Raw genomic sequence first — 72,089 nt, 5'->3', positions numbered from 1 at the left:
CATGTCTTGGTTTGGAGTATTATGGCCTTTGGATAAAGATCCATGTCCGAAAGAACTAAGGTTTGAGCTAAAACCATTAAGAAGGACTATTAGCGGGTAAAGTTGGAAACTTTACCCTTAGGAGGGCCCTTTCAGTATGTAGAAAAAGTATGGAGTTTGGATCTGGAGAGTAGGGGCTTAATATGTTAAGATGGACTAAACAGATTGAGGGACTCGGCGAGTCCAGAGAGGGACTCGATGAGTTGAGTTGATTTGTCCCGATTTTGTACAGGGCAAAACTCGATGAGTCTGAAGAGAGACTCGGCGAGTTGAATCGTTCTGTCACGACTATGAGTAGCGGGGGAACTCGTCAAGTCAGGAGGATGACTCGACGAGTTGAGTCAATGTAGAATGCTGACTTAGAATTTGACTATACGTTGACTTTGACCAAGGTTTCAAGAGGGTTGAGTAGAGTCCATACTTGGACAAGAGTACGTGAGGGGTGAAATGGTCTTCTACCCCAGTGAGGAGCTATGGCTAAGTTATAAGAATCCCGAACTTATCTAATTTGTACGATGATCAGTAGCTCGGGGAGTCAAGAGATCAGCAGTTCGGGGATCTGCCAACTAGCAGCGAGAGGTCTATTCCTGGGATTCTACAGTCAGCTTGTGATCTGGGTTTTCTCCTGTAAGAACAGGTCGAAGGCACCAATGTCAACCCATGTAGAGTAGCTAAGTGTGGGTTAGGATTGCATCTTATAATTATTTATGTTTAGTAGCTAAGTGTGGGTTGGGGCCGTATCTTAGACTTGTTTATAATTAGTAGCTAAGTGTGGGCATGGCCCGTATCTTAGTATTATTTGAGTATGCTTATGGACTGGTAGATTATATTTATACTTGTTGTCTTTGTGATACTTGTATGTGCCTGGTAGGGAGGTCAGTGTGGGCGGGGTCCCGTATCTCACCACTAACCGAGAGTGGACGGGGTTCCATATGTCATTATCAGCAGAGCAGGGGCGGGGCCCATGATAGGCGAGGCCTTAGGAAGATAGTATATAGTACTATGTATGATTATTTATGTGCTAGGGTGATTATATGTTATTGTCTGTATGTGTATAGTGGGTGGGGCCTAGTAGAAACAAATTTATATACCGAGCGGAGCTCGATGCTAGGCGAGGCCTGATGCCAGACTCTGTCTAATGTTGGGCGGGGCCCGAGGAAGGGGCGGGAGCCCAGCTTATGTGATTATGTGTATGTTATGTGGTAGCTTGGGGAGACTCACTAAGCTTTGCGCTTATAGTTTTCAGTTTTGGTTTCAGGTACTTCCAGTAGCAAGGGGAAGAGCTCGGGATGACTGCAGTGCACACACCATTTATGCACCCTCGGATGTTTTTACTCTAATATATTTGACAAATGATTATGATGTTTTGAGAATGATGACTTATGACTTGATGTAATGTTTTTATAACTATGGTTTTATTAACGAGTTAAAAATGAAAATTTTAGACTGTGTTTTTTGGATGTTTCACCTCATCAATGCATCGTCCCATTACTTGTTTGAGTCTCACCGCTAGGATCTTTGCAATTATCTTATAGATGCAACCGAGAGTCTCACCATTAGGATCTTTGCAATTATCTTATAGATGAAACCTATCAAGCTTATTGGTCGATAATCATTTAACTGTTGGGGGTCTTTGATCTTGGGTATAAGAGATATGGAGGATGAGTTGCAAGATAGGTTAATTTTGCCATATCTTTCAAAGTATTTCATTACAACCGATATATCACCCCAATAGAACATCCCGATATTTCTTTATGAATTTAAATGTGAAAATGTCGGGACCTGGGGATTTGTCATCCCCACATGCCCACACCGCATTTTTTGATTTCTTGGAGTGTAATGGGAACTTCCAATGCTACTTTGTCGGGGTCAGTAATTTTACGAAACATATTGCTTTGAAAAATGGGTTTGTTTGGCCACATTTCATGGACCTTAGATTGGAAAATTTTAAGAGCTTCCGCTTTGATCTTGACAGTTTTTGTTTCACCATTTTTCCATTAATCGTGAGTCTAATGATGTGATTCCTTTTATTATTGTTATTGATGAACCCGTGAAAAAGTTTTGAGTTTTCATCCCCATCTACCACACACCTGATTTTGGACTTCTGTTTTGCATCCATTACCACCCATTTTTCCTTTTTGATAATGTCCTTATATTTAATCCTCTATGTCTCGAGCTCTTCATCATAAAGCAATCTAATTTCGGCCTCAGTGTCGAGTTTATCAACAATATCTTTGATTCCTTTTATTTCCGCCTGTTCCTTCAAATAATTAGTCTGTCTCCATACATGTATTGCCTATTTAATACATTTTAGTTTTATCATTCAGATACAAATCTAGGGTGCGCCGTAATCGCACCATGAAGTAGAGAGTAGAATATGACATGAAGACTTTTTTGAACCCCTCTCTTGACAACCAAGAATTAAACATTATGAATTGTAGGAGCCCGTAATCGCACCATGAAGTAGAGAGTAGAAGAGAACAGTGATAAAAAATCTCTTCAGGTAAGGTTGTGACCGTAGCAGATGACGTGAGGTCGATGAATTTGGGGCAAACAAAAAAACGATCTAACTTGCTTGGTTTGAGATATCCTTTGCGAAAATAAGTGAACCGATGCCCTCTCATTTTTATGTTTATGAGCCTGTTTTCGTGCATTAAGTTGTTAAAGTCTCTAGCAGATCTAACATAGAAAGTTGAATTGAATATCTCTCACCCGGTCTACGAACCACATTGGAGTTCCCTATCATTATCTAGATCCCTCATTTATTTTGTTTTAATTGTGTTAAATCCTCCCACAACGTTGCTTTTTCCGATCTAGGTTGCAGTCCATATATGTTTTCAAAAAGAATTGGTTCTTGATTGCCTGACTAGTGCCCCATGGCGACTATATAATTTCGAGATGTAATAGACTCCACCTGAGTGAACACTCTTTTGTCCCACATGTTGATCAAGCCTACTGAGCACCCGCGACATTAATTCCAATAGATTATGCATCACTAGAACCCCAACAAGTCGGCACGTTAATATATTCTACATCGAGAACTTGAGTTTCTGGTATAGCAAGGAATAAGACTTTGTGTGATTGTGTTGTAATCGTAGCCTCCTCGCCCATTTCATTTTATGTTCCTCCTCGATTCCCCTAACATTTATGAAATATAGTATGTATTTATCTTATAATATCGAATTACTTTTCTACATAAACTTTTATGATTTTTTACATCAGTTAGTTAGCAACTTAATTGCTTATATTTTTCGAGCCGTTATTGATTTTCTAAAACCTATCATTTTCTAGAAACATATATTTTAGGGATAATGACTTCAAAGGGTAACGAACTTTCGACTTTGTTCACATTTAGTCACTAAACTTTTTTTTGTTATCTATTTGCCATTGAACTATTGAAACTGTTCACATTTTACACTTATGACCGGCTGTTACCGGTCATAAGGGTAAAATGTGAACAGTTTCATTAGTTTAGTGGCAAATAGATAACGAAAAAAAGTTTAGTGACTAAATGTGAACAAAATCGAAAGTTCGTTTCCCTCTAAAGAGTTCAATGGCTAAATGTGAACAAACCTCCTATTGTATTATGCTTTAGGAAATTATTTATTTTTGTTTAATTGTAGCAACATTTGTTGATGAAGAAATCTATGAAATAAAAAAACAAAATGTAACATCCGGATTTTCAGGTATCATAATTTACGTATTTTTCTTTTGAGTTAAGAAGAGAGACTCGACAAGGTTGACGCCTCAACTTGTCGTGTAAGGTCGCGAATGATGACTAGATTAATGAATGGACTCGACTAGTCGGCGAGGCGACTCGACGAGTCCGCGTTGTTGGCAGAAACCCTAAATTTGTGCCCGATCCATATTTAAAGGCACTTATGGACTTCAATTGCGACTACCTTTCCCACAAGTAAGAACCCTAGCGAGCTTGAGTGTGTAGAGTGAGAGGAAGAGCTATCTTGAGCTTTTTGGTGTGATTTTGCAAGAAAGGAGAAGAATTCCAGCAAGAGGGACCAAGGAAGGTTATTGTTCTGAGTTATTCAAGCAAGGAGCTTCATTCAGAGGTACAAAAATGATCCCCATTCCTTCCCTATTGTGTAGATTTCATTTTGGGCTTAGGGCTTGAATCACTTCATCTTTGTGGTTTTGAATGCCTCAAATCCTTCTTGCAAGTTTGTGTTATAGATCTAGACCCTTCTAGGTCCAGAAAGCCGAGAATATGAAGCTTTAGTAGAGTAAACCTTGGGGTTTGAAGTTAGGAATCTGGACCCTTCTAGGTCCAGAGAACCGAGAATATGAAGCTTTAGTAGAGTAAACCTTGGGGTTTGAAGTTAGGAAGCATTTATGGGATTTTTATGGTATATATAGTTACTTTCATCTTACACATAGATATGAAGTATTTTATATAAATTACGTGCTATGTGTGCATATTATTTGAATACTTGTTGTCTATGCTGGATGAACAATTTTATACATGTTTTAAAAGATTTAAACGGTATATTTATTTTATATCTACAAATATGTTGCAGATGAAACATGGGTAAATGAAATAGTTGGTGTGTGATGAAATAAAATGATGATAGAAAGGTGATGATAATTAAGTAAATAGATGATGATGAATAGGTGATGTAGGATGAAAGGAGATACCATAACCTTAACTGGTAATGTGGCGATGTAGTCATCTACCAGAGTATAGATGGTGACCACAGACTATTCTAGACAACCCAGTGGAAACACCAGCAGACCCATAACCTGTAGGTGATGAATTACGAGTTCATGCGATGTTGTAACTACATGTTCATGCGATGATACTCTAACCCCTTACTATGAATTACAAGTTCAGACGATGTTGTAACTACGTATTCATGGGATGTCACAAATTATGTATGCCAAACCAATGGTCATAATTCACATCAGTGAGAATGGTTCATTTTTTTGTAAAACTAAAATCAGATTGGAAATTTTGATTTTTTATTTTGGAAAATGTCAAACCATTGGTTTTTTATTTCAATTTCGGTTTTTTGTCTTTTTTAAATATATTTTCAGGGTTTTTTTTTTTTTTTTTTTAAATTTTAATTTCATAGATTTCTTCATCAACATATGTTGCTACAATTTAATAAAAATAAATAATTTGCTAAAACATAATACAAGAGAAAGTTTGTTCACATTTAGTCATTGAACTTTATAGAGGGAAACAAACTTTCGATTTTGTTCATATTTAGTCACTAAACTTTTTTTCGTTATCTATTTGCCACTAAACTATTGAAACTGTTCACATTTTACCCTTATGACCGGTAACAGCCGGTCTTAAGGGTAAAATGTGAACAGTTTCAATAGTTCAATGGCAAATAGATAACGAAAAAAAATTTAGTAACTAAATGTGAAAAAAATCAAAAGTTTGTTACCTTTCAAGTCATTATCCCTATATTTTATTCAACATACTTAACAAACAATAATTATTATCCATTACTTATATGAGACAAATTTATTATATAAACATATAATCAAAAGAATACATACTCTTAAAATATTAATAAACATACCCCTACACTTTTTAGCAACCTATACTACTAACTATATAAAATTACGTAGGTTTTTGACCAAAATGCTTTTCCAAAAAAACATACCTAATCTAATGCAAAACCACTAGTTTTCCTGTTCGCTTATTTTAATCATGGATTTAATGCTTATATCAACTAGAAATATACGAACATATGTTAATACATTGCAAAACCGCAAAAGGATACATGTAATATAAACATTTAACTAATACAACAACATAATTCTGAATCCTATGAAAATAGGATGAAGGAACATAAGATGGTAGACATCCCAAACTGTTTTCAAAGAAAACATCCATACAAAATATGAAAAGATTAAATAGAATAAACAGATGACTTGCTATAAAACATCAGTCCACCATCAAACAAATAATATATATATATATATATATATATATATATATATATATATATATATATATATATATATATATATATATATATATATCAAAAATAAATGTCATAGCTTTTTTACTAGTATTCTTGTTAGAGAGTTTTTATAATAAAATTTGTCGATTTCAAAAAAAAAAAAAAAAAAAAAAAAAAAATTAGTATTCAACCTAATAATAACATTATATTTTAATGCAAACTTTATTAATTTTTTATTTGTGGGCCGGTGATATTTGAAAGTACAAGTAACAAGCTCCCCGAGGACACATGCCCCATCCCAATGGTTATTAGTATTCCCCAAATTAAAGGCCAATAAAGAAGACAACCCTCCAAATCTTTCGTTTTGTTTACATATAAGACTGTTTCTTTACAGCGAGAGAGTATTCACAAAGCAAACGCATTTCAAGCTTCTCATACCCAACTAATTAGTAATTACACACACTTCTTGTTGATTCCAATAATCAATTTCACCAAGAACTATTGCGTTTTGTGGATTCGATCACATACATATATATAAAGATTATTCGGTTCTTGATTGATTCCTCCGATCTTGTGAATGTGGGTTCTTTTGAGGTACTTTCCAGTCTTCTACTTTACTCTGATATTTGATTATGCAATTGTTGTTTCTTTTTTACTTGGGATTTGATCGATTTAATAAGCCTTTTTGGTTGTTAAATGTTTCCAGATTCTTCATACCCTTTTCGAAATTTTGAATAATTTATTTCACCGATTGAATGATCAAGGTTTTAAAACGACGAATCTTTCTAGATCTAACCCCACTGTATTATAATCGTGTCACTGAATGCAGAGTTCCAATTGGGGGATTTCGGGTTTTTCAATTGATGCGGAGTTCTTGTAAACTCCAATTACAAATTTTGCCATATAATGCCAGGTAATTTGTTCTGAAGTAATTTAATTAAATATTGAGATGAATTCAATGTTCTTCATTTGACCAATCAAATGGTTGCTTACTTATTTTTATTATCTAATTATTTATTGTTATTATGTCATAGCCTTGAATCAAGAAGATATGAGCAGTCATCTGGGGACATTTGGGGATGATAACAGAAGGAATCGAGTTAGATCTTTGAAGAAGAAAGCAATGGTAGCATCAACAAGACCTTTAAACGCACTCAAACCAAGAAGTAATAAGCGTGTTTCAAATTGCCAGTTTGCTTCAATTTCAATAGATGATGTTAGAGATGAAGAGGAGGAGAAGGTAGTGAATGCTTTTCGCCAAATCTTGATTGAAAAAGACTTACTTCCTCATCGTCATGATGATTACCACACGTTATTAAGGTATAACCTTGATATCATCTCGATTTGTCGATAAAAAAATATCTAATTTTGTGTCGGCTAAAGTTTTTCTCAACTAAAATACGATGCGAATTTGATGAAAAAATTGCGATTTATGTTTGAGTATAACAAATACAAAGAAGCTATTGCCACAATTGTTTTGAAATCCTTATCAATTTTGAAACTGAAATTAATAATCTTGACTCCAAAAGTCAAAAATCCTCTCTCGTGTAGAACATTCATGGACATCTCGTAATCAAGCTAAAGTATTAGTTATTGCGTATGATATCGTTGAAATTTGCATCGTTTGACTTAATAAACTTTATTAAAAGTGTTTGATTGATTTTGAGATGTCTAGAAGAATACCATTCAACAAGTCTAAAACAAAAGCGGGTAAAAACCAAATACGATCAGTCTCTTTGTAATGATGATAATGGATTTGAAGTTGACTTTGACTTTAAAACTTCCCAAAAAAGGAAATTACGCACTATTCATGGTTGCAGATTCTTGAAAGCAAGGAAGTTTGATATCGATAAGGCATTTCAAATGTGGACTGAAATGCTGAATTGGAGGAAAGACTTTGGTGCTGATTCTATCTTAAAGGTGCTCTTTTTTGTTACTATTCATTTACTTATTTTGATTTTATACAAAATATGTAAACATGACAAAATCATTCAACTATTTAACATATCTTTCGTCTTTTAGGATTTTGTATATAATGAATATGAAGAGGTTCAAAGCTACTACCCACACGGGTATCATGGGGTAGACAAAGAGGGACGACCTATTTACATTGAAAGACTAGGAAAAGTGGACCCCACTAAGCTTATGAATGTCACAACGGTTGACAGGTTTTTAAGGTACCATGTACAAGGTTTTGAGAAAGCTTTTTCCGAGAAGTTTCCGGCATGTTCTGTTGCTGCTAGAAGACATATAGATTCTTGCACTACCATATTGGATGTTCATGGCATGGTTAGATACTTAGATTACATTATTACCCTTTATTTCTATTTATAGAAAGTTTAAGGTGGCTATGCAATCTCAACATTTTTTTTGTTTTTTTTTTTTTTTGTAGAATTGGATGAGTTTTGGAAAAGTTGCACATGATTTGGTTATGCGGATGCAAAGAATAGATGGAGATAACTATCCTGAGGTGCATGCCTTTTTAACAAGATTTTTCTTTTGTTTGTGTTCGATAATGTGTTTGTGTTCGATAATGTTTTCTGATTTTTTTTTTTTTTTTGGGTAATTCAGACGTTACATCAAATGTACATTGTGAATGCGGGTAACGGGTTCAAGTTATTATGGAATACAGCAAAAGGGTTTCTTGATCCAAGAACAACATCGAAGATACATGTAATGATCACAAAGATTTTGACTTTTTAAAATTTTATACAACACTGAATCTTGATTTGATTGTTAAGTAATCTTACAGGTTCTTGGCACCAAGTATCAGAACAAGTTGTTGGAAGTTATCGATTCAAGGTTGATGATTTTCTTTTTTTGCATGTTTTATACATTAAATTTATGTTTGATTTTATGGGGTTGTTAAGGGTTAGTTGTGTAATTACAGCCAATTGCCTAGTTTTCTTGGTGGAACATGTTCATGTCCTAATGAAGGTGGATGTTTGAGGTCAGACAAAGGTCCTTGGCATGATCAAGAATTGATGAAAGTATGATTTTGTTTTATTATGTTTGAATGTAAAGCTAATTAGCATCTTTTTTTTTAATTCTATCTTTAAATTAGCATTTGGATTCTTGTTGCAGCTTATTAGCTCGGAAGATTCAGATAAAAATGGTAGATTTTATGATGATTCTAATCTAGAGGTGAAGTCAATTGTTTCTGAGGTGGGCCCATGTAACCACATATTTTAATTAACTAACTACTCATAAGTCTTAACCATGGTTAGTTTTGTGACAGTTTTCACTTTTTTTTTTACTACAGACCACAAATCGTGAAGTCTCCCATGAGTCTGTATTCCAAACCCGTGTTCCAAGAAGATCAATGTCTCTCCATCTAAGAGTACGTGTTTTTTCATCCGAATAACAATTGAAATTTTAAAGATAGAAAAATATAATTCAAGAAAAACATAAGTAGTATAATTATCGACTATTGTGTTGTCTTTTAGAACTCGGTAAACAAGCCACCTGTTTCCAATAAAACAAGAGTTGATCGAGTGGTTTCCAATACTCAAATAGATGTTACTCCAAGAAGTAAGAGATTTTGATTTTGTAGTGTTTTTTATAAAATAGATAATCTCAAGTGAATATCGTTGACTTTTTGACTATTGAAGCAGATGAAGTGACGCGAACAAGAGTGATGGAAGAAGAATCAACTGTAAAGAAAGCTTTCGGATTTATATATGAAGTTTTAGTGTATACGTTTCTTCTTATTTTTGGGTTGTTGAAACTTTTAGCAACAAACATCATGAAATTGTTAAAAACCGAGGAAACTTCTTCACCCCAATTTGTGAATGATTCGAGTCGCCTAGAAAAGGAAAAGGAGCTTTTGCATCCGTGTGAGGAGAAATTGAAAAAGCTTGAAGCAATGGTGGCTGAGCTTTCGAGTAAACCTTCTAGAATCCCACAAGAAAAAGACGAAATGCTTGTTGAATCGATGAATCGTATACGATGTATGGAGTATGACTTGCAAAAAACAAAAAAAGTACGGATTTTTTAGGTTATATGGACGAGGGCATTCATGTCTTTTGTTTTATTTAATTAATTATTTTATTTCACTTTGTAGGCTTTATTTGCAACGGCTTCAAAACAAATGGAACTTGAGGAGTCAATCGAGACACTAAGAGGGGACACGTTAAATGTAAGTTAAAGCTATCGATTTTAAATTTTGTTATAATCTTTTTTTCTCACGTGACATTGAAAAACCTTTGTGTTTTAGCAATTTAACGTTTTAAATTGGAAAAAAAAAAAACAGAAAACAAATTCGTGTTGGGTGAGACGTACAAAATCAGCCTCGAGTGGAAGATGGCAGTGATCGATGATCAAACTTACAATACTTACATACACAAAAATGTGATTGAAAAATACAAATTTTTTTCTTGGGATTTTGATAAATTCAAAGGCAAATATCGTTGAAGGTTTTTTATTTGGTTCTTTTAAGTCCATATGAATACTTGTTCATAGATAGTTTACATAGAAAGAGATAATTCGCCAAGAAGAACATGTCGACAGGAGTGAATAGGTTGATGTGTTTATGGCGAAAATGATTACTTTTTCTTTTTTAAATGTAATGTTCCCAGAAGTTTATAATTCATAATGATAATGATTCGATCCATAATTGAAGACAGGAATATATGTTGACTTTTCAAGTCATGTTAGGATTAAAAAAAATAGGTATTTGTCACTTGTAATTGAATTTTCCACAATCCCATCGGCCATTATGGGTCATGGGTCGTATTATTTTATTCAAACTTAATTAAATCAATTAATGGTCAATTCTGTAGAGGGCATGATCAAGCATATTTTTGCGGATCATGTTCGGTAGATCAATCAAAATTAAACAAAAATAATTTAGTTGATAATAGTATTAATATGCATGTTTGATTGATGAATCTTTTTTATAAAAGTACCTAAATAATAAAAAACAAATTACACGTAAAGATGGTTGGATTTAAGTATTAACCCAGGAAAATCGCAAATTAAAGTCTTTTTTACAGGTCACAGAAAGAATGTTCATCATAAATTGACTTTAAATGGTTGAACTTTCAAATAAAATATACTCTTGTATTTACTTTTTTTTTTTTTTCTGAAATTTCAGTTTCGCTAATTGTTTTTAAATATTTTCTTGTATAACAGAAATCTACTAGGGCAAGGCATTCTTTCCACACCACATTGCCACCAAATATACATTGCCATTTACTCATATGCTTATTATTGATCTAATTGAAGTAACTTTTTAATCGAATATAGGTATTTATGTAAACTTGTTTAACAAACAACAATTATCCTTAAAAAATCAAGTTAATTAAGAAAAAAACTTTATTTTCTAATATCACCCTTGATACAATTATGATAATCCATAGAGAAATTATATCCTCCTATAATTTCTTCCTACCCATGTCAAATTTAGTATTTCTTCATCGGGAATGAGTAATTCTAAAGTTTTACTTCACATCTTCATTAAGAGTGGGCAATTCTTTCATGGCTTCATATATATATATATATATATATATATATATATATATATATATATATATATATATATATATATATATATATATATATATATATATATATATTAAATTCCGTACATTGTCATGTCTTTATCTATTCCAAACTTCATTATCTCCGAATTCATAGAAAAATACGATTTATTCTAGAAGTTCATCGTCATCTTCATCTGTTAATTAATATACAATTATAAACATTATTCATATAAGAATTATTCCGGTATTCCGTAATGATCATGCATCATCATGTTTTCATCTATTCTAGAAGTTCATCATCTCCTATTCATAGAAGAATACCATCTATTTCAGAAGTTCGTCCTCATTTCCAGTAGTTCATTATTTTCGAATGTTAATATACAACTATATGCAATATTCATATTAGGATTTATGTTGTTCATAGCATAATGTTAATATAAAACTTGCTTTTTATTTAATAATCAAAAATTCAAAATAGAATAGGTCAATTGTTAATCTAATATGAATATTCTATCACATCAAAATTACAATTATTTTGCTGGGACGATAAAATTATATTAAATTAACAAATAGCTAGAGAGAAATTTTCAAAAACGTAATAGCCAATTTTGGATTTTGTAACTAACAAACTCAACTTATTTTCAATTTAGTTTTCCTAGTGATCAACCAAGTAAACAATAGAATATACAATCTTATCAAAAATCATATCATTTCTAAATTGAATCCGTTAGAACATCAATTCACATCTTAAATATAGTTTAAATCATTAAATAAGGTCATGTTTGATGTAATTAAGGAATCATTGAAGTATTATATCATGAATGAAACTTATGTGATTTTTAGTAGATATAGGCATATAGTTTTGCAACATAGATCTTCATTTTAGTATAAATCCTTGATTTAAAGATTTGATTAGAACGTTAATTAAGGTTTAAAACATGCAAAGAAATCCAAAAAAATCAGATATGAAATGGAAGAGTTTGGAAATGATTGGGATATTCTAAATAAAATTAGCTTGAAATGTGCAAGTTTGAGCTCCACTTGATTGAGTTGGATTGAAATGAAATATCTACTCGGTCAAGTATCTTTATGTCTAAGAGCTTCTCCAACCACATAAGACAAAAATAATGACTATTTTACAACAAATGGTGATTCAACTCCAACCAACCTTTTAAATTGTGTTTTTAGAGCCCTTTATATTTGACCTTCATATTTTGTGTTAAAAGTTGTGACAATCCAAAATTTCTATCTTGTTCAGTTATTCAAATCAATGAAGGTCATACTCGTTTTGCTATCTTCTAGCATTGTTTAAGAGTCAATTAGAGTGTTCTAAGCCTAGTACCTTCAAAGTTAGGGTTTAGAATTGGGTTCCACAAGTTCACCACTTCCCAAAAAGGACAAACAATCCAAAATGAGGAGTGTACGACAGTACACTTGGGTGTGCGGCCGTACCCCCCCCCCCCCCCCCCTTCTGGTTGTACACTCTCATGTATAAATGAGAGACTTAGCCTTCATTCAACTCTTTTCACATTCCTAAGCTAAGCACTCATTTATCTCTCAACTACCATCCGATTTTTCATCTACTTCTTCAAGATTGTAAGTGTTTCTTCCCTTGAATTGTTGATTCCTTTCACTATCTTGTACAGATCATTGATTTCATCCATGAAATCACTTCATTTTGGTAAATCTTCAAGTGTTCTTCAGTTTCACCAAGAACACCTACTAAATTCTTGGACCTCAACCACCCCTAAAGGCTTCTATATCGTAAGTACTCCTTCCTATGCTTGTTACTTACTAGATATGCTCCTTAGAAATTGTCCAAACCATGATCATCAAGGAGTGTACGGCCTTACACACCCCATGTGGCTGTAGACCCCTTTGTTTAGTGCTTATTGGCCTCAAACTCATATTCTATGCTAGCACATGATCAAGAACACTTAGAGGATGCAAGATATAGTCTTGAAACACAATTTTTGACTATTTCTTGATAAGAGTGTACGGCCGTACACACCAGGTCGTACACCCAAGTGGTCGTACACCAGGTGGTCGTATACACACTTGTGTTGCCGTACACCCATTATATGCAACCCTTTGCACTTCTAACACTTCAAATCAAGTGTTTCCTAAGTCCTAGGGTGTTTTACCTACATCATTAGTTGTATAAACACTAGTTATATCCATATACGTGTTATTATATGCTTATTAGGATCCATTGTGCTCAAGTCTTCACTTGACACTTTGCATCCTACAAACCGATCTTTCATTCATATCACTCGTTGCAGGTGAGTTCATACCCCTTAATCTACATTTTAAATGATTTTAAATGCTTTTAGGGGGGGAGAGATAAAAGTTGAAAGCATCGTAGTTATTATATCAATCACATGTGATTAATAACTATCAAACAAGTGGATTTCATATACTTCAAAACTGTTTACTAAACAAACTCTTTAAATCATTTTATAAACTGACATCAAGTCATCTATTATTATTCAAATTGTTAAAACTTCTTTTTATGTCAAACTCTTTTATGCTAAAACTCTTTTAAACTTATATATTGTCAAAATCATGTCCATATAGATATAGTTATATAAGTAAGGTTGAAAGGACTTAGGATTGATAACTCGCTTTATTTCATGTTCCTTGTTTGGTTGTGGACTTAGAGTATCCGGTTGTTTGTCCGAGTGTCGTTTGAAACTTAGTTCTATACTATGTATATGTATATAGATATAAGAGATTTTATCTCAGTTCAACACCTTTGGGTAGCAAATGTGTATAAACACACTAGTCATTCAAACAACATTACTAGTAAACTATAATATGTATAGTTTAGGAGATTACTACTCACTATTTCTAGTACAATGAAACATACAAGAGTCAGTTCATTCATGAGTCAATACTGATGGGTTTTGAGCATTCTAACACTTCCTAAGTGTACATGCAACCCTAATAACCTTGGATCTATGTTTGTCTAATTTGTCATGCAAAGTTGATTTCTAAGGTTATATTCCTATCTAGCATACATGGGGAACAATTTTAACATAAAGTATAGATAGAATAACTTACCTTGTTGTTGCTTGTGTTCCTTGAAACCTTGTGAGCTTAGCACCCCAAGTGTGATGCCTCAAATGCTTCACACAACACCAAATGCTCTTGGAAGAACTTATGAGAGAATACTCACTTCACAAAAATCGGCCAAGCCCCCTATAACTTAGTGTAACCGATTTGGGAGGAGATCATATTACTTATATAGTGTTGACACATCTAGGGTTAAACCCTAATGTGTCATGACTCTTCATTTCCATGACCCATGGGTTTGTAACTCCCATGGAGCATCCTATGGGTGGAACCCAACTTGATGATCCATGGAGCCTTTTAGCCCACTATACAAGATATGGATGATTTACTTAATCAACCCATATATTTAATTAGTTATCTTTTGATCACTTAATTAATTCTAAATTAATTCTTGATCAAACTAATCAAATAATATTATTAATATATTAGAACTTATAATATATTAATAATCTCCAAGCGTTATTTCTCTCATTTAGTCTATCCAATTGCATGGTGCCATGCAACCCAAATGGACCATGCCGGGTCGGGTCAAGTACATACCAGAAATAGTTATGGACTGAGACACCTTATCCAACAGTCTCCCACTTGGATAAGTCTAGTAACTATTACTGCAAGTATGACTTCAGGAACCGATCGGCAATCGTAGCTCTTTACAAGGTTTCTCGAAACTTGAGAAGATGATGGTACGCCATTTAAGATAAGTGATCATATAATCCTCTGTTCTAGATATTAGTCGGACAAATACATGGAACAATGTCTTACTTATTGTCCAACATTTGTTTCCCGATTTCCGATTTGTTTGACAAGAACTTCATTGAACACATCAATTTAGTTCTGACCGGGCCCGGTACATAGGTCAAAACAAAATCATCGAGGGGCCCAGATATCAGCTTCTAATCCAAGAAGGAACAGATAAACTTCGACTCATATGTTTGTTCTACTACTCATTGAATTACACATAAGAGCACGATTTTATAACATCGAGTTACCAATGCGTTTTTCGTACAATCAATGCATAACCAACTCGTAAGTAACAAATCATATCTCTAGGTTTAAAGACTTATATGATATTACCGTCTCACGATCACTCGAGATAGAATTCCATGAAGTGATTCCAGTGAGCGTGGGTTGAGTCCAATGCTCAGAACTTATGAGCACTCATGATTGTTGTAGCCTCGTCCCAGACCTCTACAATCAAACATGACAGTCTTGATTCATACCTACTTCCGACATATGACCGACTGTGGAGGTTTGAATAATATGTTATACCAAACAAAATTATTCTGGAAGTCAAAACATGCAAAAGAAATATAGTAAACGATCGACAAGAGATAGCAACACTTTACTCATAAATAAAACACTTTTATTCATCATCAAATGTCAATTACACTTTACAAATTTCGAGATTATCTAACTACTAAATCTAATATCATCCTTCAGCCCTATGCTCCGAGCATGCTGGAGATGCTTAACCCGAGTCAGTCCCTTCGTGAGGGGATCTGCCGGATTCTCATCTGATGATACCCTCTTTGCCACGAGGAGTCCTTCTTCGATCCGATGTCTGATGAAATGGTATTTTCTGTCGATGTGTCTGGATCTCCCGTGATCCCTTGGTTCCTTGGCTAAGGCAACTGCACTTTCACTATCACAGAAAATTTCCATCGGCTCTTTAATAGCTGGTACAACTCCAAGGTCTCCAATGAAGTTCCTCAGCCATAACGCCTCCTTTACCGCTTCGCTAGCTGCAATATACTCTGATTCACAAGTAGAATCTGCCACTGTCTCTTGCTTGGAACTCTTCCAAGAAATTGCTCCTCCATTTAGGGTAAAGACCCAGCCCGACTGAGAGCGGAAGTTATCCCTATCAGTCTGGAAGCTAGCATCACTATACCCTACATCTCTCAAGTCATCACTCCCACCGAGGGTAAGGACCCAGTCCTTAGTCCTTCGTAGGTACTTGAGAATATTCTTTACCGCAATCCAGTGTGCCTTGCCAGGGTTCCCCTGAAACCTGCTAACCATGCTCAAGGCAAAGGCTACATCAGGTCGAGTACACGTCATAGCATACATGATCGAACCTACAGCCGAAGCATAAGGTATTCGACTCATTTCTGCTATCTCAGCCTCAGTGCTAGGGCTTTGTGTCTTACTCAGCTTGGCGCTACTCTGGATGGGCAACTCTCCTTTCTTGGAGTCTTGCATTCTGAATCTCTTCAGAATCTTCTCCAAGTAGGTACTTTGACTAAGTCCAATTAGTCTTTTACTCCGATCTCTCAAGATTCTTATCCCCAAAATATAGGCAGCTTCACCAAGGTCCTTCATAGCGAAACACTTTCCAAGCCAGGACTTTACTTCCTGCAGGGTTGGAATGTCGTTTCCTATGAGTAGTATGTCATCCAAATACAATACCAAAAAGCTAACTATACTCCCACTAGCCTTGACATATACACAAGATTCATCTTCACTCCTAGAAAAGCCAAATTCCTTGACCTTTTCATCAAAGCAAAGATTCCATCTGCGAGGTGCTTGCTTTAATCCATAAATGGATTTCTCAAGCTTACACACTCTATTAGGGTACTCGTTACTGACAAAACCTTCTGGCTGACTCATGTAAACATCTTCAGCCAACTTTCCATTAAGGAAAGCGGTTTTGACATCCATTTGCCAAATTTCATAGTCATGAAATGCGGCTATGGCTAACAGAACCCGAATAGACTTAATCTTGGCTACCGGAGAAAAGGTCTCATCATAGTCCACTCCAGGAATTTGAGAGAAGCCCTTTGCAACCAGTCTAGCCTTATAAGTGTGTACTTTACCATCCATGTCGGTCTTCTTCTTGAAGACCCATTTGCACCCTACAGTCTTTCGACCTGGTACATTCTCAACCAAGTTCCAAACTTGATTGTCATACATGGATTGTATCTCGCTATCCATAGCCTCTTTCCATTTGGCAGACTCGGGGCCCGCCATGGCTTCCTCGTAGCTGTTAGGGTCATCTTGACTTACTAGTGTCTCATCACTAATAAGTGTCTCACCTTCTGCAGTAATATGGAATCCATAGTAATGCTCAGGTGCACTCCTAACTCTCGTGGAACGCCTCAGAGGTACAGATTCATCAATTGGCTCAACAGGAGTTTCCTCCTCAAGTTGAGGGCTAGAGTTTGAAGTTCCTTCACCACTTGACTCTTGAATTTCTTCAAGATCAACTTGCCTCCCACTGTCTCCTTGGCTTATAAACTCTCTTTCTCGAAAGACTCCTCTTCTTGCTACAAAGACCACATTGTCACTAGGTCTGTAGAAGAGGTAACCAAAGGATTGTTGTGGGTAGCCGATGAAAATACACCTCTCGCTTCGGGGTTCGAGCTTATCATGAGTCTCGCGTCTCACGAAAGCCTCGCAGCCCCAAATCTTGATGTGGTCTAGTTTAGGTACTTTACCAGTCCACATCTCGTGAGGAGTTTTGGCAACTTTCTTTGTAGGGACTAGATTGAGGATATGGGCGGCAGTCTCTAAGGCATACCCCCAGAATGAGATTGGTAGCGAAGCTCGACTCATCATGGAACGAACCATGTCCAACAAGGTTCGATTACGCCTCTCAGCCACACCATTCAACTGCGGTGTCCTGGGAGGTGTCAATTGTGAGACAATCCCACATTCCTTTAGATAGTCGAGGAACTCTGAACTAAGATACTCACCACCTCGATCGGATCGAAGCATCTTAATGTTCCTGCCCAATTGATTCTTGACTTCCTGTTTAAATTCCTTAAACTTCTCGAAAGTCTCTGACTTATGCTTGATTAAGTAGACATATCCATATCTACTGTAATCATCAGTAAAAGTCAAATAATAACGATTAGCATCTCTAGTGGCATGTTTGAATGGTCCACACACATCCGTGTGTATAAGGTCCAACAAACCTTCACCCCTTTCACATGAGCCTGTGAAGGGTGACTTTGTCATTTTTCCAAGTAAGCATGATTCGCAACTATCATTTGACTTTAGGTCAAACGACTCCAAGACTCCATCTTTTTGGAGTTGGCCTATGCGTTTCTTGCTTATATGTCCAAGACGACAATGCCATAATGATGCTTTATCCAGGTTATTATTATTAGTAGAATCAATACACAAAACATTATTTCCTAAGTTATCTACAATAGATACAGCTTCATACACACCATCACAAGGTAATGCTTTAAAATAAAGTACATTATTAAAGAAAGCATTAATCGAACCAACTTCATTATCAAACGAAAAGGTGAAACCTTGTTTGTACAATGCATGGAAGGAAATAATATTTCTTGCCATTTCTGGCGAATAACAACATTTATTCAAATCTAAATTTAACCCACTACTTAGCGATAAAGTATAAACTCCAATCTTGGTGACAGGTGTAACTTTCCTATTCCCCATGATTAAGTTTATTCTTCCCTGCTCCACATTCTCACTTCTTCCTAGTCCCTGCAAGTCACAACAAATATGAATTCCGCAACCTGTATCAAGGACCCAAGATTTCGAATGGGGTGAGTTATTAGAAATGATCGTGTAAATACCTGCATGATTGGGTTTGACTTTCCCATCCTTTACATCTTGCTGGTACTTTGGGCAGTTTCGCTTCCAATGAGCTTTTTCGTGGCAATAGAAGCATTCAGCCTCTTTTGGGTCAGAAGAAGGAGTAATGAAACCTTTCTTGGTTCCACTTGAAGAAGAGCCATCAAGTGTCCGAGCCTTGGTACCCTTTGAAGATCTCTTTCTCTTCCTCCCTCGACTTTGCCCGATTGCCAAGACCGGAGTTGTTTCTGGAGTAGGAGTGATAGCAACCGACTTCCCCTTAAGACCTGTTTCTGCGGTCTTGAGAAGTCCCTGAAGTTTGCTGAGGGTGACCTCTTCCTTGTTCATGTGATATGTCATGCGGAATTGATCATAGCACGATGGTAAGGAGTGCAAAATGATATCTATTGCAAGCTCCTCAGGGAAGTTCACATTGAGCTTCAGCAACCGATCCACATACCTTTGCATTTTCTGCATGTGGCTCGTGATGGACTCTCCGTCCTTCATCATGGTTGTTATCATGGAGCAGATGACTTCGTACCTCTCTTGTCGTGCACTTTGATGGTATCTTTCCATCAAATCTTGGTGCATTTCATAAGGGTAGAAGTCTTCATAAGACTTTTGGAGTTCAGCTGTCATGGTGGCTAACATGATGCAAGCCACCTTGGTTGCATCTCTTTCATGAGTATGAAAGTCAGCGATCTCCTAGGGAGTTGCAGTGGACTCGTCAATTTCCTTAAGCTCCTTGTCAAGGACATATTCTTTGTCCTCGTAGCGGGTAATCATCCTGATGTTTCTGATCCAGTTATTGAAGTTGGATCCATCAAAGGTGACTTTCCCACATAGACTCATAAGAATAAAGGAGCCATTAGGATTCGAGCCAGAAACATTATTTGAAGACATCTGAAAAGGAAGAACAAGTTTAGTTTAGATTTAAGAGAGTCCTTAATAAAACACCCAAATGTAATATTAAGGCTAGGATCCAATCACAATATAATATAACTTAGAATAGGTATGCCGTAATCTAAGCTATACCATATTTGAAAGGTAGGTGAATGACGATTCACCAATTTCCACCACGAAAACCGAAATATTAAATATTTAGTTTTTATTGGTTTTAGAAATTCCTAGATTCTTTGAGATCCAATGAACTGTTCAAAGGCATGTTTCAATCTCGGGAGTGCCCTCCAGGTTTTGTGACTGGGATGCCGAGGATCATAAAACGAGGTGTGAAGTAACCATGCAAATCACTTGGTACCCTTAAAGTTTATCACTCAATCGATGTGCCGGTAAACCACACACGCTCCACCGATACTATAATAAACCTTAAGTCACCATTTACCTACCTTGTTAAGTCCAAGTTAGTGTGCCGGTTAACCACACACGCTCCACCAACGACTCAGACAAAGTGTAAAGTGTAATTTCATGGATTAGCACCTTATTCACATTTTTCCTAAAGTAACTAAGATTGGGAATTTAATAAACATTTAGTTACTTTATATATTCATCATACTTTGAATGAGAATTTATAAGTCCTTGTCTTACCCGTTCGGCTAACGACCCTCCACCAGTTAAGCAAGCGGTGGGTGAGAATATACACCCATTAAGTCACCATTTTATAGGCAACAACCTTATACCCACCTTATAGACCGGCTTCGTGAATGAGGCGTACTAGCGGTAAGACGACTTGTTCTTATACATATATATATAATTATTAAATCATCATAATATAAGTATAAGGGTTGAATTTTAACTTCTAAAATTCTAGGGGTTGGAACTAAAGTTTTAACTTAACTTTACTTGTTCCAAAACTTGAGGGCAAGTTTTGTAACTTTCAAAACTTTTCATTTCTTGTAACTTATGAGTTTAATAGAGTCATAAAATGAAGACTCTTCATTTTTATAACTCTTGTGTTTTCTTAATGGTTTTAACTCAAGTGTGACTCTTGGTTTTCCATAACTTAAGGATAAGTTATGGACTCCATTAAAACACATTATGATCAAGAATTAAACTACCAAATAGGTTACAAATAATTCCTATGATCATCTAAAACATCATAAGAACAAGAACATGAATATGAACACAATCAAAAATTACATAAAACTTTGTAATTTTGATAACTAGTTGTTGTAAATGAATTAGCAAAACATTACACCACCAAAAACAAGTTTACATTTACTAAAACAGTTTAGGGTAATGTTTCTAATTCATTTTCCAGCAACTGAATCGAAATTCTGCACTCATTCGACCCTACTCGCCGAGTGCATGAACATGACTCGCCGAGTTGGTTGAATATACACATGGACTCGACGAGTCCCCCCAATAGACTCGACGAGTCCGATCGCAGACAGCAAATTTTCGATTCTGTTTTCAACTTTTTAAGAACAAATAAGAACAAACAAGCCTAGGCTCTGATACCACTGATGGGTTTTGAGCATTCTAACACTTCCTAAGTGTACATGCAACCCTAATAACCTTGGATCTATGTTTGTCTAATTTGTCATGCAAAGTTGATTTCTAAGGTTATATTCCTATCTAGCATACATGGGGAACAATTTTAACATAAAGTATAGATAGAATAACTTACCTTGTTGTTGCTTGTGTTCCTTGAAACCTTGTGAGCTTAGCACCCCAAGTGTGATGCCTCAAATGCTTCACACAACACCAAATGCTCTTGGAAGAACTTATGAGAGAATACTCACTTCACAAAAATCGGCCAAGCCCCCTATAACTTAGTGTAACCGATTTGGGAGGAGATCATATTACTTATATAGTGTTGACACATCTAGGGTTAAACCCTAATGTGTCATGACTCTTCATTTCCATGACCCATGGGTTTGTAACTCCCATGGAGCATCCTATGGGTGGAACCCAACTTGATGATCCATGGAGCCTTTTAGCCCACTATACAAGATATGGATGATTTACTTAATCAACCCATATATTTAATTAGTTATCTTTTGATCACTTAATTAATTCTAAATTAATTCTTGATCAAACTAATCAAATAATATTATTAATATATTAGAACTTATAATATATTAATAATCTCCAAGCATTATTTCTCTCATTTAGTCTATCCAATTGCATGGTGCCATGCAACCCAAATGGACCATGCCGGGTCGGGTCAAGTACATACCAGAAATAGTTATGGACTTAGACACCTTATCCAACAAATACAAACTTACTATTATGAGAAACAGAAAGAACATACTATTATGAGAAACAGAAAGAACATACTATAATGAGAAACTAAGAGAACATACACTATACTATACAAGAGAACATACTATACACTAGTACAAAGAGAACATACAATACACTAGAACATACTATACAAACACTAGAATACTATAACATTAATGTGAGACACTACTTCATGACATGACAATCTACTGTTGTGTCACGTTTTGTAACCAGAGTCTCATGGACGGAAAGCGTGAATTTGTGTATAGATCTATACGGGACTGACCGTCCTACACCTTGTTGCTAGCTACAGTGGGACCTGCAGGTCTATAGGTGACGAATGTCATACCATGTCGACGTCTTCGAGCGTCGTGTTTTTACTAAGTCGATCAAGTATGGTTACAATCATATCACATTATACCTTAATTAACAATTGGTTTAAGGTAGTTAGTACAACGGTAGTTATTATATGCAACACTACAGTACTTTATTATTTTCCCATTGCATTCACATTGTGATATTCTCATATAAACGGTAATGTAAAACTATATTTTTTGTAGTGATAGTCACACTTGGAAAAATACACACTTTTACAAGAAAAAAACATTCAGAACATTCGGGTTTTGGTAGAAGACTACATTTTAGTAGAAAATATAGGATTTTCTGAGAGTAACAAACATTTACAACATATACAAACATTTAAAACATATACAAACATTTACAAACATTTTTTTCAAACTTACAACATTTGACACTAAAATCTTATGAACTCACCAATTTAAATGTTGATCCTCTCTTTTAAAATAACTTGTATTCTCAGGTCATCAGTAGACAGGTACTGATGTCGGGTTTTGAGAAGACGGAGCTTTCAGGACTCGTCTTTATTTTGAGTATTCATTTTTGGTGTCGGGAAAACTACAATAAAGTCCCTACATATTAGTCTCATAATCGATTTAATCCCTATATATTTTTTTTATTCAATTAAGTCCCAAATACCGGTAATCGTATTCAATTTAATCCTTTGACCCGGTCAACAGGTCATCCAACTTTCAAAAATTACATTTTTGGCCCATATTTCAAAATTTATTACAAATTTGGTCCAAAATTTACACTTTTGGCCCGGATTTTAATTTTTTTTACAAATTTGGTCCAAACTTTACCTTTTTTGCCCAAATTTTAGAATTTTATTATGAATTCATCCTAATTTTAGTTTTTTTGCAACTTTTTTTTTTTCAAAAAATTGTTTCTAATATGTTTTTTCTTTATAAAATCATATTTATACCAAAAAAATGTATTTTCACATAAAAATCTTATATTTTCTATATAAAACTTTTTTTAAAAAGTTTTTTGTATATCAAATATCTAGTTATAAAAATATGTATTTATTTAGTATATAAATATATATAAATTTGTTTTTATAAAAAAATGTATACACACCTATCACCTTATATATATATATATATATATATATATATATATATATATATATATATATATATATATATATATATATATATATATATATATATATGCACACAAATAGGTGTGTATCTATATTTTTTTTATAAAATCGTGTTTGTATACATTTTATAAAATGTATACAAAAACGTATTATATAAAAAAAATATTCAAACATGTTTTTATAAAAAAAAATATAAACAAAAACGATTTTATAAAAAAAATAGATAAAATAGGTGTTTGTATACATTTTTTTTCATAAAAACGGATTTCTATATATTTATATACTTAATAAATACTTATTTTTATAACTAAATATTTCATATACAAAAAACTTTTTGAAGAAAGTTTTTTTATAACTAAATATTTCATATACAAACACGATTTAATAAAAAAAAATATAGACACACCTATTTGTGTGCATATATATATATATATATATATATATATATATATATATATATATATATATATATATATATAAAGGTGATAGGTGTGTGTACATTTTTTTATAAAAACAAATTTATATATATTTATATACTAAATAAATACATATTTTTATAACTAGATATTTCATATACAAAAAACTTTTTAAAAAAAGTTTTATATAGAAAATATAAGATTTTTATGTGAAAATACATTTTTTTTGGTATAAATATGATTTTATAAAGAAAAAACATATTAGAAACAATTTTTTGAAAAAAAAAAGTTGCAAAAAAACTAAAATTAGGATGAATTCATAATAAAATTCTAAAATTTGGGCAAAAAAGGTAAAGCTTGGACCAAATTTGTAAAAAAAATTAAAATCCGGGCCAAAAGTGTAAATTTTGGATCAAATTTGTAATAAATTTTGAAATCTGGGCCAAAAATGTAATTTTTGAAAGTTGGATGACCTGTTGACCGGGTCAAAGGATTAAATTGAATACGATTACCGGTATTTGGGACTTAATTGAATAAAAAAAATATACAGGGACTAAATCGATTATGAGGCCAATATGTAGGGATTTTATTGTAGTTTTCCCTTTTGGTGTCTTATAAACTATACACAAAACACAATTGTATTGAATATATTATTAATACAATGAATGATGTTGTTGCTTGTTTACTATTATGCATTGTTGTGATACTATACATGACGTCCTTCGCCCCCGAATGTTTCCGTCAATTCGGTTTGGAGGTGTGACAAAAGTGAACTAACACAAAAATGATGTTAAATTTGACGGTTAGTTGGAAGATTTTTGACCTCCAAAACACGAAAATGATGATAATTGGAGGGTGATTGAAGTTGCTTTAAGGTCAACTTCAACCATAAAACACTAAAAAAAACACTAAAATTAAGATTTTTTAACAAAAAATATATAGTTTACATTCCAACCGCATACTAAAATTTTATACTAAGACTTACTTTAATAATATTATATTGAAAAACTATTTTAAAAAAGTAATTCGGTGTTTGACAAGATAGTTTAAAGTAATTCTATCTATTGAATATAATATTAACATATAATGGAAAATTGAAACGAAAATTTAACCGACAATTGAAACGAAAATTGTCGTCATTCCACTATTTTAGAGGCTAGTTGTATTTGGTCCAACTCAAACCCAATTATCTGTATTATCCCTCTAGTACTTAAATAATGTTATGCAATGTATAAAATAAGATATTCAAAGGTATAAAATAAGTGTTTAAAAGGAGTAAATTGAATTAGGATGAAATGAATGTGATTAATAATTATTACTTGAATTATTGGTAATCTTCGTCGAACACTAAGTGTCCAAAAACACTAGAAGAGAAATGAAGTGATTACTCTTTCCAAGGTGAGTTATTGCCAAGAATACATGTCGTGAATTTATCAATGAAATAGTATGCTTACTCTTTCCAAGGTGAGTTATTACCAAGAATACATGTCCTTATCTTGTTTTGATGATTTGATGAATATATTTCTTATCTATGTTATGTGAATATTATAAATAAGATTGTGCGCGGACTTTCATGAAACTTATTTTGAAATGAATTTCTTAAAAATAAGAACAACTATGTTTTGCATTATACTTTCTTCATGAACTTGTGCATTCACTTAGGATGGGAAGATGACTTATGTGAACATTTTCGTTAAGGGTACCTATGTTATGGTGAAATGATAGTATTGTAAATATGTCTCGCTTGCACGCACGGTCAGCCTTAGTGTGTAAGTAATTAAGCCATTGCTTAGGGTCCCCACTTCTAAGAGGTCTCACTTAACTCAAAGCTCAATTAGGGCATAATTAAGTGACAATTAAAATTCTTCAATTTCCATTCGTAAATCACACACATAGGCTGCAGAAACCATTTAACCAAACGATCTACACTATATATTGAATGCGACTCACAGACTCAATGATTATTCTTCAATTCTTCTTCTTTCTCTGTCGTTTGAATCTGATTAATTGATCTTATTCTTCAATCTGATTTTTTGATTGTTCAAAAATCAGAAAAAAAAATGGTTACCTCCATTGTTGATTGACTTAATTCTTCTTTCGGAAATGCTATCAGGTGTTAAGACTCAAGAACTCAATTGATTTGTTGATGCATGAATTTTGAAAAGTAAGTTCTTCTTCCATTCTTGTTCTTCTTCGATTTTTCCTCTGATTATCTATGATTGTGGTTTGTCAATTTGTGAAAGTTGATAATCTATTATCTATGTTAATTTTTGTTATTTTGATTTGTTTGATGCACTACACCAAATAAATACAAAATACAGTATAGTTATTTTGATGAAGTTAGATTTGTTTAATATACAATATGTTGTAATTTATTTTTGATTCTGTAGTAATGCTAAAAATATTTTCTATTTTCTTCACAAAAAAAGAAATAAATTTTTTTTATTAGGGTTAATGGGGCTTAATTTTTTTTTTAATATTGACTGTGTCAAGTTGGATTTTGGAATTTGGAATCAAGTTTCTTATTTGTTATGTTATATGATTTTTTTGTTCTATTGTTCATTGATTACAACAGATATCAGGTTGGAATGAATTTGAGTTTTCAGTTTTCCAGATTTGAGCTTTCCATTATCTCAAGGGTGGTATAATTCTAATCCATATATTCTATACTTATAGTAGTTGTCTTGGTGATTGTTCATTGTTATTAATAATAAAATACTTAATAATCATATCAAAGAGAAAATACGAATCAGGGGCTTTAAAAAGGAAAAGAAAAATGCAATAAGAAGCTTTTATAGAATCACAAAAAAGATCATTTTAATTTTTTTTAACTACAAACAAAAATGTTGATAATGAACAAGAACAAACTAATGTTGATAATGAACAAGAACACACTAATATTGATAATAATGATCATGAACAAACTAATATCGAAAATGATAATGAACATATTAATATTGAAATCGATAACGAACAAACTAATACTGAAAATAATAACGAACAAACTAATATTGATATTGATAATAAACAAACTAATAGTGAAAATGATAACAAACAAACTAATATTGATAATGATAACGAACAAACTAATACCGATATTGATAATGAACAAACTAATATTAAAAAGGATAACAAGCATTTAAACATACATGATCCAAGTAGATGGAATCATAGAAAAAAGGCCTATTAAGATTTATGATTTTAATTTTCCAAAAGATTAACATTTAAGAAGTTTTAGTACATCTCTTTATATGCAAACAATATCACATGGAGAAAAATACGAATGAATATTTTTGGTTTATTCCATAGATGTAGATAGAGTTTTTTGTTTTTTGTTGTAAATTATTTAATGTGAATAAATCTACATGTTCACTAGCACATAAAGATAACAGTAATTGGAACAATATTTCTATACTAAAAGGACATGAAGCAACTAACGGACATATTCTTAATATGAGGTCATGGATTGACTTACAAACTAGATTAGCAACTAATAAAACAATTAACAAGTAAATCCAAGAACAAATAAATAAAGAAAAAGAACATTGGAAAAATGTGTTAAAAAGAATCATTGTTGTAGTAAAAACTTTAGGAAAAAATAATTCAACATTACATGGAACAAATGAAAATTTTTATGAAGAAAATAATGGTAACTTTTAAACTATAATTGAAATGATTGCCGAAATTGATCTTATTATACAAGAATATATTAGGAGAATTAATGACAAAGAAATTCATAATCATTATCTTGGACATACTATGCAAAATGAACTTATTGGTTTATTAGGTGAAGAAGTTAAAACTAAAATTATTAAAAAAAAAAAAAAAAAAAAGGGCTAAATATTTTTTAATAATACTTGATTGTACTCATGATACAAGTCATAATGAACAAATGTCAATTATCTTACGATGTTTAGATCTATCAACAATTCCAATAGAAGTTAAGAAATACTTTCTAGGATTTTTAATTGTAGATAATACAACCGGTAAATGCTTATATGATGCTATAGTTGATGAAATTAAAAATATAGGACTAGATATAAATGATGTTAGGGTCAAAGTTACAACAATGGTTCAAATATGAAAGGAATACATCAAGGTGTACAGAAATGATTGTTAGATATTAACCCTAGAGCATTCTATACTCATTGTGATTGTCATAGTTTAAATTTAGCAATTTGTAATATGACTAATTCGTGTGATAAAGCTAGTGAATTTTTTGGAGTTATACCACATATATATTCGATATTTGCGTCATTAACTCAAAGGTGGAAAATATTACAAGATAATATATCAAACCTAACACTTAAATCATTATTACAAAATCATTGGGAAAGTAGGGTAGAAAGTATAAAAGCAATTAGATTTCAAGCACCACAATTAAGAAAAACACTTTTACAATTATCCAAAAATTGTGGAAATCCAAAAATTAAAAGTGGAACTAAATGTATAGCTACGTATCAACTTAAAAACTATGAATTTTTATTAGGAATGATTATTTAGTACGATATTTTGTTTGCTATTGAAATTGATAGTAAAAGCTTGCAATCAAGTGATATGTGTATCAATGATGTTATAGATCAACTAAATGGACTTTTGTATTTCTTTGAAGAATATAGAGAAAACGGATTTGAAAAGGCTTTAGACTATACAAGAGAATTAGCTTTAGAAATGAACGTAAAACCTAAATTTCCTGAAAAACGTATCATTCAAAGAAACAGACGATATGAGGAAAATGTTGCTAATGAAACTATTAAAACTCATCTTCAATTATTTAAAAGTGATTACATTTTATATATAGTATTTAAAGTCATTACTTGACTTAAAAAGTAGATTTGAGAAATTTAACGAGTTCAAAAATATTTTTGGTATTCTATTTAGTATAGAAAAATTAAAATCATTTGATGAAAATACTTTAAAAGAATATTGTTTAAATCTTGAAAAATCTTTATAGCATGATGATAGCTTAAATATTGAAGGTTTAAATTTATTTCATGAGCTAAAACTTTTACAAGACATTGTACATTTAGAAGATGATATAATTATTACTATACTTAATTACATTAAAAAGTTTGGTTCTTTCCAAATGCATATCTTGCCTATACGATTATGTTAACTATTCATGTAACCGTTGTCTCTGCAGAAAGAAGTTTTTCTAAATTAAAACTGTTAATTTTTTTTTTAAATCTACAATGTCACAAGAAAGATTAAATGGATTAGCTATTTTGTCTGAAAAACAGTTAATAAAATTTTCATTAAAGAATTTGCATCTAAAAATGCTTAAAAAATTAACTTTATGTCATAAAATATATTCACAACAAACATATACAATAAAAATAATAAAAATAATAACCCGTCATTTGTAAATTTTTTATTTATTATTGTCGGTCTCAAACCCGGATAAAGGATCAGGGTTTATAACATTAAATATACTAAATGTCAAAAGACCCTAAATTTTTTATTCGATTAGAGCCCTAAACTGATTGAGTCGGCCCTGGTGCATGTGAGGCTAGCTACCTTTTGTACTGATCTGATGTGATATTCATATTATCCTAGTTACTTAGTGTCCATATATATAAAGCATTACATTATGTATATGTTGATATATTGTTGATATTTTAGTGATATTTTGCAATGATATGTTTCTTTTTCAGATGTGATGTTTATCTATTCTTTTAGGGAGGATGGAATCTTTCCCTTTCAATCCTCTCAACCCATTACCACATGAGTTTTTTTCTATTCTCTCACTTTCATCTTTCCCAACCCACAACACATAGAAATCATATATTTCCCAACCCACTTGCCACATCATTTAATTAAATTAAAAAATATAAAATAAAATAAAATATAGCATTTTTTATTTAAAAAAAAATCTTTGCTAATTTAAAACAAAAAAAAAATCTAAAATAATATTAAAAATAACATTAATTAAAAAACCACACTACAAATAGAAAAAATACATGATAATTAAAAAAACACTTCAAAAAGACAAAATAATTAAAATCCTAAAACGATAATTAAAATTAACTAGTCATTGGTTTCCACGCTGTTTATCTCAAAATGCATCGAACCGTCGTTGGTTTCCACGTTGTTTATCTCCAATTTGAACATTAAAACGCTCTAGAACCCGATCTCAAAATGCATCGAACCGTCGTTGGTTTCCACGCTGTTTATCTTGAGAACAATCAACATATGCCCTAATCAAAGCAAACTCTTCGCGTTCCACCCATTTCTTTGACTTCTGGCGGTTTGTAAAGGTGCATTTTTTCTCGACAAAAGGTTGCAACTCCTCGTTAGTTTCTTCTTTGTTTCTTTCGAGAATCGATCGTCACTAGAACTCTTAGATTCTACATTCTGAGAATCACGGAACTGGAAATGCTTGGGTTGGGAAGATTGGAATTGAGTTTCTGAAACCCTTTGAGAAAACTGATTACATAGATTATAACTCAGATTTTCCTCTGAAATCGTAAATGTGTTGTAAGATTGTTGCATCGGGTAATATTGTTGTGGATAGTTTTGGTTTTGATGGTAGTTTTGGTTTTGTTGGTAATTTTGCTATTGTTGATAGTTTGGATTTCGGTTTTGAAAGGTTGGAGAAGAAAATAGAATATTTTGACTTGAACCGCCTTGCGTGGATTTGCGTCTTTGGTTAGAACCGATTTGTTTACCTTTGCCTCAGGAATTCATTGAAGGTAATTGGAGGAATTGAACCAGTTTGTATAATATTTCCAAACAAATCACACTACAAATAAGTAAATTTTGTATTCATCATAAACTTATAAAAAGAAAGCAAAAATAAATAAATAAATACTCATGGGTTGGTGAATATTGTTTAAAAGCTAGTTAGATGCAATAAATCAAATTAAAGTTGGTAGGAATCTTGCATGCAATGAATAGTCAAAGAAAATGTTGAATAATCAAGGAATAGTTAAAGCATTTAATTCACAGATCGGTGAACCCGATAGAAGCAAACAATTCATCCAAACCGCTAAATCATATGAACAAATCGTCATCTGGGAACGATACCGAGGGTACCGTCCTAACCCATTTCCAAACTTTGAAATGACCCTGTGAGCCTTTATGATGATTTAAAATGTTTTGGGGGTTTAAATTGTTCAACGAATGTGACAATTTCTTGAACTTAACCAATATTGAACCTTGGTGATACTCATTAAGCTTTCCAAGTCTAACCTATGCATTTGGACATGTATTCAGATCGGGAGGTTTAATAAAGACAAAAAATGAATTTAGCTTTTGGATAGTTAGAACATAATTTTTTAGAATTAAATTTATGTAAGTTGTTGCTTTATTTTTTTGTATGATTAATTTGTTCCACTTACATATGACTTGTCATTCAAATATTTTCATATAATTATTCGCAAAAGATTTCTTAACTAATGCTCTTTTTATAAAAATATATATCAAGTGATGTCGTTTTATCAACAAAAGATTTCTTAAATTTATGTAGGTTGTTTATTTTACCTTCTTCTATGATGAATTTGTTTGACATTTACATAATTTTTATATTTTACCTTTCAAGCCTTTATCCATAAAAGATTTCTTAATCAATGCTTTTCTTATAAAAATATTTTGTAAATTAAATTTTGAAGGATTAATTCACATAGTCTATATGAGGATGCATCGTCATAGACTTCCCAATGAACCCTACTTCTACCTTCTTCCTAGAAAAAAATCAGAATCGAGTCCTCCCATGCGCCTATTACACTTGCTTTGATTGTACTTCAACCTCCTATTCTATAACTTCATTTTGTTTTCTGAATATCCATTTTTATTACTTAACAAACGTATCTGGAACGGCATCCGATAAGTCATTTCTAATTCTATCATTATTATTTTTGCTACCATCTTCTTCAAGAGAAAGTTCATAAAATGTTCTACCCACCTCTTAATTTTGCATGATTTTGTATCCATCCTGATACTTTGAAGACTCGCATGACAAAAGGAATACCATCCATAAAAATCGTAATGATTTCCCAAGGAAGTTCAAGCACAATGTCTTAATGCATAACTAGATGGGTGAGATTGGTGTCTATAAAGATTAAAATCTTTGGTTGGAGATTAGCCCTTGATTGTCTTCCGACTCGATCTAATTTATCTAGGAAGGGTATTGATGTTCCTAATAGGCTAATATTATGTGTTCCCTTTGCGACAATGGTATTGAATCGGCTTCACATATTTTTTTTTCTCTTGTCACATAGCCTCGAATCTGATATCTCGGGTGTTAAGGTGGTGGGATATCCCGATCCCGATTCTTATGTCCTATGCAGAATGGTTGTCCTGGTTTGATGCTTTACGGATATGAAAGAAGGCTAAGGAGGTCCTAGAAGGTGTTTTTTTGGTGACTTGGTGGTATATTTGGCGTTTTCGGAATGATTTGTTGTTTGGCAGACATAGTCAAAAGAAATCTACTTTGTTGATCTCATTGTTTCTCAATTTTTTTTTTGTGTGGGTGGGTGTGTGTGTGTGTGTGTGGGGGGGGGGGGGGGGGGGGGGGGGGGGGGGAATAGACGTAGGACCTTGATTAATTGGGGGTTGGATGTTTGCAAAACCCTATAGTTGATATTTTGTAATTGTTCTCTTTTTCTAGTTTTTTGCTAGTTTTATTGAAGTTTTTTCTGTTCCCAAAAAAAAAAAAAAAAAGAGCAAACACACACAATCATTACGAATCTACTTTGGCATAAGTTTTTTAGATACAATTGTTATCTTGGTATCCAACATAATTATCTTTTCCATCTTCAAACTTGGCACCATTAGCATGCCGTGATTGAAGTTTCTGACCATGATCATACCTAGACAAAGACGCAAAAACCTTGTAGTTTCCTAACCATATGGAACAACAATTCCGAGTAAGAGTAACAATTATGTCCATTTTCAAGAACCTACAGACCCAATTGGAAGATATATTATTTATTCAAATGTTGTCTTAATTCTTAGTAATTAGCAAGATGGCGTCTTGCTGATTGTTTGTAGTTATAAGAGTAAATTAAAAGTCTGATCCCTACGATTTACCCAAAATTGTAAATTGCAAACTTTTTAACAAAGTTAGATCGCATTTTTTTATAACTTTGTTTTAGATGTTTTTTTTAATAAACATAGTTGCTTTAATATATTTACTTTTATTCTATAAAGAAAACACTTTTCCCAAAAGAAATTTATGATGTTGCCAAAACCTTTTACGAATTTTTTATAGCTTTGTTTTCTAATGTTTTTATATAATTCGATACTTCTTTACACGTTTCAGTTAACAAACCACGGGTACACCTTTTTATGTAATTAAACTTATTAATACTACTTTAAATAGTCTTTTTTGTTGTACATGCACAATGTTTCCGCTTCATTACGTGGAATGGAACTCCTAATACATAATACTTGACAACCATGTTTCTTAAAATAAACTCTTGCATTTTGACAGCTTTACCCTCGTGGCCTCGTGTCAAACCACTAATTAAATCAATTAGCATTAAATTTACAAATTATAGCAAAAAAGTCACTCTCAATCACAACCTTTTTTTTTATCCAATACACTCAAATGGTTCTCAGGAAAAAAAAAATCCTAATTTGACCTCGCCTCATTACCCAAATAACAACGTACTTACATTTTTATCCATAGTTTTAACACTGGTAAGCTTTTTTAAGTTTCAAGTAGGTTGCTATTTTCTGCAATTTGATGAAATAACACATACAAGACAACCTTGTTCCTGTTGATAATCAAATTGTCAAAAATAAAAATAAAACCCTCCCCTAACTGTTACTATTTCATCATCATCATCATGTGGAAAAAAGTGAAATTGTAAACAACAAGTTACAGCAACAAAGATCTCATGTAATGTAACACAACATTGATCTGCATGCATTTACACACTAAAACGACCGACTAGCAGTATTTACAAAATTCCCCCACCTCAGGCTTAGGCTTTGCTTTGGTTTGGTTTGGCCAACAACAATGACAACTATACCCCTACTACTATTACTACTGCTACTACTAAAGGGGCATTAGTTAATACAATGGGTTCCAAAAATATGAGAGAAATAAACAAAATCTTTTAACATAGGAAACGAGAGATGGGAAGAAACTATGTACACACATACCTCTATATCTTTCTCCATCCCTCTCCATGGCGTGCCTCTCATCAAAGACTGAGACTGAGAGATCCTATATACAAAATTCCACAATTACCCCTGCCAACATTACTCTGGTTAACCCCCTCTACTTTCAAATTTGAATCGAAAACAATATTGCAGCCTGTTTTCATCTTCCTACTAACCGCCTGATGGAATGCAACTATGAACGTCATCTGCAACCAAGATTAAGAATCACCACTCACATAATGAGATAGATATGTTATACAAAATTTGAATCACCATTTTACCCTTACAATCTAACAAATAATATTCATCAATTTCAACGTGAGAGGAAAAAAGTAGAAAAACAAATAGGTAAAAAGTTGGCATCAGAATATAGATTAAACCAGGTTTTTTGGTTTAATCTGTTATGTCATGCTGTATAGATTAAATCAAAAAGGAACAGCCATATATAGCTAGCTGTCTAGACTTTAGACTAAGCTCAGTGAGTCAAAAAGAAAAAGAAACAACCCCTTAATCTGGTAAGCTATATCATATATATATATATATATATATATATATATATATATATATATATATATATATATGTGTGTGTGTGTGTGTATTTCTTAAGTAACACAACCTAACACAAAGTAGAAAATAAGGGTTTCTTACATATAAACATCCTTGTTACAAGAACACACACACACAGAGAAAGACAGCAAACACCTAGTCTGTATGCATTTGTTACAAGGGACAGGACTGGAAAAGCTCTTCAGGTCTATTTTCCATGAGAGAATAAGAAGGGCATTCATGTCATTTGCACAGACAAGAGAGAGAGTTTCCCAACTTGTTCTACCTTCTTGGTTGAGCGTGACAAAAAATTGCAATTTCTGTCTCATTAGTCCAACATGTGTCTATGCAATATTGCAATGTAGTTGCAGGAAAAAAAAAAAAAAAAAAAGTGAGGTGAGGTGAAACAAACCTGTACATTGATATTACATGTGAACAGCAGCCGGCTCAATCTGAATGGCCTGATCTAAAATTAGTGGGCCAGGGCAGGTGATTAGCTTTAGCTATGTAGACGGCTGCTGTCTGATGAAGATGGTTGTTTAAGGTTAACTGTATGTTCTGCACTTGCACTGGTTGTTGTTTCGGTTTCAGGTGTTTGAAATTCAACCTTCCTATTTGGATCCCCAGAATCATCACAAGGTGTCTGAGAGCTGGGTTTGGTTAAAGGCAAAGGCAAAGGCAGAGTTGCTCCTCTAGCTTGCAGCTTGCTTGCAGTTGAATCAGAAGGATTTGCTTTTCGATTCTGCAGTACAATCTTTTGCGCAGCTGTTAGTTGACTTTGACTCCCCATTCCCAGCTTCACCTTTTGCTGTGGTTGAGGTTGACCAGGTAATCTCTTCTGATTCAATCCAGATGGTCCACTTTGCACCATCTCCCCTTTCTCTGCAACAAACCCATTATCGCCAGCTGTTCCTCTTCCACCTCCACCTCCTACTCCTGCTCCTTTCACAACTTTAGCCGCCAGCTGTGGCCTGCCGCCAGGTGGTTGGAACTGCTGTGGCGGACGCCGCTGCGGCTTCACCGTATTGCCAGTCTGAGGGTTACGCACAAGCCCAGCGGATGCTGGTTTTTGCAGCTGTTGAGTCACCGGTGAGGATTGCGCGCTGCTACTTTGACTTTGAGGGGAGGAAACTGGAAGCTGTGGTTGTCCATGTGGCGTCACAGGATTGGAGGCAGCAAAATGCTGTTGTCGCAAGCGTTGTTGCTGGAGTTGTCTCTCTTTCATCAACCGCATTCCAAAAGCTGGATTTTGTGGTGGTCCTTGAAGATGATGTGGATGTGGATGAGAATTGGTAGTTGGCATGTGGGGGTATGGCTGGACAGGTGGTTGAGGGAAAGAAGCAATTCCAGTTGGATACGCGGGAATTCCCTGAGTGGTCCCACCTTGTGCATCTGGTACCATAATTTGCCTCTGATGATCAGGAATCTGTTTAATAAAACATCACAAAGTTTGAAAAAAAAAAAAAAAGTCAAGTAACAAATCAAAATGCTAGAATCCAGTCTCACCCGTATCATATGGGAGTTTGGTTGACCAATGGATTGGGGGTTGGAGTTATTAAGGCCTTGAAGCTGGGGTGGTCTTGTCATCATCATCCCTCTGTTCATGACACCTGGCAACATACCACGAACAGCTCGATCGGAATGAGGCAAAGGTTGCATGTTCCTTGCAGACAACATTTGATTGTATTGTTGCAGTCGATGCTGGTCATCCATTCCTGGTCTAGGGATCCCGTATCTTCCTTCCCTAACACCAACAGAGGGACTGATTGGACCAGATGGAGTGGAGGATAAATGACTGCTGAACACCAAATTAGAAGAGGCTACTGAGGTAGCTGCTGGGCTTGGGCTTGGGCTTGGGCTTGGGCTTGGGGTTGACCCAGGAACCATTGATGCACCCGTATGAGGAGCTTGATAATTAACAGGAAGAAAATCCGGGGTGGATGAAATCGGTTCACACAGATCAAGTGGCCTACATGAGATATATATATATATATATATATATATATATATATATATATATATATAATTAAAAGAGGTTTGTATCAGATTATGATCATTTACAAAAGCAGGGCATACTAATAATACTGATACTGATCCAAACAAACAAACATTAAACTTACGTGAGGACAGGTCCACCATTCAGGTTATTTGGGATGACTTGAGAAAGAGCAAGTGCATGAGAGCCATGAGGTTGCTGGAGTTGTTTTGGATCCTGATTATCCTTCTTTGCCAGAAAACAAGAATCAGAAAAAAGTAGATGATTTTCAAAACCCTCAACAACTAAAAAAAAAAAGTCACCTGTGACTTTTTATAATGTAGTTTTCTTGAAATCACAATAATCTTTTCAAAATGTGATTTGAGTGTGTCTTCTTCCATGGGTCCCTGCAACCGTTGAAACAATTGTCTTGCACTTCCCTGTGTCAGATACACATATACCAGCAACCATCAACCTCAATGACAATCATAAAATCCAATAAAAATAAAATATAAAAATAAAAATATTGCCTCTGGAATGCCTGGCAAAGTGGAAGGATAAGGTTGTGATGAGCCTGAATCCTCAGCACTATCAGCACCATCACCCGAGTTCCTATCCATTAATATTCTATGACGCTCTTTGCATTCTTTGGAGTTACGAGAAATGCACTTCAACATAAAAACAATTTTAATAAATATTTTAACTATATGTAAACAAAAATACAAAAGAAATATATATACATCCAGAAAGTAGTCACCTTAAATTGCAAAGTGCTGTTGATGGCATCACTTATGAGTTCCCAGTTGGCACCCATATCATGAACCAGCACAACAAGGGCCTGAGGTGATAAACAGTTAGTTGTTTATATGGTTCAAATATATAATTCATAGTTGCAAACAGATTTTACTTTTTTTTTTTTGTAAAAAAGAAAAAAATTGAGAGTAATGTAACCTGATCTTCAAATAATGACCATGGACTTCCTGACCCTTGCTGCTGCCCTACAGGGGTCTGCAAAGAGAGAAAGATTAGAGCACAAGAAAAAGCATCATAACAACTTTTTCAAGATTTATGACCTGATAATACCTTAAGCGATTTAGCTTTCCTACCACGATCACGCACAAGTAATTTCATGAACTTATTGGGGTTGGACATATTACTCATCTGAGAACCCACTGAAGAACAAACAAAAAATAATCAAATTAATACGATGCGAATTAAGATGAAGAAAGATACCAAATCATTATTCAAAATGAACCAAAAAATTCAAAGAGAAAGAGGTATACCACTGTTTCCATTTGAATCAAATTGACGTGCATCCAACCTCCTCTTTGAGTGCTCCTTCTGCAATTCAATGGACATTCAAGAAGATTATAGATCTCAGATACTGAATAAGAGTAAGAGATTCCAAACTTAAAAGAAAACAATAGAAATCACCTGTTCATTATTCTGAAAATTAGAATCAAGCTGCCATCGGTGGTCAAATGTGGAACCCTGCAATTGCCATAATATATAAAATTAGAAGTCAAGAGTGAATAGTGTCATCTCATTGAAATATTTTGAGGATTTAGGTTTTTTGCCTTCTTTTTCTTTTTGGGTCTGTTTGATACTTCTGTCATGTCAAAGTGCAGCTGCTTTTCATAGTCTCCAACTGATTCTGCTTCCATATTATTCGGTATTTGATACCCACCATGTAAAGAACTTTGTTCATCCTGAAAGGAATTGGTATCACCACTTGAAGCATCCGTTCTATTTGGTGCCTGATTGTTATTGTTATTATTATTATTATAACCCGAAGCTCCAGTAAACCTCGGCCTGGAAGCAGTGCGTACACGTTTTGTGGGAATTGAGACATTAATACTGGTGGCAGGTCTTTTCCCACTTATCACAGAAGGTTGGGTCCCAATATTTCTGTCAAGGGATTGTGGAAATGACAAATCTGCCCCCGTCTCATATGGTCTTCCGACATATGACTTAAAGGGTTGGCTCTGTTTCCTTTTCTTCTGAGTGGGTTTTGACATCCTGCTACCTTCAAATGCCCCTGGCAGATAATATGTACTTGTTTCTCCTTCATCCTCTTCAAGTGTATTATCTTGAGATTTAAATAAAGGCTATATGGTTAGAGTTTTACTCGATTGATTTGCTAAATAAAGAGGTATGTATGTAACTTGCATCGAAATTTTATAATACCTGCAACATCATCATACCCATTGACATCCACTTCCTCTTGCATGCTACTGCCAGTTCTCTACAGAAGAGCAACATACATCATTAGACAATGTTTAATAGAGTGTTTGACTATTAGTCAAATAACTAAAATGCCCTTCGATAATAACAAAGCGGATTTCATTTGACCAAAAATCAAGGGGCGCATGACTATACATTTGGGCGACAGTTTACTAAAAAATGGAAGATTGTAAATAATACAAGGACATGTCAGTCACTATGTTTTTACCTCAGATTGTAGCAAATGAGATTCAATAGTTTTTCTATAGGCCTCAACTGCACCAGGTGGTACTATATAAAATAGGTTCTCCTGCGTACAAAAACACTTAATTATATTAATATTTAATAGAAGAGAAAGGAAAAACAGGCAAAGCAGAAAAACATTGTTTCCCTAGGAAATAGAATCCTTCACTAGAGAACATTCGACTTTGTTTCTACCAATGTAGTTATTGGTTGTGTAGCAATGGCATATTAGCTAAAAAAGTTAGATGCAAAAAATAGCAATGTTCTTTCATTGATTTGTTGATTATAGCATCCTACTTTTCAAATAATGCACAATTATATGAAAGTATGTTGTTATTTCTTGCATAAGCGTGGTGTAATATACTAATATGTGTTAGCTGTGAAGGTATGTATGTGCATACTTCTGTCAAATTATCCTCCCATGAAACGTCTGTGATGCCAAGATCAGATATCCTATCAGGAGTTACAGGCGCTTGAGCTGAGTTGTACTGAGCATTGGAGCTATTATACTCCAAGAATCTCATCCCATACTGATCAAGTCCAGCCATAGAATCTTTTTTAGCACCCTCTAACTCCAATCCATGGCATTTCACCTGTCAAAATGTAACATTAATAAGACAAAGCTGAGAAACTTTGGGACTACTATCAATCACACAGACAGTTTGTAGTGGTTGCTAAAGTATGAGAGTACTTGATTTTTCTAAAAAAAGTATCATTTGAGAGCTTATTAATTCACCTGCAGTGTGTGCCAGAACTCCATGACAGCTTCTGCCAAAGTATGAGCAACTTTTTTTTGCATCCGTGAAGAATTTTGCTGTTGGAATCTAACACGTGAAGTATAAGCAGCTCTCTGAGAAATTTGAGCAGCTGCAGTTACCTTCCAAAGGCGTTCCTATATAAAAAACAAACCAGAAACTATATATTGTAAAAATGAAGGGTTAGAAAATGAAAATGCATATTAGTTAAATAATATAATCCATTTCTGTAAAGGAGGAAGATACATCATAAGGTCAACAATAGAGATCAATAACAAAATTATACCTGTGCAAAATCATTAGCAAGCCATGACATTTCTTCAAGGACAAAATGCCAATGTGATGTATGATTACTCTCTGATTTAAATATTCCAGCTGTTAATCCAGCTATCCTCTTACGTTTTTCCTGTTTACAAATAATCTCAAATAAGGAGACTCGTATATTATACAGATCAAAGGCCATAACTTCATAAAACAAAGAGAACAAGAAGATCAGACCTCTATAATCCGTGCCTCTTCTAAAATCGAGTCTTCATGTTCCTTTGTTGCCAATTTCAAATTGTTTTGAGAACACACGTTTTGCTCTGCATCATCAATTGAACACCTAAGGGACAATGTAGACTCTTGAAGCGAGGTGCAATCTGTACCTAGAGGATTTCTTTCTATTTCTGAAGTAGTGCAGCCATCTAAATCAATACCTGTAGAGCAAACAGACTTCTTCAACTCATGTTGCAAGGCAGATTCAGATTCAGATTCCTTCAAACCTTCTTCCTCTTCCTTAAGTCTAGGATCAATCTCACTGTTATCATTGTTGATGCTCGGTATCTTATCATCCTTCACTGTATTTACACCACTACCCTCCATGCATGGTGCCTCCTTTGATGCTATAGTAAGTTCCATAGTCCCATTAGAAGTAACATTTTGTATACTACTTGGCACTTCATTCTTACTATTACCATCTAAACTTCGATCGGTTTGGCAGCATGATGATTTGGAGTCAAAACCCTTTGTTTGACCCAATAAAGACAGGTCATCAACTGTGTGTGCATCCACATCTGGAGGGTGCTCAGAACCTGACAATTTCTCCTGCTCTATATGCCCTACAGATCCAGGCTCTACAGGGGACATGGAAAGTGGAATTTCTTGAGTATCAGATATTTGGGTCTGTGTACCATTTGATTTTATGTCTAAACAACTGTTGGAACCTAAATTCTTGAGGGTCAAACCAACATTAGGACTTTTAGGGTTGGAAGAATTGGAATTTGACAAATGCTTGTGCTCCTGATTGTCTACATTATGCACCAATCCCTTCGTATCCCTTGAAGCATGGCGATTTGGTCTAGACCTAATCCTACGCTTATATGATTTTTTAGGAAGTTCAAGTGCAACAGATTCTCCAGATTCTTTGGTGAGTATTCTTTCAACTTCACGAAACTTATTGTTTCCATCAAATAACATAAGATTATCAGCACTATTGGGTTCAACAACTGAAAGAGCCCCTAATCTGCCACTGCTTTCAACAGAATCTCCATGAGGTGAAGCGGTTATTGCAAAACTGCCTTTTACTTCACTATGGGATCATGAAAGAAAAGAGTAAGTTTATTAATCATGATGATGATATTACAGAAAATGAGTAAAATAACCATTGCCTCATTAAATGATAGACATAAACCTTGTCACAAATTGCTCAGGATGTTGATCTGTAAGCGAGGTGGACTGCAGGCTAACTGATGCTGCAGTTCCAACTTTCAAGTCTAATGGATCACCACCCTGCAAATAGAAAACAAATTCTCACATGCTTAAAGATAAAATGCTTCAAACGTACAATAGAATCTACCAATGTATGAAAAAGTTACCCTACCTTCTGTAAAAACTCTAACTCTCTTCTATATTTTTCAGCTGCGCTGAATGTCTCCCTGCAGTATATTTATAAACTGTGAGCTTGATTGAAAGAAAGAAAAAGGAAATCAAAGAAAACACCTTCAAACACAAAGAACAGTGGTTCTACCTAAGCTCTGCTTGTGTTTTCTCGAGATCTGATGACTGGTGAGGAGATGGTGCAGAAGAGATTTCAACTCCACCATCAATAACTCCTCCCATGGAATCAACCCCAGCATTGACTAAAAGCAGAGATCCTGAAGCACATCCATGCATTCCCACTATAATAACCTAGAAGCGTTTCTCTCCCATTGATTTCAAGAACTAAATAGAAATACAGGGAGAGAAAGAGAGAAGAGATTGACCATACAGATATTACATGTTCACACACAAAAAAAAAGAAGGAAAATGCTAATGATATATTACTCGAGTCTTGGAAGACCTAAGCAGATGAAGGCTAATCACTAATGTATTGTGGAATATGTTTGTATTAACAAATCATGCGTTCCTAACGAAAGTGAGAGGTAAAGGAGCCAAAATAGGAAGTTATATCTCATCTGGTGATTGATTTCACATGAGGAAAGAAAGATAAATGACCTCACATGCAGTATCTACGGGCCCAACATTTCAAGCATTGAATGATGTTGATGAACAAAGCAAACAAACAAGGAAAATTTCTAAAATGTTGTGTCATTATTAGTATAACCATAACATAAATCGTTTTGCTAACCCAAAAAAGAATATTTATTGATTAGTCACATCCAATCAAGAAGTTCCACTTAACTAGTCATATTAACCCACGACCTAAATAAACTCAAATGAACACAATTTATATGTGTGATCTGCAAACCCCAACCAATGCAACCCCATTGTTCACTACACTCCATGACCATGTGCAATAGCTATCTATTATAAACATTCATAATCTCATTTGAGAGGCTTTAATGACAAATAGCATTATAAAACACACCGTGCTCGAAATAAAAATGATAAAACAGAACAACCCTAGTTCAGTCACTTGGCATTTGATCAAGTTTAAGGCATGCATTCAATCAAATTGCACCAATATGGCACTGCAATTGCATAATCACAAACTCAGTGCCCTACAATAAACCCCAAAAGAAAATCCCATATAGTCCCGGGTCTAGGGTTTACACAGCACATAACATTACGTCCAATTCTAGGGTTTCTGCGAGAAATACCTGAATTCCCAGGAGCTCTGCAACAATTTCAAGCTTACAAAACTTTTAACCCTCCTATTACGCTTTGCCTTCGATATAAGTTGCGCCAATTTTTAAAAATCAAAGGAATTTGTTGCCCTAGAAATACAGGACACGATAACATATGATTGAACTCGCCCTTTTTTGAAATTGGAAACCCTAATCACTCACAAGATAATACATGCCTAATATACATGCGTTTCTTCGGTATGTAGATTTGTGTATACAAATGTTTAAAATGTTTGCTCTGGTTCTTCTTCGAGCTCGATCTTCTCTCTCTTAAGCTTTCTCTCTCTAAGATTTGTAAAAACTACTTCGTCCTCTCTGTGAATAGTGGGCTGGACCTCTGCAAATGCAAACGATTTGGGCCGGGTTATTTTCATTGTTTTTCATCTTTCAATGTTGATTGATTCGGTTCGTGATTCTTTGACTTTTGCGGAATTGCTTTTCAAGATGGTTACTCAATCTCCTTTTCCTAATCTTCCAGATTCATATTCACTTTTTTCGGTGTGTTTTATTTTGGAAACTAAATATAAACTTATATTTTTTAATTGTAGATGAGTGTTGTAAAAAGCAATTACTTTTTAAATGTGTAAAATTAGATTAAAATTAAAAAAGTTTATAAGTTATTTAAAGTAATTTTTAAATTATGAGTTTTTATTTAAAATAAAAGTTATAACACCAAAAAAATTATTTTTTTCAAGTTTTCCGTAAAAACTAATAGCTAACAGCTTTTAAAAATCTCAAAAAATCTATGTCTGAAAAAGTAATAAGAATAATAACTATAGCTCACATTATAACTCTCTATTACATGAAACTCATAAAAAAACCTTATATAGAGATGATCACTTCCAAAAAAATAAATATTAAAAAAATACTATAGCTTATACTTTATAATACATTCAAAAAATGTTTGATGTAGTATCATGATGATTATAAATAAATTGTTATTTTTTGATGTGCTATCATTAATTTCACATGGGATTTCATTTCATTAATCACAGCAATAAATAATGTTACAAGGGTGATTATATTTCAACTACGTCATATTAAGAGAATAATAGCCTCATAATATACTAATAACAAATACAAATATTTAAACTATACGAACATCTCTCTCCGTTTGGAATGTTTGATTGATCTCAAATGTTCAATTTAGATTGGAAATCAAGAAAAACAAGAGATTGAAGACCCTTGGTGAAGATATCTGCATATTGAGAGGACGAAGGCACATGGAGAACATGAACCTGATCAATAACAACTTTGTCTCAGACAAAGTGAAGATCAATCTTTATGTGTTTAGTGCGTTGATGTTGAACCGGATTCGCATACATATAAACTAGGGGTGACAACTCTCGACCCAACCCGTAACCCGATACGAAAATAAGCGGGTTAGGGTTGAGATTTCCGACCCGCCAACCCATTTATTTAATGGGTTAGGTTGGGTTATCTGTTTGGGTTCGCTAGTCAACCCGCCAACCCGCCTAGTATATTTAACTATCTATTTATTTTAATTTTTAACAATCTAAGATCATATTATACTATTAGTTTCTATTTATCATATCCTTAAATTTTAATTTGGTATTCGTTCGTAATTTCGTATATCATCAGCTATATGTTTGGGAAATGTGGCATTGTGTTGTGGGCTACTCTTGGGCTTGTGTCTCATGATCCCGTCATCCATCTTTGACCTTGTCTCCTTGAGTGTTGATTGTCGAGTCCTTGTGCAGCCAGCCATTACGTATTTGCATGCTCTAATAAAAAAAAAATGTTCCTTACCCGCTCCCGTCTCCACATTCACGAACGATTGAACGAAGGATAAAGATTTAGGAGTTAAGGATTGATCTTCGAAGGAAGCAACGTCACGAACTCACGATTTAATCACTCATCAGGCCGATCCTCACCCACTCCTCATCTGCTCATCGTTGTTCGCACTCACTCTTGTCGGCTTTGACGTTTTCGACCTACCTTCCTTTCTCTTTACGGTAAGTAACAATCTACATTGTACATTATGTTTGAACAATTGCACTTTTCATGAATATTTTGATTTTTAGAGTTTTATTTAGATGTTTATGACTTTATGTTTAATGTTTATTTTGGATGTTTATGAATTTATGTTTAATGTTTATGACTCTTAGACTTCATTTTATTTGGATTTTTCAATTTCATCGTAAAATGTGTTGCCTGTTAAATGAGTTATACGGGTTAGGTTCGACCCACTGACACGTGAACCCGCCAACCCATGTATTTATACGGGTTATATGGGTTGGGTTGGGTTGATGTTTCCAACCCGCCAACCCATATATTATATGGGTTGGGTTGAGTTTCTGAATTTCAATCCACCAACCTGTGACCCGCCAACCCGAACCCAACCCAATTATCAGGCCTAATATAAACAGCATTGACGTTATCACAATAGACCCCATGTATTTAGCTTTAGCATTGGAATGGGACACAATACATTGCCATTTAGATAACCAATATATGATATTTTTTTCCCAAGAACACACTATTAGGATGTTAAGCGTCTAGTAGTTGGACATCCAGCCCAATCAGCATCAGAGTACACAATAAGACCTCGGTAGGAGACATAAATACCTATAACCCATATTCAACAAAGCCATGAACATAACGAAGAATGCACTTGAGAGCCAAAAAATAGGGCTCCTGTAGGTCATGCATAAACAAACATATTTGATGTGCCACACAGGCAATGTCTGGTTTGGTGAAGTGAGGTATTGGAGAGCCCCTACAAGGCTTCTATATAAAGTGGGATTAGCAAAAGGAGTTCCAGATGGGTCAAGTTTCGCAGATGTATCCGCCGGTGTCCAAGATGGTTTACAATTCATCATGTTTGCACGTTCAAGAATATTTAATGCATACTTTTGTTAAGATAAAAACATACCCGTGTTATCTCGAGTAACCTTAATACCCAATAAAGAGTTAAGGCCCCTAAAATTAGTCATAGAAAACCCAGTACTTAAGGTAGCAATGATCTAGTATAGAAGGCATATAGAGGAGGTTGTCAAACAACATAAAGTAAGTGACATGTCCTATGATGCCCATGTTGGTAAATGAATAATGAAGAATCACATCAACTGTTCGTGAACCTAATCCTGCAAACAAACTAAGCAAAGCCCTGAAACCATGCGTGTGGGGCTTGTTTAAGGTTGTATAGAGATCTTTGCAACAAACAAACATGATTTGGGTATTATAAGTCCAACATAGATCTCAGGATCTAAAATACATATACAATTTAGATCTAAAAAACAAAGTTTAAATCTTTCATCCAACATAGAACTCAGGATATAAAATACATATACAGTTTAGATCTGAAAAAGTTTAAATCTTTCATCTAACATATATCGCAAGACAAGCAGATAATATGCACACATAGCACGTAATTTATATAAAATATTCCATATCTATGTGTAAGATGAAAGTAACTATGTACTCACCTGATATGGCGGTGATTCCAACTTGGCCAGCGCTTCGCTTTGACGAAACTGGGAGGTTTGCTTGAAAACCAGGCTCTGCGGAGGCAGGGTTCCAAATTAAAAAACTTTTTTCTCAAAGCCTTCGGGCGCTCTGGGGCTTTCTTCTAGTGTTAGGGAGGTTTCCTAGGCTTGGGGGTGTTTGGGAGGTTTAGAGAGAGAGAGAGAGAGAGTATAGAGAGAACGAATAAGTTTAAAGTGTGAATAATAAGGGTTGCCTCGCACCTCCTTTTATATGTTGAAGCCTCGGTACGTAGGGCGTTCTCATGGAAGAGCGCAACGCGTTAGGTAAGGAAGATAATATATCAAACCTAACACTTAAATCATTATCACAAAATCGTTGGGAAAGTAGGGTACAAAGTATAAAAGCAATTAGATTTCAAGCACCACAATTAAGAAAAGCACTTTTACAATTATCCAAAAATTGTGGAGATCCAAAAATTAAAAGTGGAACTAAATGTATAGCTACGTATGAACTTAAAAACTATGAATTTTTATTAGGAATGATTATTTGGTACGATATTTTGTTTGCTATTAAAACTGATAGTAAAAGCTTGCAATCAAGTGATATGTGTATCAATGATGTTATAGATCAACTAAATGGACTTTTGTATTTCTTTGAAGAATATAGAGAAAACGGATTTGAAAAGGCTTTAGACTATACAAGAGAATTAGCTTTAGAAATGAACGTAAAACCTAAATTTCCTGAAAACGTATCATTCAAAGAAACAGACGATATGAGGAAAATGTTGCTAATGAAACTATTAAAACTTATCTTCAATTATTTAAAAATGATTACATTTTATATATAGTATTTAAAGTGATTACTTGACTTAAAAATAGATTTGAGCAATTTAACGAGTTCAAAAATATTTTTGGTATTCTATTTAGTATAGAAAAATTAAAATCACTTGATGAAAATACTTTAAAAGAATATTGTTTAAATCTTGAAAAATCTTTATAGCATGATGATAGCTTAGATATTGAAGGTTTAAATTTATTTCATGAGCTAAAACTTTTACAAGACATTGTACATTTAGAAGATGATATAATTATTACTATACTTAATTACATTAAAAAGTTTGGTTCTTTCCAAATGCATATCTTGCCTATACGATTATGTTAACTATTCATGTAATCGTTGTCTCTGCAGAAAGAAGTTTTTCTAAATTAAAACTGTTATTTTTTTTTTTAAATCTACAATGTCACAAGAAATATTAAATGGATTAGCTATTTTGTCTGAAAAACATTTAATAAAATTTTCATTAAAGAATTTACATCTAAAAATGCTAGAAAAACTAACTTTATGTCATAAAATATATTCACAACAAACATATACGATAAAAATAATAAAAATAATAAAAAATAATAACCCATCATTTGTAAATTTTTTATTTATTATTGTCGGTCTCAAAGTCCGGATAAAAGATGAGTGTTTATAACATTAAATATACTAAATGTCAAAAGACTCTAAATTTTTGGTTCGATTAGAGCCCCAAACTGATTGAGTCGGCCCTAGTGCATGTGAGGCTAGCTACCTTTTGTACTGATCTGATGTGATATTCATATTATCCTAGTTACTTAGTGTCCATATATATAAAGCATTACATTATGTATATGTTGATATATATTGTTGATATTTTAGTGATATTTTGTAATGATATGTTTCTTTTTCAATGTGATGTTTATCTATTCTTTTAGGGAGGAGGGAGTCTTTCCCTTTCAACTCACTCAACCCACTACCACATCAGTTTTTTTCTATTCTCCCACTTTCATCTTTCCCAACCCACAACAAATAGAAATCATATATTTTCCAACACACTTGCCACATCATTTAATTAAATTAAAAAATATAAAATAAAATAAAATATAGCATTTTTTTATTTAAAAATAAATCTTTGCTAATTTAAAACAAAAAAAAAATCTAAAATAATATTAAAAATAACATTAATTAAAAAACCACACTACAGATAGAAAAAATACACGATAATTAGAAAAACACTTCAAGAAGACAAAATAATTTAAATCCGAAAACGATAATTAAAATTAACTAGTTATTTAGAGTTGGAATGTAGACATGTTCAATGTGATCGGTAAGATCAGATCGAAGATGATGGTGGGTTTCATCATTGCGCATTTCATGTATGATTTATGGGTGCCACATTGTTCATCGTACCGTTATAGATGGAGTTGAAAGCATTACATTTCTTTTGCATGTCTTTCCATTTTGAATTTACTTGGTGTCGTGTCCGATCCGAACCTCCAATTTGAACATTAAAATGCTCTAGAACCCGATCTCAAAATGCATCGAACCGTCGTTGGTTTCCACGTTGTTTATCTTGAGAATAATCGACATATGCCCTAGCCAAAGCCAACTCTTCGCGTTCCACCCATTTCTTTGACTTCTGACGGTTTGTAAAGGTGCATTTTTTCTCAACAACAGGTTGCAACTCCTCGCTAGTTTCTGAAAAAGTTTAAATCTTTCATCCAACATATATCGCAAGACAAGCAGATAATATGCACACATAGCACGTAATTTATATAAAATATTTTATATCTATGTGTAAGATGAAAGTAACTATGTACTCACCTGATATGGCGGTGATTCCAACTTGGCCAGCGCTTCGCTTTGACGAAACTGGGAGGTTCGCTTGAAAACCAGGCTCTGCGGAGGCAGGGTTCCAAATTGAAAAACTTTTTTCTCAAAGCCTTCGGGCACTCCGGGGCTTTCTTCTAGTGTTAGGGAGGTTTCCTAGGCTTGGGGGTGTTTGGGAGGTTTAGAGAGAGAGAGAGAGAGAGTATAGAGAGAAAGAATAAGTTTAAAGTATGAATAATAAGGGTTGCCTCGCACATCCTTTTATATGTTGAAGCCTCGGTACGTAGGGCGTTCTCATGGAAGAGCGCAACGCGTTCCTCGGTACGCAGGGCGTACCCTCGTACTCAGCGCGTAAGAGCGAGTGGTATCCGAGGTTCGTACAATGCATGTCAACCATCAGATGGAACGAAGTGGAGGATCCAAAACCCAGTCTTTGTGAACGCGAGGCGTTCCTTCCTTCTACGTGGGGCGTTCCTTTCGGACAACCTTCGCAATTTACACCTCCAACCTCTAAAATTTGTAACTTTCGCATACGAGCTCCGCTTTAGATGTTCTTTATATCCACGCGTAGGTGGAGATGTACTCTACAACTTTTGTTCAGACTTTGTCAACTAATTTTGAGTTTATTTTTAAAGTTATATTTTTAATAGGCCGGGACAGGAAAAGTCTGTTAAAAATTCATAACTTTACCAATAGTTAGAAAGGGGTAAAATGGTCTTTTAACCTTACCAATAGTTAGAAAGGGGTTAGTATGAGTTTATTAGAATTGTGGTCTGATTAGAAATAATCATCACATGTGTTAGGCGGAGGCTAGATCGGTGATTTGCGTGCGAGGTGTATAAGCTAGCTTCCTTCGAGGTGAGTCTTCTCACTACACTTTACCTAGAGTGGTAATTATGTGTAACCAGAGGATCTTATGTGCTTGCTTTAGTTATGCATTTTCCGTGTGATATATGTGATGTATGTTATATTATGTGATACTTAAACCGGACCGGAGGGTCCAACAAACTATGAGACCAGAGGGTTCTCAACCATACCTAACCAGGGGGTCCAACGAGCCATGGGATTGGAGGGTCCCAACCAGACCGAACCGGAAGGTCCAACGAGATGTGAGACTAGAGGGTCCCACTAAGACACATTGACCGGAGGGTCTTACAGAGCTATAGCCTCGAGTGGCTAGTTATTTGTGCATGGTTTTTTGGGGAACTCACTAAGCTTCGTGCTTACCGTGTTATGTGTTATGTGTTTCAGGTACCTCCGAGGATCACGGCACCGACTTGATTGCACACACACATGAGTTGGAGATTATATTTATTGTGGATCATGAATTTGTGAAAAACTATTTTGAAATATGTTTTGTCATTGATACTTGTTGTGTGTGGTGTTTTTGGAAACTTACTAAACTTGGTGATTATAGTTGTGGATTAAATGTTTTCAGGTACTTTAGATTGTGTGAATGCAAATGTGTGATTGTACACATACATCGACAATTTATGATTTGATATTCCACGATGTTTATCTTTATTACTCTGATTGTTGGATTACGGTTTTATGAACAATGGTTTCATCTTGATTATCAGTTATTGAAAATTAGTTTTTTCTATCTTAATCATAAAAAAAAATCTTATTTTGAAAATCAAGACATTACATCGTGCTAGCTGATTCGTTAGTAGAGACTTGTTTGTGAGATATGGATTTCTAGCTTCAAATGAGTTTTCCTAACTATATGGGTATGACATTATATTTCATTTGTGTGGTAGGATGCATATGTATTGTTATTGTATGGAAGTGTGATTAGGGTTTGTTTGACGGTTACACTTGAGTAGTCTTCTTTATGATAGTTATAAAGTCATATCATGAGAACGTATGCTTGTATATGGGTTGATGGGAAATCGGTATTGAGTTGAGAGCCTACAGTCTGATAGGATTATAGTGGAACAACATTAGACTGTGAGCCTATAAGTCTGATGAGATGATGACGAAACACCAAAACGGTATTGAGTTATAAGGCTATAGGTACGATGAGATGACAATGATAACCTATAGACTCTTGTGGTGATGTTGAAATAATATTGGATTGCGAGCCTACAGACCCGAAAGGATAGGGCCGTCACGATGAGATCATACGCATGCAATTTGTATGCAAAGTATATGTGATGAAATATGTGATGTATTGAGGAACTCATTAAACTTTGTGGTTACTTGTTGTTTTGTAAAATGTTTTGCAAATTGTTTAGGTGAGAAGAGAAAGGGCACTTCGTGATTATGATCACATCTTTGATATGATTATGTTTTTTAGACTTTTGTTATAGTCTATGTTATGTTTTTATGATTTTTGAATCAAATAGATATTTATGTTTCTTTTTAAAAGCATGGTTATTGGTTGTTTAAATTATACTTATTTTTTTTTTTATTAAGAAATTTGGGACGCTTACACTTTTGTATCCAATCACAACAATTAATACACGTTTCCTTATAAATTCGCAATTAACCCCATGACGTTTGCCACATGCATGTAGAAAATAGTATGAATATGCTATTTGCCGTTTCCAAAAAAAGAAGATAGAAAAGTAGACGAGGGCACTAATGGTGAGGTGTGGTGGTATCAACGTGGTGGGAACCAATTTCTAGTCGGGTGGGATTAAAGGACTCGTCGAGAAATAAAGACGGTGGAAATGAGTAGTCAAAAACTTAAAGAGAGTGTGAGACCCTTTTCAAATGTAATAGTAAAAACTGTAAAATATTAAAAATGGTTGATATTATAAAATGATAAACAATAATACATAACATAACATGTTTTTTATTTCACTTAATACATAACATAACATGTTTTTTATTTCACTTATCTTTTAATTAAATTCGGTAGGTGATTAACTCGTTATATTGAGATAGATTTCAATCGAATAACTATTATTGAATCTTATGTGACGCGTACTGTGACATTCAATATAACATAGTTTTTTTCATTTAGGTGTAACATAGTCCTAATGAAAATAGATAAAAAAGTTCAGTGGCCGAAAGCAAATCATGTGTCATTTGTTTTCATTTTATAGCATTAACCTTATTAAAAACAGTCAAACTTTTATTTAACGGCTAAATAGTCTAGTCATTTTAAAATTAGAAACCAAAATCTCAATGAAACTTTTACAAAAAATATTTTTTTTAAGAATAGAAAAAACTATTTTTTATAGACAAAGAAGGTGAATACCACAAAGATTTTTTTTTGCAGTTTAAATGATAATTTTAACTAAAAATTCAAAAGACAAAAATATATTAATATAATATTAAATAAATACAATATTCAAAATTATTTTCAAAACTTTATAGACAATGGATGCAGTGGGTTCCTACATAAAGCAGCCGACTGTGAAATTGCCGGTAGCCTGCTTGTCCTTCTTTCTCTCCGAAATCTTTAGATCTAGAAGCTTGATTTTCGATCATCATGAATCAGGTGGTGGTGGTGCCATATCCAGGAAGAGGCCACATAAACCCTCTCTTGAACTTCTGTCACTTGCTATCTTCTCGATTGAACCAACCTAATCGCACCACCGTCTTCACCATCGTCGTCACAGAGGAGTGGTTGGGCATTATCGATCCAGACCGGAAGCAAGCTAACAATAACATTCTGTTCGCTGCTATCCCTAACGTCCTCCCTTCAGAGCTCAATCGTGGCTCCAATATGATCACCTTCCTCACCGCTGTTAGAACCAAAATGCAACGTCCTTTTGAGGAGGTGATTGACCAGATGGAGCTTCCGGTTAAACTGATCATAGCCGACGCAACTATGCTCTGGCCGTTTGAAGTCGCGAACAGGAGGAATATTCCGGTTGCAGCATATTGGCCGATGTCCGCCTCCATGTTTTCCCTGATGCACCACATCGATCTTCTTGAATCCCACAATCACCTTTACGTCGATGAATCAGGTGCGATTTCTCACTTCCAGTTCCATCTGAATTGCTAGTTGTTTCTATGTCTGAACTCATCATTTCCAAGTTTAGATGCTTTAGCTAAACTTCATCGAAATTAACAGAGATACTCATGTGAGAAATCAAATTTGAATGTACAGAGAGAGGACACGAACACATTGATTACATTCCCGGAATACCTTCATTGACAATAGCAGATATGCCGATGGTATTTCACGCCAAATACGGCGAAATGTTCAAGGGTTTGGTCCCGAATCTTGCCGAGGTAACAAAAAAAGCAAATTACGTCTTATTATCCACCATTTACGAGTTAGAATCCAAAGTCATCGATGCCCTGCGTTCCAAATTACAAATACCCGTCTACACATGTGGATTAAACATACCTTACTCCCAAATCGAACCCAATCTCGAATCATATGACTATGGCCTCATAAACTGGTTAGACTCTAAGCCTCTAGGATCCGTCTTGTATGTTTCTTTTGGTAGTTATTTACCAGTGTCGAGTGCTGAAATGGGTGAAATCGCAGCCGGTTTAGCACAAAGCGGTGTTTATTTTTTGTGGGTTGCGAGAGGAGAAACGTCGTGTTTGAAAGAAATGTGTGGTGAAAAGGGGATGATGGTGGATTGGTGTGACCAATTAAGGGTTTTGTTACATCCTTCGATTGGAGGGTTTTGGAGTCATTGTGGGTGGAACTCGGTGAAAGAGAGTATGTTTTCAGGTGTGCCGATGTTGACTTTTCCTATATCGCTTGATCAACCACTTAATAGTAAAGCCATTGTTGAAAATTGGAAGATTGGGTGGAATATTAGGAAGGAAATCAGGGACATTGAGAGAGATAAGATAGCAGAAGTTGCGAGGAAGTTTATGGATTCGAAGAATGTCGAGAGTTTAGGGATGATGGAGCGAGTGAAGCAAGTTCAAGAAATTTGTCAAGAAAGTGGATCAAGTGAGGAAGATCTCAAGTCGTTTGTTAACGACATGGTAACGAATCAAAGTTCTCAATGTATTTGTTAACAACATTTATGCCAATATTTCTAAGGTTATTTATAATGACGAAGTATTCACTTTTTTTTTTGTATGAACAAGTGATCGAAAATGTGTATATTTCTTAAGTAGGGATAATGACTTAAAAAAAGTAATGAAGTTTCAAAAATGTACAAAAAATATCATTATTTTATTTTTAGTACTCAAAACACCATTAAAGTATATTTTTTATACACAAAATACCAATGAAGTACACATGTGTTCAAATAATACCTTGTGGGTAACCTACAATAGCCGGTAAAATGGTATTTTGTGTACAAAAAAAAAACAATGATCTTTTTTGTACATTTTTGAAACTTCGTTACCTTTTTAAGTCATTTTTCCTTCTTTGAATGTAATGGAAATTTACTACTTTTTATAAAGAACCCTCCACTTCACTTCGACCACTACTGTTGTTTATCGCCACCCTCCACCACCATGGCAAAACCCTTTTTCTTATTCTTCCTCCTAATCATCTGCCTACTTTCATCAACGCTGGAATCTCACCGGCCACCTCCGTTTCTCGGCAAATCCCCACGGCTTCTCAAAAGCCAAAAATTCTTGTTCAGCCGAAGTACACTTACGAGACACGATACTTTGATCAGACTCTTGATCATTTCAGTTTCAATGATCTTCCCAAGTTCGAACAACGTTATCTCATCAACTCCGATCACTGGGTGGGCCCAGGCCCTAGTCGTTTGGGCCCAATCTTCGTTTATTGCGGCAATGAAGGCGACATCGAATGGTTCGCTGCCAACACCGACTTCGTTTGGGAACTCGCCCCTCGTTTTGGTGCCATGGTCATCTTCCCCGAAGTAAAAGTCCTAATCACTCTACTCTACATTAATTTGTTCACTTGCAGACCTTTAATAATACAATTTTATCAAAAGCTGCGTGATTTGATATAACATCGATATTATGATGAATCGATGTCATATGGAAGCCAGAAAGAGGCATACAAAAATGCTTCTACTTTAGCCTATCTAACAGCCGAACAAGCATTTGCTGATTACGCTCTTCTCATCACCAATTTGAAGAAAAATTTATCAGCCGAAGCATCACTTGTAATCTTGTTCGGCTGATCATACGGTGGAAGTAAGATCTTTTCCAACAATTTTAACAAAAATTAAATAAGCACTTGATGATTACGCTCATCTCATCCCATTTACCTGAAGTACCTGGTTACCACAATGTTTTAGTTGAACACATTTATATTTTGTTGGTATTCTGTGTACAAATACTAACATTAATGGTATTTTTTGTACTAAAAAAACAACAATGGTATTTTTTGAACATTTGGAAACCGGATAACCTACAATAGCCGGTAAAATGGTATTTTGTGTACAAAAAAAAAAAACAATAATGGTCTTTTTTGTACACTTTTGAAACTTTGTTGCCTTTTTAAGTCATTATCCCTCTTAGGTATGGCAAAATGGCTGAAATTGTCTCTCTATAAGATAAAATTATAGAACTCCTAATAGTGAAATTATAGAAATGGTCCATATACAGTTTAAAATTATTGTAATATCCCCTGTTTAAGACAAAGGTATGGAATTGATTCATGCTTAACGGATAGGTGTTGAAATTATAGGATTAATAAATGAGTAAATGGATAATGACCTGATATGGTAAGATATTTTTTGAAATGTACACATTTATTGTTTATTTATTTATTTATTATTATTATTATTATTATAATTTTGTAAAATAAACCTTTATACTTTATTAATATGTATACATTAGGTCATTTTCACCGGATTCTACAGGTTTTGCTGACATTGAAGGGTTTATTTTACAAAAAAAAAGGACTAAATGTGTACATTTCAAAAAGTATCTTACCCTATCAAGTCATTTTCCTTTTCTTTTATTTTGTTGAAATTAAATACCCAGGTGACATCCACATATCCACAACGAGATTTTTCTAACTTTTTATTCATCATAAAAAAGAGAGAGAACACCGATCTCCGGCGACTCCTTTGTATGTTCCTATACATAACTGGTATCAACGAGGAATGATGGAAAAAACAACAAGGTCGAAGGGGGAGGCAAGTGGAAGTAGAGACGGTAGTTGGTGGCGAGGAGCTGCTTTGGTAGCCCCCTCGTCGATTCTTTCTTCTTTTTCTAGCAACATATCTCAAAGATGGATGCAAAGAGAGACAAATCGAAGAAATACAACAGGTAAATGGTGTTTGGTTGTTGCTGTTCGACCGGAAGGAAGAGAGACGAGAAAGAGAAGGGTCGCCGCCCTTTTCTTGTTGCTGGTGGATCACCCACCTCCGGTGACTAAGCTAATTAATTGCTATTTAGTATCACTTGTGCTTCCACATCAGCAAAACCTGTAGAATTCGGTGAAAATGACCTAATGTGTACATATTAATAAAATATAAGAGTTTATTTTACAAAAAAAAAAAAAAAAAAAAAGAATAAGGATTAAATATATACAATCTAAAAAGTATCTTACCCTATCAAGTCATTTTCTCTAAAAGAAAATTTATATATGACCGATATACCGGGTATAGCCGATCATAAAGATTGCATTGTTACAAAAAATAAAGTATAAGAGTTTATTTTACAAAAAAAAAATAAATAAATAAATAAGAATTACATGTATACATTTCAAAAAATATCTTACCCATTATTTTCCCATGAGTAAATTACACGAATAGTCCTTTGGGAAATGGTGTCCTATGTACCATAACATTATTATCAACATAAAACACATATTACAATCCACTCCTCGTTTGTCAAATAACTAAACTCCCAAACGTCCACTTTTCGAATATTATTATTTTAACAGGTGTATTATTCATATAATTAAATAATCGAGCAAGTAACTAGAATATAGAAATCAATAATTACAATAAGTTTATGAGCCAAACATTCCAAACTACATTGAAGTTAGAAGCTCGATTATTCAACAAAAAAAAATTAAAACTATAATATCAAATTTTAAAACTATACTATCAAAAAATGGATTCTTTTTAATTTGACGACGATGAAAAACCATTAAGTTTTGGAATCTCCAAAGCATCTTAACACAATGCTAGAACAACATCATATGGTGAATATTATCTAAAAATCTTGTTACCATAATAATAATATAATATTATGAATAAATATAAATTATGAATATCCTTTCTAATAAATAAATATTTTTTGTCACTTATCACATTTTAATTTAATTTACTAAATGTTATTTTTGGTTATTTTTAATTAAATTTTTTTCCACATATTATTTTATGAGTGTTTCTATTTTATTAAATTCAATATAATATTTTAATATACTAATTGCAATAATATAGTAATAAATGAATATTAATTTCACCAATAAAATTATCTTTTAATTTCAAAATTCCTAAAACTAAAACTCATTAGTTTCTTTTCTTTATTAAATTAGATAAACACTGGTAGATATTGATTTAGTACCCGATGAATGAACTTTAACAGCTATTGAATTAGTGCTTTACGAACGAGCATTGACAGCTATGGACTTAGTGTCTGTCGTATAAACACCGGAAACAATGGACTTCGGATTGAAGGAATGTAGGATAAAGGATTATTAGGGTTGACCCTTAAGAATAAAGATATTGGGGATGGGTAATTGAATTAATTTTTTGATGATTAAACATAATAATTATATTATTGTGGGTTGAAAACACTATGTACTCACCAGATTTCCCAACCTGACTCACCCGATTTATTTGTATCACAGGTGTTGATATGAAGTCACATTACACTGAGAGATTAAAGATATATAAATTACTAGTGATAATGAATGTAAGTTCCGTTTATGCTTATGTTTCTGTATTGACGATGACATCCCAAATGTTTTAAAATGAATAAAAATATTTTTCTTCAGAAATGCTTTTATAACGTATTTATCATGTATTACTGGGAACAAATTCCGCAACATTTTTATTAAAAGAGGTACTCTGATTTTTATAAAGCATAAACAAAATCGGTATTTTCTGGTCGTGAAAATGGGGATGTCACAGTTGGTATTAGAGCATTAATTTAAGAAAATTAAGAATAATGATTATTTCTAGACTTGAACTTAGAATGCTAAGCGATGATCGTGAGGAGCGTGTCTAATATATTTTAGGAAGTACACCTGAGTAGACACGAGTACTAGCTCATTTAGGGAAGATGCCTAAATTGTTTTTATGTGTTAAATGATTTTCAATGCTTTATAATGCTATTGTTTAATCGGATCTATGGTCTGTTGCCGACCAGATCTGAAAACTTTATGTGTTCAGATTTCTAAACGTTTAATTACGATATTAGAACTGACATGTAAATTTTTGAAGTAATAAGGAGGAATAGGCATCTAAATCTTCATATATATATATATATATATATATATATATATATATATATATATATATATATATATATATATATATATATATATTCTCGTCTCGATACACCAAATGCCTGCTTTGGTGTATAGAATGTCATGATAAGGACTCATAACAGACTGAGCAAATGGAGGAAATGAGAAGGCTTACGATAGTGAATGATACCTATCAGAAGATATTTTAAGAGTGATATATTGCCTTTAGAATGCATCTAATAAATAAAACGTCTAGTACGGGAGAAGTACACTTTCAATTTGTAGCAAGAAAGATTTTTAGTATAATCCATGAAGTTATCCTATCCTCTGACATTTCTATCACCAACCGAGTTGAAGCATAATTGATGATTGGAGATACGCATGGAAGAAGTCCTAGTGGAGTCTAGGGAAAATCATATGATTGTTTGGACAATTTTGCATGTGCTAAAATTGTTTTTGTGATAATGACTTGGAAAACTGTAGGACAATACTTGAGACGAGTATGAGTAGGTGTGAAACGTAGTGATGGCCTATACTACCGGAAGCACAAGACTCGCACTTAGATCAGGGAAAGTCACAAGGTTACCAAGGAGCTAATAACTGATTCTGTTTTGTTCATGTATGTCATTACCATCGTTTCAGTAATGACGAAAAAGATGATTTTTAATCCGACCCTAGTGGTCATATCAAATCGAGTCCGACTAAGATGAGTATGTTACATGGTTCAAAGAACCAAGATCGATGTAGCATCTGACTTAAGTCAGAAGATTGAAGCGAAAGATAATCAAAGCGATCAAAATAAGTATCACAACCGTTGTTAAGGTTAGAAGCTTGAATGTGATTATATCACATTAGAACATGAAAGAAGATATATTTCGTTCTAGAATTTGACTCTAATAGACCTGAGTCTAAGAGTTGCATTATACAACGAGATGTCATTAAACATGTCTCATCGGTCTATTACGGTAATCGATGTAAAAACTATTTCTGAAGGAGCAGGAGTCTCCAATAAGGATTGAGATTGTGACTTGAAGTTCACGATTGAAACTCCAACGTGAGATAGAAAGTGGGTGCAAGATCGAGCATTGCCTGCAATCCAGAAGTCCAAGAGTTAGATACTCATTCAAAGGAACATAAGAGTTACAATGATTACCTTGGATGAAAAGATAATGTATGGAGTCATTATACAAGCCCTATTTCATTGATGATTTCAGGACGTAATCATCTTAAGGGGGAGATAATTGTAACAACCGTAGATTCGGGTTAGTCAATTTAGAGACAATAAGCGTCAAGAATAACTTTTTTGATATAAGATTATTCAGAATAAATAATCTTGACCAGGTTATAGTATATGTCACAAGGGTTCCATACATATAAAGAACGCTGAAATCCGAGTTATAACAAAGAAGTTATGACCCGTCGAAGTTTTACGGCAAAACCCGCACGACCCTCGGAATCGTAAAAAGTGAATTTACGATCTAAACGAAAGTCGTAGTATATGTTAAACCGAGAGTGTGCATAAAAAGAACGTCCAAATCTAACTTCGTATGAGGAATTTAAGATTTTTCTAAACTGTATATGTATTTTATATTTACGAATATGTTGGGTAAAACATGGGTATATGAATGATGAGAGATAAAAGATGATATGAGTGAACATTGACAGCTATATACTTAGTGCCTAATAAATAACATCAGCAGCTATGGATTTAATGTCTATTGGATAAACGTTGGAAGCTATGGACTTAGTACCTGTTAGATAAACATTGGTAGCTATGGACTTAGTACCTATTAGATAAACACTGGTAGCTATGGATTTAGTACCCGATGAATGAACTTTAGCAACTATAGAATTAGTGCTTTACGAACGAGCATTGACAGTTATGAACTTAATACCTATCGTATTTATCCCTACGGAGCCAAAATTTTAACTTATTTTTCACCTATTTTACATGTTAAAAGGATAATATATATTTAAGTCATGTCATTCGTTAATAATGGAAAAAAAATCGTCAAATTTTGTAAGACATTTTGGCGATTAAAACAAAATAAATATTTTATCAATAATTCAAAAAAAGAAAACACTCATCCACCATGAGACTCGCTCCACACCATCTTTCATGGCCTCTACTTCATTTCTGTTTTGATTTAACCTTTTCTCTTTCACAATCAATCGTCTCTTTTGTTCCTTTCAATCCTATTAAACAATGTTTCAGATCTCTCTCTCGCTGTCATCTTGCATGTTTCTCATCCATCTTGACATCTACGTATTCAATTGTTTGAGTTCATAATGATCCAATTGTGAAATCTGATAAACAAAAACGGTGCTAAAACAGTGATTTGTGGCTGCGTTTCGAATTTATTAGAGATCGAGCCAAATTGTCGCCGGAGAGACGAAGGCTATAATTAGCTGGCGTAGCCATGGAAGACAAAGAAACAGCTTCAGATCGGATACAAAATCGGAATATTGTGGACATGCTTCGAGACGGTAAAGCTTCGGGATCGAAGAAGAACTGGAAGGCGTTTCGAGACACGCTCCGCCTCAAACGCGCCGGTAGAGCGTGGACCTCCACCGTCCCTATCCCCGCCTCTGATCTCCCGATCAACACCAACAGTAGTACTAACCGTATGATGATCCGACGTGGTTCTTCAAGATATCCAACCGACCCGAACGTCGACGAATTGGACGGCGAGGCAACTCGGCAGTTAGGGTATACGCCGGACAGGCAACGCAGCGGCCGGTTACTCCCACTGGAAACCGATCCGGAGGAGGAAAACGATAATAACCCCCCGGACGACGGCGAGACAAAGCCTGAACAACAGATGTCGTTGATGTCGTTGCTCTCAGATCACGGGTCTCATTACAATGCAGGTCCAGATGAACACGTTGAAGAACATCAAGAAGAACCAGAACCAGAAGAAGAAAAGAAAGAAGAAGAAGACGAAGAAGAAGAAGAAGAAGAAGAAGAAGAAGAAGAAGAAGAAGAAGAGATCGGAGACCACAATATCTGCGGCAGTTGCAAAGGAAAGCATAAGAACACAGCATTTGGTCCCTGTGGTCATACATTTTGCAAGAACTGTACAAAGGAGCTTCATGTCTCCATAGGCAACTGTCCAACCTGCAGTAATTATATGTTGGAAATTCTTGATATCTATTAATCTTTTCTTCTACATTATTTATTAGAGTTTATATTTTTTTTTTTCTGTCGCTAATGGGAATATTATGTGGCTGGTGTTGTTCATTGTACGTAAGTAATCATATTTTGATGAGATTATGCGAGTCAAAATTTAAAGCAAAACATCATTCGGGATGGGACGTCATTCATACTTCTAGTTTTAATAATATTACACTCACGAATACACAACAATAAAGCTATAATATATTGAAGCTTATGTAAACTAGGTTATCATTTCATTTGAAACTCTTATATATTTTTCTTTTCATCATATTAATTTAAAAATTCATGAATTTTCAATTTCTTTTTAATAATAATTAAAATTTAATTAATTAGGTTAAATAAATATCAAACCTAAAATGTAATCATATATAAAGTAAATTTCAATATTAAAATAATATCTTAACTTATACTTATAAAATTATGTTTTTTAACTTTTAACATATTATATTTAATTTATTAGTTTTAATATATCGTTGGATGTAAACATGATTTTTCATTTTCTTTCTAATAATAATTATAATTTGGTTAATTAGGTTAAATAAATATCAAACCTAAAGTATAGTTATATGTAAAATAAATTTTAATATTAAAATAATATTTTTACTTATACTTATAAAATTATGTTTTGTAACTTATACTTATAAAGTTATGTTATATAAAATTTAACAACAACGTGACTGTTATATTTAGAAAAAACATATATTTGTAAAAACTTTAACTATATAGGTGTTTTTGCGCAAAACGCGAACATTCGCCTAGTTATTTTATATTATCGATCGCTATTCTTGAACACTTTTTTTTGTAATTTTTTTTTCATTTTCCATCGAAAATTTTCACAAAACCATGTGCTTATGTTTGAAATAGTTTAACATTTTGTTAGATTTTAGTAAAACATGAATCATTTTCTTGAAATCCCGAAATTATTCGTTAGATTTCAGACTTGTTCTTCAAGTATCTAAATTCTAATATCATCCGTTTTTTCACTACTTCTTGAAATACAGAATAGTCATATGAATGTTTTTGTCAAAAACAATTACTTTTAAAGTGACATTTAGTCTGAAATATCCGGAATAACTCATTCTTAATAAATATGTCATTTTTCAAAACACAAAAAACTTCATCATTTTCAATTAAATCATTCATTCCTAATGACTATTTTTGTAAATTACCCTAAAATACGAGATATATATGCCATAATTGTTGCAAGTCAAATTTTCGTTATTGATTTTTGTGGTTTCCAAAAAATCACGTCTTTAGTCTTTGTATTATATTTTATTTTATTTATTATTATTATTCTTTTTAATAGTTAAGGTATGGACCCTAATTAAATGACATTCATATTTAAATATATTGTATTTTTTTTTTAATAATATAAGAAATAGCATCATAGCCATTAAATCTTTAGATGTATTATCATTTTACATACATGTTTTGTGTAAAATTGAATATGTGCATCTTTTATTAATCTTTCTTTGCAAAAAGTGTGTAAAAGTTCCAACAAGTAAATACAATTATGTTTGCTTTCTAAATTCATTCGAATATCCCTTTCACATATCCTTTTAGTTCCTTTAACTTAAATTAGTCATTTTCATGTGTCACTTAAGTATTTTTCCATTTAAATGTCCATTATCGGTGACTAAAAGACATATTGCTTCCGACCTTATACCTCTGTAAAACAACAAAATAATTTTAAAGACTCAATCGACCAACTTTAAAAACATTATAATGCATTCGTTTCATTTTCCCTTTATTTTATCTATGATTTCAAGTTTTTTTGTATTTACTATTTTTTGGTATTTCCACTAGGTTAATAAAAAGGATTTTTTTTGTTGGTGGAAAATATATTTCAAATTTTAGCATCATCCTTGAGTATTTTGTCTCTTCTTGGACTTAAGTAAAAACATTTGTTTTTGTTCGAAAAAGAAAATCGTATTATACGAGATATCCATTTTAATTGACTAATAATTACATGTGTTTAAGATAACTAGTTTGAATTTTGTCTATGAAATATTTCGTTGACATAATCGAAAAGAAACCAAAAAAATATTCTTAATGAGAGTCCACCTGCATAAATAACAATGGCTAGTTTGCATTGTAAATCAATTGTATCCTTTGTATCGCCAACAGTTTGCAATGTTTAAAGCTTTAAAGGTATTAATAAATTTAAGAAAAAATGATGAAAGATTTATTTTGGTGAATTTCGGTCAAATGTAAAAGCGAAAGAATAACGAATTTTTTATTTTGTTCAAAATATATTATTAAATTTTATTTTTACATACTATACCATAAATTTATTAAAATGTTCAAAAAAAAAAATATCATTATTACATATAATAGCAGGAAATATTGACTTCTGTTTCAAAAATTGTTATAAAAAATATCAATATTACATATCATTATTAAAATGTTCAAAAAATATTATTATTACATATGTTCAAATAAATATCATTATTACATAAATTTATTAAAATGTTCAAAAAATATTATTATTACATATAACTATTACATATAGTTTGTTCGGTTTTATTTTCTAATAAAAATGAAATAATGACTTTGATATTATGTGTCGTTAAGAATATCTTACGAAGGTAATAAACTTCTGTTTATTAAAAAAAATACATTTAACGTAATAATTTATACCAAATATCAAAAAAAAAAACTTAGTCTTTTAGACCTTTTTGCTTACATAAACATCTCTCTCTCTCTCTCTCTCTCTCTCTCTCTCTCTCTCTCTCTCTCTCTCTCTCTCTCTGAAATATCCATCTATGTACATCATAATACTAGGTGTAAGACCCATTTATCATAATAGATTCTTTAAAGTTTTTTTTTTCTTATTAGCATACTAAAACTCATGTAATTTGATTTTTTAGAATAAAATGGTTAATGATTAATGTGTTTTGCTTAAACAAATGATAAAGTGTGTTTTGTAAATTATACGAATTGTCCTTGATATGCGGTTTTGTTGCTAATTTAGTCCATGTCAGATTTGAATTACCATAATGCCCTTTATTTATTTATTTTCCAACTACTTTTAATTTATTTATTATTATTAATTATATTTAAAAAAAAAACAGCCCCTCTTCTTATTCATATATTCTCTCATTATGAATAGGAATGGCAATGGGGCGGGTTCGGGGCGGGGCATGGATTCCCAAACCCGCCCCGATAACTTTCGGGTATCTTATCGGGGCGCCCCATTGGGTTTCGGGTTTCTCCGTCGGGTTTCGGGTATCTTATCGGGTTTACAACAACTGATAACGAAATCTTTATTCTCTTTTAGGGTACCCTAATGTCTTATAAAATATACATGTTCTAGCAACTCTTTTAAATTAAAAACATGATGCATCACTTTAATAAAATAAACTGGACGTTATATAAAAAATTATTTGATTTAAGTTTTGTTTAATACGTCAAAACACATAAAAATGATCATTAACACCAGATTGTTAATAACTAAAAAAATTGTCCACGATAAGTATTTTATATTTGAACGTGTACAATTAACAGCAAAATTTTTTGAACATATTATATATATATATATATATATATATATATATATATATATATATATATATATATATATATATATATATATATATATAATCGGGGCAGGGCGGGTCGGGGCAAGGATAACCCACTCCTTGCCCCGAACCCGATAACGACCCGTTACCCGACCCGAAATGATCGAGTTTCGGGTTTCCCCGTCGGGTTCGGGTTTTTTTGCCATCCCTAATTATGAACAACCCAAACCTCACCCTATTTCGACGACCGATCACCCTTATACTCAAGTATTTTGGCGACCCATCAAACCCTCAATCTCCAGGGGATTCATCAAACCCTCACCCTTCAGTATTCCGACTACGCCATCAATATCTCAACCTCCAGTATTCCAACGACTCCATCTATGTATGAGATCGAGTTGTGTAGGTTGCCAAAAGTTAAGGATGGTTGTTGCTGGATCCATGACGTTGACGTTCAAATCAACGACTCCTGACGTTCATGTAGATGGAAAGGAGGAAGGTTTTAGGTGTTTATATCAGCTCACACCTCCCTAATCCATGTGATGAACACACTTCAAACATCACCTGGAAAACATCATCACAAATTTATGTTTCTGATGAGAGGGAATGAGAAGACTAGAGGAAACAAGTGAAGGTTTATTCTTCGGCAACTTTCATTCCCAAAATTTTCACTGAGCGACTTATATCCCTTCCCTCGTTCCCCCTTCTTCGTGTTTCCTAAATCGATTTTGATTTTGAGTTTCATGTTTATTAGGTTTGATTTTGTTTAGATGGATTATTCTTGAAACATACAATTGTATTAGTTCAGTCTTTAAGAAAGTATGACCTTGACAAATCTTGAAAACTCATCATCATGGACATCCCTCTCTCGTTAAAGAACTCTGATGGTTCATCACATGATATCAGGAAGGAATTAGGGATCGATACATCCAAAATCTCGAAACTCAATTTTTTGTCAAGCGATTTGGCAAATCAAATAAAGTTATGGTTAGTCGGGTATATTCATTTGTTGAAGCTCTATAAAGAAAGCGATTGCAACAAGTATGATCTTTATGAATTTGGAAAAATCACCATCATGGATGTCCCGATTGATTTTGTTTCGTTGGACTCTTCGTAGGGTGGATAATTTGTGGAGAATACAATGGCTATGGTGGAATCTTGTTGCGAGTTTTAAGGTTTGGAGATGATAGTGATGATGACGGAGTGGGTTTGGAGCAGGTGAGAAAAAAGGAGACAAAGGTAGACAATGGAAGGGGAAAGGATAGGGATATTTATTTTATTTCTTATTTTTTATTCAAAAAATGATATACAAATAAATAAAATGAAGAAAAGAAATTATTAAGCGCAAAATAGTCATTTCATGTTAATAAGGATGGAACGTGCAAGTTAAAAATAAACAAATAACGATTCGAGTTAATTTTTGAAAATAAACACTAAACATATTTTTTGGCATCCACACAAACTTATTTCTTTTCATTTGGTCAAAACTTATTTTCTTATTTGATTATACATCCCTAAATCTTGCTTGATTTTAAGAACAAGTTGATATTTATTAGAGAATGATGAAGTCCTCATTGTCTAGCATGAGGAGTGTTTTTTAATCTGATTTTTCTATGGGGTTAGTCTGATGAATACCTTTATTATTCACAATTCTTTATATAAATTAAATAGAAGATCAATATCTCATTATTGTCTAGAAATAAAGAAGTCGCTTGCATGATATTGAGTAGACATTTTGGTGCCTTTTTAGTTTATGATGTTTTAAGAGTTAAGAGGGTGTTTGGATAAATGCATTTTTAGCTTAATTAGCTTATTGCTTATTGCTTATTGTGGTGGGAATAAGCATTTTTTTAAAATGTGTTTGGATTAGTTTATTGCGGTGGGAATAAACAATAAGCAATAAACATTTGAAGTGTTTGGCAAACAAAACAGCTTATATGAGTAAAATGACTAATAAGCAATAAGCAATAAGCATTACCCCCTTGCTTATTAAAATCAGCTTATTTAGCTTATTTCCGCCGCAATAAGCTAATTTTTTAAGCATCCTATCCAAACACTTAAATTAGCTTATTGTGGTGAAAATAAGCAATAAGCAATAAACAATAAACTGTCATTTTTTTCCGTATCCAAACACCCTCTAAATACATTCACGAGAAACATTCGAGAGAAGCCACTTGCCTTCTCATGCTTTAAATGCAGTGAAGAGATTTTGGTAGGTTCTCCTACCACCTTTGCGTTTACATTTAAAGTTACTTTTTGTTTATTATGTATAAGTATACATGTCGAGCTTCTCCTTACTACTCAATTTTCAAACCTTCAAACTTCCTGCCCCATGTTTCCATCATCCAACTCCAGTGGTAGCGGATGCGTTTATATTAATCACAGTGAAAACTTAAATTACATAAAAGTAAAACAATGGGAACATCTTTTTGCTAGGGGTTGATTTTAGGCTTTATCAAAAGCCCATATCTCCACATAATTGTCAGCCTAAACTGAGAGATATTATATTATATGAACCTCAACTTCACATGGCATATAAAACTATAAAAGCAAAGAGAGGCATGGGAATTTCACATGGACTAAATCAAGCCTCTTCCACTTTTTTTTTTTTTTTTTTTTTTAATCCTAACTAAAGCTGATCACTAGTCAACAGCCAAACTAAATCAAAGCAAGAATCCTTATTATAACTTTATTCACTCTCTTTTAGGAATTCAAAAGAATATAACACCAATTCCCATCCCAATTATCCTCTTAAGTCATTTTTATATATTTTTTTTCTTTTTTAATAGAGAAGGTACTTGAAAAAACTAGGCAAAACATGTTACTGATCAACGCTAGACTCAGACCAAAGGTGAAAGAAAAAGAAGTGAATTGTTACTTTGTTAGTACCCTTCAAAAGAGATCAACTTGACACACAAACTTTGTCTTTTTTTTGTTCTGATTGGTCAATTTAAAATTCAAAAATAATTAATTTACAAATGTAATTAACTAATTACAAAAAGTCCAAGTCCCGTTTGGATTTTTTTTAACCAATAAATTAGTTTTTTTTTTTTTTTTTTTCTAGTTTAACTACTGAGAGCGTATTTTTATTTTATTAAAAATATAACTCTTAAGTTTTTTTTTTTTCATTAATGAGTTGCAAAAACCAAATAAAATATTACTTTTTAGATTAAATATGCTTTGTCCTTAAAAAATCAGTGTTTTCATGGTGAAAGCAGAAAGAAAATTATCCGACCAATTTTTATTTATTTTTTAATTATAGTGGTTTTTATAAAATCATTTCCACGTTGTATACAATTCAATACGTTTGGTTTAGAATTTATACCCGTTTTATTTACTTCTTTTAGTTTAATCACATGAGCTTTTAGAGATAAACTTCAACCTCGTACAAAACACAAAACATAGAAACAAGATTAAACATGACATAACCTTAAAACAAGATTAACCGACCAAATTAGCATTGTCAAAGTTGTTCTAAAGAGAAATATATATATATATATATATATATATATATATATATATATATATATATATATATATATATATATATATATATATATATATTGTAGAAGGATCTTCTAGACAAAAAGATCCCAATAGATTCCACTCAATTCAGGAATCCACCACCTAAACCATCTTAATAGATGACAAATCATCTTTCTTTCTTTCTTTCTTTCTTTCTTTTTTAGTTTAATTAATTAATTTAAATCACCCTCTACAAAAAAAAACATAAAACGGAAGTTATCCTTATCCAACAATCATCATATCATCCTTTTGTTCTCATAATTGTAATGCTTCCTTTCCCACCTTCAGTTCGGATTTTAGTTTTTCCAACAATTGGTTTCCCTGAGAAAGCAGATGTAGGATATGAAATTACAGGATCTTCTTCATACATTTTCTTGGATTTTGATGGAGGTGGAGTCAAGATCTTTTGGTTTATGTCTTTTAGAGTAACTGCTCCTTCAACACCTCCACATGGTTTTACAAATGCAAATGGAAGAACAACCGATGAATTCATCTGTGTAGGCGTCTTAATCAATGACTTTTTCCCTATTACAACAACAACAATAACATTCAATTTATAAATTAATATAAAGAATTCAAGAAATATAAATTTTATTTAAAAAACAAACCTTTGAATATGACATTGTGACGAGTGGGAGTGCGTTCTTGAACCATATTATTACTTCCAATCTCGGGTTGTGAATTATCCGAATCTAAACACAACAATTAAATTAAACAGAAAATATTTAGAAAAAACATGAAGAGAATCAAATCAAGAAAACTATAATGTGAATGTCACCTGTAAGATTCATCTGGATATTTGAAGTCCCTGATAAAGTCCTGTTTTTTATTTAAAACATCGGATTCAGTTTAAGACACCAAATTATGTCATAAAATTTTAAAAAAAAATTACATACATAGAGTCAGTTACTAGACAATCAGCCAACCATCCATCTGAAGACTGTTCCAAACCATCATAACCAGATGCAGATGCAGACATATCATCTGAAAACATAAACCAAAAAAAAAAAAAAAAAAAATCTTATATCATTTCTGCAAAAGGGTTATTTGACTTATTTCAGTTTCCTAACTGGTATAAGAGTCAAACCTGCAAATCCAGACACCCATTGTGCCATATCAGAAAAGGCATCATCCAATGAGTCTTCCCTCTCCTAAACATTATAAGAAAATGATGTTTATAAAAAAGTTTAGGACTTAGAATTCAAAAAGTTCATATATAGTTTAATAGATTAAGTCATGTTTTCATTAAGTCAAAAAGAAAGAAAAAACACCTTAGACTTTAAAAAGTTGGTGGAGAAATCCTCATCACAAAGTGGAAGAACATCTGCATCCAAAACTTCATCATCAAAATGCAGCATTCGGCGTCTTTTTGCTTGGGAAGAAGCCTCCCTGCAATACTCCACTCCCTTGTTTACAGTTCCTGTTTAAGCATATGTATATCAGATACCAAGAATCATAAGATTAAAAAGAAATACATTAGAAATCCCCTTTAACATAAATACATAATTACCATTTTCAGTAACTTGATAGGCTAAATCACCACATGACTTCACTGGGGTTGTTTCATCAAACACATAAGAAAGATCTTCATCATTCTCACTTACATTGTTCCAGAGTCCATTAGATACATCTGCTTCAAATCCATTTTAACCAAATAAAAATATCAATTGTGTGCTCAACAATTTGATGTATAATGCTAAGAAAATAGGATAAAAAATCACAAGTCTTGCTCTTACCTAGTTGCAAACCGTATTCTTCACATTTCCAGTCCCACATTTCATCACTAGAGTTCATATAAAACATTAAATTGGGTGAGTTTTTTATTTGAAGAGTAGGAGAAGGAAAAATTAAGATTGAAGACAATTTACAAGGTAGCATATCATGAACTGTTGGTAGAAAATTGAAGACTTCAAATAGCAGTTAATAACTTGATGTATACATTGAATTGGATAGTATATGCACACATTTAGTGCTGGATCTATCATAAAGGCACATAAATCTGAATTTAAAGCACAAATATCATTCATTAAAAACTGCACAAAATCATGATCTATCTATCTATCACTAAACACATTTTAGTCGCTTGATTAGCAAACAAATTCTGTAGAAAACTCGACGGATCATGAATTAAATAATTAAAATTACTCCATCCGATTTGAAGTTGACCAAAATATCATCATTAACGCCGACTTTAATTAGAAAACACGATCTATCTCTATGAACATCTTATTCACCTCAATTGCATCGCAACGATTTTGAAACAACTACAAAACTTGTATAAATCCAGCAAAAACTGAACCAAATCAACACGCGGAAACTAATCGGATGCGATGTAAAATTCAGAAAATGCAACAAATAAAGCAAACAGTATGTCCTAAAAATCCCCCAAAACACCACAAAATTAGAACAATCGACCTACATTTTCCTAAAACAACCTCAAATAAATCAGCAAAAAAGGAGGATTAGCACGTACTTGTGATTCTTTTGGTGCTCCATTGAACGCAGACGAAATCAAACGCAAAACAAAATCACTAATACAAAATTGGCAACCGAAATCAGATGCAAAACAAATCACTAAACTACTTCACGATCCTCGGGTACAAAGTTTACAGTCGGAACTAGCCGTTGGGATGGATTGATACAGGAGGAAGGGTACAAAACATATAAATTGGAAATGCGAAGAAGACGAACAGAAGTGGTGTCGAGATATGTGCAAAACCGCCGATTCCACGCACCATACACCCCTCTTTTTCTGAGTGTGTTTTTTTGTAGTGTGTGGGCTTCGGATTTTGGGGGCTATTTATTAGCATGATCTGAATGGGTAACCATGGGAGACCAGTTTCAGGCCTGACGACCCCTTTTCCCTTTTCTTTTTTTTACTTTCTCTTTTTTCTTTAACGGGTAACTAAATATTTTTTAAAAATAAATTTATAACAGACCCCAAAAATATGCAGTGTATTGGAGTGAGATTTTTTAATTGTATTTTCAGGAATAAAGAATACTTATAATTTATGATTTTTTTTTAAAATATTCGTTTCACTAATTACAATTTCATGAAGATTAAATGGTACATTGGTTTTTTAAGGGTTTTAATGAAGTTTGGCCAAAAAAATAAACTATTTTATGTTCATTATAAGAGTATAAATCGAATAAAGTTATGTTATTTATATCATTTTCATGAAAATAAAAGGGTAAACTGTTTTCTTTGGCTGATGTGTACTTTTGACTTTGAAGAAGTCAAAGGTTTTGCGGTTAGAAAAAAATAAACAAAGCAATTTTAAATGGTTAAGTATAATAGATGAAATGGGGAGGAAATCCACTCTTCCCAGTTATAAATTACCCCTTTACGCCTACCAGTTAATCCATAGATAAACCAATGACTTGATGTTGTTGGCCGCTT

At 33.4% G+C, this 72,089-nt stretch overlaps 5 protein-coding genes across 8 annotated transcripts; 3 read left to right on the top strand and 2 right to left on the bottom strand.

Annotated features, from left to right (window-relative positions):
- The first annotated feature begins 6,267 nt into the window (after positions 1–6,267).
- LOC145048477 (Sec14p-like phosphatidylinositol transfer family protein) lies at positions 6,268–10,596 on the top strand. Of its 2 annotated transcripts, none has more exons than XM_078996978.1 (15): positions 6,268–6,566; positions 6,802–6,885; positions 7,007–7,292; positions 7,793–7,892; positions 7,995–8,261; positions 8,365–8,442; positions 8,544–8,645; positions 8,725–8,774; positions 8,863–8,962; positions 9,057–9,137; positions 9,235–9,312; positions 9,419–9,503; positions 9,587–9,954; positions 10,036–10,110; positions 10,225–10,596. In XM_078996978.1, exons 2-15 carry the CDS (start codon positions 6,879–6,881, stop codon positions 10,282–10,284), a joined length of 1,737 nt encoding a protein of 578 aa, XP_078853104.1. In that variant the 5' UTR covers positions 6,268–6,566; positions 6,802–6,878; the 3' UTR covers positions 10,285–10,596. The 2 variants fall into 2 exon arrangements, with proteins under 2 accessions (XP_078853104.1, XP_078853103.1); XM_078996977.1 differs by having other exon boundaries at positions 9,584–9,954.
- A 23,391-nt stretch (positions 10,597–33,987) lies between these two features.
- On the bottom strand, positions 33,988–43,444 carry LOC145048476 (chromatin modification-related protein EAF1 B-like). 2 transcript variants are annotated; one of them, XM_078996975.1, is made up of 22 exons: positions 43,075–43,444; positions 42,003–42,196; positions 41,856–41,910; positions 41,667–41,764; positions 40,493–41,564; positions 40,281–40,400; positions 39,976–40,131; positions 39,641–39,832; positions 39,226–39,306; positions 38,961–39,018; positions 38,351–38,862; positions 38,208–38,264; positions 38,057–38,114; positions 37,857–37,945; positions 37,725–37,781; positions 37,531–37,611; positions 37,304–37,441; positions 37,097–37,213; positions 36,919–37,022; positions 36,305–36,767; positions 35,211–36,224; positions 33,988–34,458 (listed from the first exon to the last, which is right to left on the bottom strand). In XM_078996975.1, the coding sequence occupies exons 2-21, from the start codon at positions 42,146–42,148 to the stop codon at positions 35,298–35,300; spliced, it is 4,581 nt and encodes a 1,526-aa protein (XP_078853101.1). In that variant the 5' UTR covers positions 42,149–42,196; positions 43,075–43,444; the 3' UTR covers positions 33,988–34,458; positions 35,211–35,297. The 2 variants fall into 2 exon arrangements, with proteins under 2 accessions (XP_078853101.1, XP_078853102.1); XM_078996976.1 differs by having other exon boundaries at positions 36,919–37,019.
- Positions 43,445–52,528: 9,084 nt separating this feature from the next.
- Positions 52,529–54,187, top strand: LOC145048475 (UDP-glycosyltransferase 87A1-like). The gene is made up of 2 exons (XM_078996974.1): positions 52,529–53,105; positions 53,249–54,187. The coding sequence occupies exons 1-2, from the start codon at positions 52,625–52,627 to the stop codon at positions 54,121–54,123; spliced, it is 1,356 nt and encodes a 451-aa protein (XP_078853100.1). The 5' UTR covers positions 52,529–52,624; the 3' UTR covers positions 54,124–54,187.
- A 6,698-nt stretch (positions 54,188–60,885) lies between these two features.
- Positions 60,886–62,402, top strand: LOC145046999 (uncharacterized). The gene is made up of 2 exons (XM_078995253.1): positions 60,886–61,350; positions 62,370–62,402. Exons 1-2 carry the CDS (start codon positions 60,886–60,888, stop codon positions 62,400–62,402), a joined length of 498 nt encoding a protein of 165 aa, XP_078851379.1.
- Positions 62,403–68,733: 6,331 nt separating this feature from the next.
- LOC145048474 (protein XRI1-like) lies at positions 68,734–71,486 on the bottom strand. 2 transcript variants are annotated; one of them, XM_078996972.1, is made up of 9 exons: positions 71,163–71,486; positions 70,426–70,472; positions 70,200–70,322; positions 69,961–70,109; positions 69,777–69,840; positions 69,586–69,673; positions 69,468–69,508; positions 69,298–69,381; positions 68,734–69,214 (listed from the first exon to the last, which is right to left on the bottom strand). In XM_078996972.1, exons 1-9 carry the CDS (start codon positions 71,183–71,185, stop codon positions 68,931–68,933), a joined length of 903 nt encoding a protein of 300 aa, XP_078853098.1. In that variant the 5' UTR covers positions 71,186–71,486; the 3' UTR covers positions 68,734–68,930. The 2 variants fall into 2 exon arrangements, with proteins under 2 accessions (XP_078853098.1, XP_078853099.1); XM_078996973.1 differs by having other exon boundaries at positions 68,735–69,214; positions 70,200–70,319; positions 71,163–71,485.
- Between the last annotated feature and the right edge of the window lie 603 nt (positions 71,487–72,089).

The sequence above is a fragment of the Lactuca saligna genome, chromosome 5 (genome assembly GCF_052625555.1).
Source record: "Lactuca saligna cultivar CGN05327 chromosome 5, ASM5262555v1, whole genome shotgun sequence".
Lineage (NCBI taxonomy): Eukaryota > Viridiplantae > Streptophyta > Magnoliopsida > Asterales > Asteraceae > Lactuca > Lactuca saligna.
Note: the sequence above shows the minus strand (reverse complement) of the source record. Positions and strands in the feature narration are given on the sequence as shown.

Bases quoted from the DNA above. Each gene is read 5' to 3' on its own strand.
- LOC145048477 (XM_078996977.1), top strand. The intron at 7,893-7,994 runs GTGCTCTTTTTT...TTCGTCTTTTAG, and splicing joins GTGCTGATTCTATCTTAAAG to GATTTTGTATATAATGAATA. The intron at 9,504-9,583 runs GTAAGAGATTTT...TGACTATTGAAG, and splicing joins AATAGATGTTACTCCAAGAA to CAGATGAAGTGACGCGAACA.
- LOC145048476 (XM_078996975.1), bottom strand. From the start codon at position 42,148: ATGCATGGATGTGCTTCAGGATCTCTGCTTTTAGTCAATGCTGGGGTT. The intron at 41,565-41,666 runs GTTTATGTCTAT...ATGATCCCATAG, and splicing joins CCTGAGCAATTTGTGACAAG to TGAAGTAAAAGGCAGTTTTG. The intron at 37,214-37,303 runs GCAATATTTTTA...TATCTGACACAG, and splicing joins CTTTGCCAGGCATTCCAGAG to GGAAGTGCAAGACAATTGTT.
- LOC145048475 (XM_078996974.1), top strand. From the start codon at position 52,625: ATGAATCAGGTGGTGGTGGTGCCATATCCAGGAAGAGGCCACATAAAC. The intron at 53,106-53,248 runs GTGCGATTTCTC...TTGAATGTACAG, and splicing joins CCTTTACGTCGATGAATCAG to AGAGAGGACACGAACACATT.
- LOC145046999 (XM_078995253.1), top strand. From the start codon at position 60,886: ATGGAAGACAAAGAAACAGCTTCAGATCGGATACAAAATCGGAATATT. The intron at 61,351-62,369 runs GTTGAAGAACAT...TTAACTATATAG, and splicing joins ATGCAGGTCCAGATGAACAC to GTGTTTTTGCGCAAAACGCG.
- LOC145048474 (XM_078996972.1), bottom strand. From the start codon at position 71,185: ATGGAGCACCAAAAGAATCACAA. The intron at 70,473-71,162 runs GTACGTGCTAAT...TATGAACTCTAG, and splicing joins GAGCACCAAAAGAATCACAA to TGATGAAATGTGGGACTGGA. The intron at 70,323-70,425 runs GTAAGAGCAAGA...ATGGATTTGAAG, and splicing joins AGAATACGGTTTGCAACTAG to CAGATGTATCTAATGGACTC.